The sequence below is a fragment of the Clupea harengus genome, chromosome 4, assembly GCF_900700415.2.
Source record: "Clupea harengus chromosome 4, Ch_v2.0.2, whole genome shotgun sequence".
NCBI lineage: Eukaryota > Metazoa > Chordata > Actinopteri > Clupeiformes > Clupeidae > Clupea > Clupea harengus.
Genome location: NC_045155.1, coordinates 16764881 through 16829949, shown reverse-complemented (window position 1 = coordinate 16829949; position 65069 = coordinate 16764881). Strand labels below are relative to the sequence as shown.

General features: G+C 43.5%; 4 protein-coding genes across 6 annotated transcripts; all 4 read right to left on the bottom strand.

The window, feature by feature from the left end:
* Positions 1 to 4592: 4592 nt before the first annotated feature.
* On the bottom strand, positions 4593 to 11775 carry dalrd3 (DALR anticodon binding domain containing 3). 2 transcript variants are annotated; one of them, XM_012834494.3, is made up of 13 exons: positions 11315 to 11775; positions 10381 to 10688; positions 9489 to 9799; positions 9290 to 9354; positions 8577 to 8675; positions 8195 to 8259; positions 7993 to 8051; positions 7822 to 7904; positions 7334 to 7460; positions 7087 to 7145; positions 6850 to 6966; positions 5989 to 6057; positions 4593 to 4716 (listed from the first exon to the last, which is right to left on the bottom strand). In XM_012834494.3, the coding sequence occupies exons 1-13, from the start codon at positions 11546 to 11548 to the stop codon at positions 4597 to 4599; spliced, it is 1716 nt and encodes a 571-aa protein (XP_012689948.2). In that variant the 5' UTR covers positions 11549 to 11775; the 3' UTR covers positions 4593 to 4596. The 2 variants fall into 2 exon arrangements, with proteins under 2 accessions (XP_012689948.2, XP_031422292.1); XM_031566432.2 differs by lacking the exon at positions 4593 to 4716 and having other exon boundaries at positions 4836 to 6057.
* Positions 11776 to 16986: 5211 nt separating this feature from the next.
* On the bottom strand, positions 16987 to 27762 carry impdh2 (IMP (inosine 5'-monophosphate) dehydrogenase 2). 2 transcript variants are annotated; one of them, XM_031566430.2, is made up of 15 exons: positions 27321 to 27762; positions 25918 to 25966; positions 25652 to 25753; positions 25489 to 25563; positions 24953 to 25159; positions 24699 to 24786; positions 23733 to 23932; positions 23504 to 23594; positions 21286 to 21381; positions 20298 to 20369; positions 18823 to 18966; positions 18482 to 18626; positions 18245 to 18388; positions 18069 to 18152; positions 16987 to 17353 (listed from the first exon to the last, which is right to left on the bottom strand). In XM_031566430.2, exons 1-15 carry the CDS (start codon positions 27416 to 27418, stop codon positions 17332 to 17334), a joined length of 1617 nt encoding a protein of 538 aa, XP_031422290.1. In that variant the 5' UTR covers positions 27419 to 27762; the 3' UTR covers positions 16987 to 17331. The 2 variants fall into 2 exon arrangements, with proteins under 2 accessions (XP_031422290.1, XP_031422291.1); XM_031566431.2 differs by lacking the exon at positions 20298 to 20369 and having other exon boundaries at positions 27321 to 27760.
* Positions 27763 to 28506: 744 nt separating this feature from the next.
* On the bottom strand, positions 28507 to 41322 carry arih2 (ariadne homolog 2 (Drosophila)). Its single transcript, XM_012834552.3, has 15 exons — positions 41162 to 41322; positions 39412 to 39850; positions 37024 to 37091; positions 36863 to 36932; positions 35688 to 35829; positions 35336 to 35457; positions 34559 to 34668; positions 33916 to 34033; positions 33482 to 33532; positions 32572 to 32593; positions 32312 to 32463; positions 31814 to 31957; positions 29905 to 29973; positions 29612 to 29722; positions 28507 to 29520 (listed from the first exon to the last, which is right to left on the bottom strand). Exons 2-15 carry the CDS (start codon positions 39658 to 39660, stop codon positions 29449 to 29451), a joined length of 1500 nt encoding a protein of 499 aa, XP_012690006.1. The 5' UTR covers positions 39661 to 39850; positions 41162 to 41322; the 3' UTR covers positions 28507 to 29448.
* Positions 41323 to 63237: 21915 nt separating this feature from the next.
* Positions 63238 to 64595, bottom strand: LOC105906407 (complement C1q-like protein 2). Its single transcript, XM_012834542.3, has 3 exons — positions 64408 to 64595; positions 63655 to 63786; positions 63238 to 63548 (listed from the first exon to the last, which is right to left on the bottom strand). The coding sequence occupies exons 1-3, from the start codon at positions 64556 to 64558 to the stop codon at positions 63262 to 63264; spliced, it is 570 nt and encodes a 189-aa protein (XP_012689996.1). The 5' UTR covers positions 64559 to 64595; the 3' UTR covers positions 63238 to 63261.
* Between the last annotated feature and the right edge of the window lie 474 nt (positions 64596 to 65069).

The following is a 65069-nucleotide window of genomic DNA, read 5'->3' as shown; positions in this document are numbered from 1 at the left end:
ATGAGATAATAAGTCATACTTATGATACTAAGTCATTATTATGAGATAACAAGTCATAATTATCAGATCGCAAGACATAATTATGAGATTGTAAGTCATAATTATGAGATGGTAAGTCATAATTATGAGATAATATGTGATGTCATTTTTTTCAAGTGGCAGAAACAGACTTTCATATAATTGTCTTCTGTCTACTTTGAGAAGTAGGCTACATTTATTTAGAAAGGTCTGGAGTTAACTTGCTCTGTTATATCGTTAAAAATGACTGAAGTTGGCTGTATCTGTATCTCGTTTGAAAAATAAATCAGTGTACCTTATATATCGATATATATATATCTGTTACATGTAACTAGTTACTCCCCAACCCTGGTCGTGAAATGGGTGGCCCCCCTCCCCCAGCCCCCACCCATGAGGGTGTCTTTTTAGCATTGTTCAAAATGATGCAGGAGGTGAAGTTAGACTCAGAGCTGGGGGTACAGTTACACTAATATGTATTCTTTTATTTTGTAATTGTATCAGTGTAAGTCTATATGTAATATGTATATGTAAGTCTGTATTCCTTCATGACTTGTGATTTAATAAAATGGTATGGATTTAATCTATATTTAATAAACAGCATCATCTCTTTGTTAAGTAGCCTTTCATTTGTCTGAATCCTTAGCTCTGCTGCTTCGTTCTCTTCTTCCGACATTGTTAGTCAGTATGCGTTCCACACATTTGCCTTTTGGATCTTTTCTCTCAGACTATAGCTCATCCTGTGAAGATCTACTTTGTCATACCTAAACTTAAGACTGTCAGTGGTAAATGGTCTCATCTTTTTTGTCACTTTGTAACTGGGGAAGATATTAACATTACAAACCCAATATGGTGCCATTCATTTAAAGATTAAACCTCTTACAGGCAGCAATAATAAACTTAAGTGTGAATGGTTATAACCTCTTAAGGAGCACATATGAACTGTACACATGATCTGTTATAAACCTTTAAACATGCACTATATGAACATGACCCTCTGATTAGACGAGGTCTGAATGGAATCCAGTGTTGGTTAAGTTGATCTGCTGGTTAAAGTGATGTAAAATACATTGACAGTTTTCTCTTATTTTCTTATTTGTATCAAATCTTTGAAATTCAAATTTTGATAGCCGTCTATGGCAGTAAAGTATACAAATGTCTTCTTCTAGTTAGCGCATTCCTCTTTGCTGACTTTGATGTGTATCAGAAGGGAACATTGATGTGTACCAGAAGGGAACATGGCATTAAAATCGTAAACTGCCACATCCTCAACATTCTGGGAGATTCAAATAAAAACCACTGAAGAGGAAAGTTTGGGTCCATTGAACCAACCTAACAGAGGTCACTTGTTCAAATGTCCCAAGACGCTTCATTTCTGCATCCTATTTACAGTAAATAGGGCAGGGCTCGCAATGCTACCACATAAATATTACACAGGGCACTAGATGAGTGCCAGTTGCAAATAGTACTCTTTGCTTTTACAGAAAAAAAACAGAGCCAGGTCATGTACTCACCAGGCAAATGGCAAAGGAGCGCGTGCGTGTGAGTTTGGGTGTGTTCATTTGTATGTGTGTGTGTGTGTGTGTGTGCTGCCCGAGACAGCTGTTTTCTCTGAGTTCTCTAAGGGTCAAAAGGACATTCAAACTCCCTTGACATTGTGCCTGTTGTTTGTCCGTTTGCACTCCTATGAAACACGCCAGTATCTGGCTGTGTGCAAGTGTAGTTCCCACCACCATGCCTATAGGAATAGTCCGAAGTCTTGGGGTGTGGGTGTGTGTGTGGTTATCTCTTTAGTGCAGAGAGCTCTACACCATCCCAACTTTATAATTGCACCATGAAATTAACATACACACACACATACACCCTCCCTCTGCCTCTCCCTCACACACACAGAGCATGAAATTAACACAAATTAGGCTGCTTGCTACATTCTTTTCTGCATAAGCAGGGGTCTCAGGGATGTTCTATTAGTTTCCATGGCTAAAATAGAGGTCACAGTGCTCAGGAAACTTGACTGGGACATTTTGTTTTGCTTCTCTGGGAAGCAATCGGAATACCAAGTTCCCGTAATCATAAATCTAATGATCTAATGTATGCATTCAATGGTTGCCACAATATAGTCCTGTTTTCTCCATAGGAGTTTGTCTATGGTCATGAGTTTGTTTTGGGGTTTCCGTGATCTATCTGCTTGAAGACCATGTCTAACTTTATTAGGTGTACTGGCGACAATGCAATGATGGATCCCGGGTACAGAATGTGGCGTGTGTTGCAGCTGTCGCCTTACTATGCTTGTATAACTAAAAATCCTCATGCATCAAGCCAGCCAACATAACTCATCACAGCTAAACACATATAAAATTCCCAATATCAATAAAACTGGGCTACAGACAGCGCATGATGTAATGTGAAGGAGGGCCTTTATGGATCCCAGGTAGCGTTGCGGCTGTCGCCAGTCAGTTGGGCACTGTTGTGCATCGTGCCACCCTTGCTATCCTCACTAAAATTCGCATGCACCATGTCAGCTGACCATAACGAAACATAACTCATAAAAACTAAACATAAAGACGGGCAGCCTCTCCTTCTATATCATATTATGCTAATTCTGATACTGATAAAGTGGCAATATTATATACTGTAAATTTCCCTCTTTATCGGTTTACTCACCAAATTTTCTCTCTCCTAGCGTGACCTTAGTTCCTCATCACCATATTTATTAAGTACATATACACGTAGTGGCAGCCTAACTGTACTCACTCACTTTGTCTCTTTCTTCCCCTCCTAGTCTAGACTACCCCCCCCCCCCCCCCCCCCCCACACACACACACACACACTTTTTCCATCTCTACCTGGCTCCAAGCAGATGGGCCCCCCCTTATGTACCCCGTTCTGCTTAAGGTTTATTCCTGATTAACAGGGAGTTTTCGCTGGACTTGTTGCCATTGTGCTTGCTCTGGGGTTCAGGCCCTGGGCTCTGTAAAGTGCATTGAGAACATTTTATTGTTTTGGAGCTATATAAATCAAATTGAATTGAATTGAATTGAATTACATGAACTTGGCAGAAAGACATTTTTGCAGATGCAGGACCAGACAGCCCTGACCTTGGTTCTATGAATTGGTCGTAGTTGTAGTCTAGTCAAGTGTCATTCTGTTGTTTAGGCTCTAACCTTACTTCAGCAGAGAAACAGATCCACTGTATGTCTATGCAACATCCACTCAGAACCATACTACTCACACGTACACAGAAATGCATGAAGATCTATTGTGTTACTGTGATTACTCATTTATTATTCAGATTTATGTGGGCAGTCAAACACATTAAAACTCAGTTAAACACATGTAATGACACCATGACAGAAGTGTTTTCATGTGTGTGCTCTCACATACACACTCTTACCTTACACACATAAACACACACACAAACACACACACACACACACACACACACACACACACACACAGAGAACAGTCTAGTTTATGGCACAGGTCTATTTGAGCTGTCAAAAACAGCATCCATGGCACCGGGTCACAGAGGATGCGTGCTTGACGCTATGGCACAGCAGAAATATCATGTGTGGAGGACCATCAAAAGACACATGGGCAGTGCTGGGGGTAACATCTATGGTGCTGCTTAAAGAGGGAGTCTACTTACAGCTAAGATATCTGTGGTGTTTAAGTGGTACTTGTGATGTCTACAGAGTGTTTGTGACAAACTAATAGAACTCAAAGATCAAGGGTGGGATCTGGGATGGAGGAATACTGCTAAGAGCAGATCACGTGTGGAGCTGCTACTCACTACAGAGGTGCTGATAACTCACACGACAGATGACCAGTAGAGAAAGAGACCGTGCAGAGGGTTGATAACTGACACTTCAGATTAACAGTACATAGAGGCCTTGCATAGGACTGTGCCCAGGGGTAATGGGACAGGCAATGGCTGGGAGAGCAAAGTGAGTGGTCATAGTGGATCACAAAGGATAGTACCTGTGAAGGAGTAAGCCCGATAGGTAACATATATTAAGGGGAACAACATTGACCATAGACAGAAGCCAGAAACATGCCAGTCTGGATAACAGAGGCAGTGAAGGTAATGCACCGACCCAAAACATGGCAGTATTTCAGATGCTGAGGCAGTGCTCATGTAACGTAGAGATAAACATGAATTTGAGACAGAGAAAACCAAAGCATGCTGGGATGTTATGTTGGGCTATTGAAAGCCTCATTATTACTGGACAAGTCAGGAAATGGCTGCTGTGGCCACTGATGAGGCTCCCAAGCACCAGCTGTGAGCTGGGTAGGGGGGATGGGGGAGTGCAGGGTGGAACTGGAACTTGGTGTGATGACAGTGAACTAAGCTTAAAGACGGGTTGGTTGCTGTGGAAACTCAACTACAGCTTGGCGTGGTCTCTGAGGTGTATATGAGGGTATCTATGAGGCACGGGGACAGCAGCTGTGGGATGGAGTTGGCTGCTGAGGGGAACCTTGGCATGGCGAATGGGCTCCAGGGGTGGCAGGGGTCACAGGGTTGGGGGTGTGTGTGTGTGTGTCTGGTGGGATTGGTTGGGGGGGGGGGGGGGGGGGGCGCTATAGCTGTGGGATGGGGGGCAGGTTAAGGGCATCCAGTGCACTGTGGTACAACTCTCTCAGAGCACTCAGCAACAGCAGACGACAAAACATCTGATTGAAGAGATGAGGCAACGGCTCCTGACAGAGAGAGAGACAGTGACATAGAGAGAGAGAGAGAGAGAGAGAGAGAGAGAGAGAGAGAGAGAGAGAGAGAGAGAGAGAGAGAGAGAGAGAGAGAGAGAGAGAGAGAGCGCGAGAGAGCGAGAGAAGGGTGGACAGCCCCAAGGAGGGCAAATGGAAAAGAGGGACAGTAAGAAAAAGAGAAGGGGGACACAAGTGGGGTTAGAGGTTAAGGACTGAACTCCAAGTGAACTGCTTTAATCACCGGAGGTCCCTCTGTCATTCCAGCCCTGACTCACACACTCAAAATGTATTAACATACTTATCTGACACACTGACACACACACGCACACACACACAGTGATTCAGTACCATAAGGCCACAGTGCTAATGGCCTTAGGTGGCTCACAGTATGACTCACTATCCAGCACACCAGTCATCTCAAGTGGCCCCTGTCTGTCTATTCGGGGTTTTTTTGCATTTTAAAGATCTACAGCACTGCAATGATGATATATTTGATATAGCCTTTAAAATATGATGAATTTTGCATGTTTTTGATCAAATGTTTTCATCTATATCCATGTCAGCACGTCATCTGGGCACCCCGGAACAGCGACACTTAGTGCCTGATAATAAAAGTGACATGAACTTGACCCTTGGTATGCAATGAGAAGGGGTGGAGGCTAGGTTAGGCATAGTCTAGCAGTGCAATAAAAACATCTGTTCAGACATTTCTAATGACACAGAATGCTGTTTCAGATATTACACAGAAGCTGATGAGATCTTTGTGGTTTAGGTCTGCATAATTTATCACTATTGTTACTATAAGCAGAAAAGCATTATTTCCGTTTGTTCAATACTCATTTTACATTGAATACTTTACATCTGGCAAAGCCCATTTTAAAGGTATTATTTTAATGTATAATTTATACCTCAACACAATATCTCGCATTTTCCGTCTGCTGCCCTATATCCCAGTTTGTTCTAAATACGCCAAATATATCAATGAGTACATGTCTAGCAAAGTACTTGACAGAGGCTAATTATTCATAATGAAATAAAACAATTCAATATTTTAATAATATGATGCACATTCTTGGGCTAACGAATGTATACATTTTTCAACATTCTGATGAATTTGTCAGACCGAAGATTGTATCTGAGAGATTCTCGTTCTGCCATGAAATGTCTTAAAGATATAATATCAGTTGTAAGGTGGGTGTCTGTAAAAAAATATATAATTATGTGTTCCATCCAACTGCAAATCCACACACATGCACAGTGTCTTACCCCAAGCACATGGACCCTGTTGTAGTAGGAGCTGAAATCTTTACTCAGAGACACCAGAAATTTGCACGCCTGTGAGACAGAAAGCATAAACCACATTAACATACACATACACTTACACTGGGGTGTGATGGTCACCAAGGGCCCTATTTTCAAGTACCATCTCTTTTTAGGCCTCACACAAGATCTTGAACAACAATGTGGGTGGGTCAGCACACTGATTGGAGGAGTATTTGCCAGCAATTGGGAGCTCCACTTAAATTACTTGCTTCAGACTTCTAACAGCCACTCGTAATCTCTGAAAAGTGCATTTGTGTTCCATGCATGCAATTAGACATACATAGCATCCCAAGTTTAACAATTAAAGATCAAGTCCCAGGGCCTTCAGACTGGGCAATACAAACCCCCCCATTCCTACCTCCCATGCTCCTGGGGCCATGCACACAGGACATCCCATAGTTATATAAAATGTGTACATCTGTTTGTTGTCAACTATTGTGGTTAACTACGTTTCGTTTCTTTTCGTTTCGTTTTCTCTGAACATAAAATCTATTCTGCTGATACCACATTTTATCTCTGGGTTTGTTTAGACAAGTTAATAGTACAGGTCTGTTTTTAAAACTATGATTAGCAAAGACTACATGATTTCAACGACACAGCGCTGAACTGATCTGCTGCTTAACCCATTCTATATAGACACACATTTCACAGCCACTCCCCTGGTCCCCTCCCTCTGATGGTGAGCTTCCCATGTTTTACCCACACATGTACCCAGCATCCTGCAGGATACAAATGGGTCAGCAACAACATTATATTTGACCTTCTACTTAAAACATTGAATGCCATACACACACAAAGACTTACTTGTTCAGTCTTAAGGTTAACTCTGACACCTCCTCCTTCAAGTTCCAGTGTTCTCCCTGATTGGTCAAGAAGTTCTGAATAGGGTATGAGATAATTGAAGAGAAGGAGCCACTCCCCCTGAGATATATAAAAGGTAGAGGCAGAGGCACATTTGGATTTAGATTTTGGGCCAAACAGCAAGTCATGTGTCCCACATCAATAAGTATGTATTTACAGATCATTCAGCTCAACACTAACCTCTTCTTTTAAGGAGGAGAAGTCCAGCTCTGAGCTCTCAGGAATTTCTGGGTAAATTCCTATGGAGAGTCATACACTTAGGAATGAAGACAACGCCATCTACTGCCAGTGTGTGTGTGTGTGTGTGTGTGTGTGTGTGCGCGCATGTGTGTGTGTGCGTGTTGATTTGCAAGCTCGTCTATTCAAAAGCTCAAAAAATGTTCACTCATCACAAATGCTCAAGTGTGGTGTGTGTGTGTGTTTTTACCTTCCTGGACGCCTCTCTCGTAACTGCTGAAGAGGGTGTGTAGGCGTGCACAGTTGTACATCACAAAGACCCCGCCCCTTGGGCCCTTGGTGGACACGCCCCCCTCTTTCTGCACCTCCAGAGTCACCTGAGAGACAGATGACATACAGATGATCAGACCAGACACAGACACAGACACAGACACAGACAGACACAGACACACAGACACACAGACACACAGACAAGCAACCAACACATTGACATAATGGACATTTGCAGTCTTACGCTAGCCTAAGAGTGTGGCAGTATGAAAAACATGCAGCTGAACACACACACACACACACACACACACACACACACACACACACACACACACACACACACACACACACACACACACACACACACACACACACACACACACACACACACACACACACACACACACACCAGATTAACCAAATACACAACGAACAACAGCCTTCTGCAGAGGGCAAAAACAGACTCACCGGACTAGTGTGAACAGTCGACAACAGCTCAAATCTGACTGTCGCAGATGTCATGACCCTGATGATGTCATCCCATGTCTGTCCTGAGAATGAAGATGAAAATGAAAAGATGAAATTCATCGTACTACTTTCTCAAACACACACTATGATACTAATGATCCGTATCCTCACCTTCAACCTGTTCTCCATATTTCATTTCAGACGCCTCTTTCATCTGGGATCTCCTCAACCTGAGGGGGTTAGATCATGAAGTCACTGCATGGATATGCACCAACATACACGGAACGCTCTTTCATTTTCATTGGCTTGCTTTGTTCCACACACACACACACACACACACACACACACACACACACACACAAGCTGCTCTTACTGTAAATATTGAGCAGCACTGAGTTGAGCTCCTGGGGTCTTCACTGGCCCACACACCACCAGTCTCTGTGGGGTAGGACAGCAAAAGGGTGAGAGACCAAACCATCAGACAAAACCAAGTAGGTTTCACACTTTATAAATCAAGTCAGCCACATGTCAGTCATCTTTCTCTCTCTGTTTCTCACAAACACATACAGAGAAACAGAACACACATTCATGCCTTCTGGACTGTGAGAGGACTGTGCCAGGGTCCTGGGGAGCTCATTCACAAATAGCAGCGTGGGGCTCCAAACTCCTCCATGCTGGGCTCCGTGCAGCATGTCATAATTCAATCTTCAGAAACTATGTGATCTGAATGTGATGCTCCGTGCAGCTCTGTGTACCTGCGTTGCCGTAGCTCCCGACGCCCTCCAGAGCATAGCTGTCTGCTGCTGACGGAACTCATCCTGACAGGACGCGACATGCAGGACAGTCATGGCAACCTAAAAAAAGAGGGTTACTGAGGACATGTTCATGGAACGGGTGCAGTGGTTATCTGGGGGCCGGAGAATATTACCGGTTAAAGCCTTTACCCTGATCCGAACATTTTTAACTAGTCCCACACGTCTTTAATGTCCTCTTTTTGGCCAACATCGTCTGCCAATAGACTTCCTTAAAACCCCACCCCATGAGGAGGTCAACATGCTTCTGACAGGCATTAGTCATCTGAAGGGCACACATCTGCAGAGCACACAAGCAGACCCTCATACCCAATGTGTGCTGGATCCAACAACCCAGGAGTCACTAGTGGGTGCGAGATATCACACAGGCTTTGTGCGCACAACAGCACACTTTTCCCTGCTCAGTTGAAGCAAGCATGATTCATTGTATTATTTTAAGTTATACACTGACATATAGTCTGGCTCTACATGTTGTCCACTTACCAACAAGTATCTACACTTGTTACCTATGGTCTATCTCACGGAACAGATGGTGGAAGTGGATCATTTTTGCACCATAGCCTGTTTCACTATGTCATCGTATGGCAGCCAAGCGGATCTTAAGCAGTGTGTGCGAGTTCATGTGAGTGAACAGAGAAGACAGAACTGCCACCCACCGAACTGTCAGCTGCAGCAGCTACTCTGTCCAACTGGGCCAGGTGAGCAATAGTCTCCCTTTGGACTAGAGAGAGAGAGAGAGAAGAAAGAGGAAGAAAAACAGCAGAGCGAGAGAGTGAAATGCCAAGATTACACAAGTACTTTGCTGCACTGCACAAATTCACACACATGCATGTTTCACTGCATATCCACCCTTACCTGTGCAGGTGCCAAGACTGGGGTCGTATCCCTGAAGGCCCTGCTCCTGGACCACCTCTTTCAGGTTAATCTTCACCTCTCTCTCCACCCGGTGCTCCTCTTCCTCTGTCTCCTCTCCATTTCTTCTTGTCTTCTCTTTCTCACATTCCATCTCTCTGTATGGAGAGCTCCGCAGGTCCTCCAATACCTTCTGCTCTCTCCCTTCATTGCTCCAGCTGACTGGTACAGTTGGCCAATCAACACCCAGCGCCTTGATGAAGTTGATGATGTCACCATCCTCTGGCAGAGCCGGACAGTACAAAACAGAGTACCTAAGAGAACACAGCAATGTTACCTCTCCCAATGACACCTATGACACAGTCATGACCAACCCAAGCTCAAGAGACACTGATATGTTCACAATTCACACAATGAAAAAAAGACATGCTGGATATCTTTCAGTCTAAAGGCCGAAATATACTTCTACGACTCCGTTACTCCGTGGTCACGCAGTTGCCTTGACGGACTCGTTTTCATTTATGGTTCTCCGACGGTTGTGGGTGTTGTAAAGCATTGATACTGATGTATTGACGGATTGACAGTGTCGGATAGTTAAAAAATTTGGGAGGTGCACGTTAGGCCACGGAGAGATGCTCGGAGAGGGTTTGCAACGTCGGAGAGGGCTCTCCGTGTCTCCGTGTGTCTGTAAACGGGCGACCATAAATTGCCCTTAAGCCTTGTAAGCGTTTCCTGGCATTTCCATGTTAATACCATGTTAAATCTATCATAAATGATGAATAAACAACAAGACTGTTACACTTTTGCTTAATCTACCTACCTGCTTAACCTCCTTTCTCTCTGAATATGATGTCAGTCAAAACCCACACACCCATTCACTAATAGGAACACTCACCCTTGTCTTCTCAGCAGAACGCCCAGATGGTCTGCAATGAGCACTGTGCGTAGCTGTCCCAGAGTAAGGGTGTGGGAGGTGATGTGTGTGTCTCTGGTGTGCAGTGCAGGACAGTTGAGCAGCACACACCCTTCCCTCTGTGCCCCTGACGGGCGAAGGTACTCAGCCGCTCGGCTTAGAACTCTCCGGAAAGCGGCAGGGTGGTCCACACAAACACGCAGACCCTCTGCCACTACCTCTGCCCCATGCAGTGGCAACACACCACTTCCATGTGCCGACAACACATTATTCAGCACTGCCGGGGGCACCTGTTAATACACAAACATGCACACAGAAGGGGTTATACTCATACATTTCAGATGTGTTTAATTTCCCTAAGACGAGTGAAGGATAATGTGAGAACAGGGTTTGCAGATAACGTACATATAAAACAAATACACATACAAAGACGCACACTCACACACATATTACGTTTATAAAGAGGTTAACTTAACGCATCACTTTTCGACTCTGTATTTCCCTCGTGTACAGTGGCTTCCGACTGACCCACTTAGTAACGGGCAATGAGGAGTTAATAATTTCTGCCGCAGGGTTCAAACGTTTGGTCGATGATGGCAATGTCAACTCACTAGACTAGATGACAAATCTAGTGAGAATAATAATTTCGTTTGCTTTACACATGTCAGTTGACAATTTTATCTAGAATAAGTAGATTCCTCTTGCCTTGACTATTGCTGTCTACTAAGCGAGCACACTTCATGAAAGCTGAGCAAGCTATCCTGTCACCCACCCCGTCCTGTCAACGAAAGCGTTTAAAGGCACGCGTCAATAAGCACATCTCATTCATGTGTAATGAATGACAGCCAAAAACATAAGCAACAACAAATAACGTTATCAGCTTTATAGGAGAAAACTCGTTATGGATGACGCTTACCTGTCCATCGTCGTATAGTGCAGTTAAAACCGTGTTTGGCGAAAGGAAGTCTCGGTTTCTGAGATTTTTCGCACTGCTTTCCTTGAACCAGAGTTTCGCTGGCTCATTTGGGACCCTGTCTCCTCCACAGGAACGCGTAGTCTCGGTATCATCCCGGAGCTTGTCCCGTAATGCCGAGTTCAGTGCTCGGACAGTGGAGATGATTCGAAAAGGCGACTCTTCCTCGTTCTCCATTATACTCTCGATGAAGACATCGTCAAAATAAGAGACCAATACAGGTGTGGTTCATTAGTTATGTGAATAAGGTTGTGTCTATTAATCTCTGCGATGCTACCCTACTATTGCGCGTTGTTCTAGCTCGAGTCAATCGATTAACAGTTTACTGTCCACACACATTCAAAGTGAGCGATGCGGAACACAATGGTAAGTAGTTGTTTGTAGGAGACCAACTATCGTGTTGCACAGGAAATAAAGATTGTTGATGGACCCTTCACCGCGCCATTTTAGATGTGGCATAAGTCTGGTGTGATAACCGCATTACCACGTGACTGACTATCGTGTGTAGAAGAAATCGTTGTTTTACTCTCCCCTAGTGGCCGAATGTCATCATCACTATACTATTGTTCAATGTCACAGTAAATAGCCTAACTTCATAATTCTTTCTCTCTCTGGAAGATAGGTGCAAGAATGATTAGGCCTACAAAGTTTTAAAGGAGACATATGTTTTCCTCAAGAAGTGACAAGCACTTTCCGTATCACAAGCACATTATAGCCAAGTCGGGTAAATTGTCTACTGTCTCTTTCATTACCTCAGTTCACCTTGTCAACATCATCAGCTACACTCTGGCTCCTCCTTTGAGGCTTCTCTTATTCCTTCTTGTTCCTGTTTCATTTCAACGATTTCAGTTAGCCAGCATTCAGTCTTTGCATGTTTAAGCCTTTCAGATTTTCACACATGTGCAATAGGCTCCCTGTCCGTATCCACAGGGAAATGCTCTCCTTCTCCATATTCCCCTGTTCCAATTTCTACCTACACCTCAGCTTTTTATCTTTTATCCACTTATGCTATCCTACTTCCTGGACCCCTAGAAAAATGATGTGCATTCCCAACAAGTGTATTGTTTTTTCACTTCTCTTTGTGGGAGGCTGAAGACAGAGGAAATGATTATCTGCCTTCCTGTAAGTTCGTTGACAACTTTAAAGCAATTTACATGGGAAGACACTGCTATCTATGTGGAGCCCTCAATTTCCTGCACAAGGAACCTTTTTTCAAGTATGTTCATGATCTGTCCACATTTTTCGTGTTGATGTCTACAATGCTGGATGTGAGTAGGCAGTCTGCCTTCAATGTGTTGGGGCCATCATGATGAAATCATCTTACCAAAACCACTTCTTATGGCAATGCACCACAAGCAGCCCAGCAGAACTGTATCTGCCTGACACCAAAGGGATCACATGAGGGAGAGAGATTGACAAAAAAAATGAAGTTACAGGAACTGATTCATTTCATATTTCCTATACCCTTTGCACGACTAATAATAAGCCATAATATATCAACCCCAAGTGGTCTTTGGTTTTGTGCTCTAGGTCAATGACTAGCCTCAATTTAGGTTCATCACAGACGGTACGATCATGTGAAGGAAATGATTAAATTTCAACTACAGTTGTTGTAGCACACTATATGGTTTTAATTTTAAAAGAGTGCAAATCTGCAAGTCCATCAGATTACAAGCATACAATGCCTTTAATATGTATTCTTAAAAAAAGAACAAACAATAAAACTACACACAGTGATGTTAAACATTACACATTAACAAGCTTTGTGATGGAATTGTGACGGTGGATATGGATGCCATTCTTGGCTGACACGAAGTTCCCGGTGGCGAATCATGAGTCTGGCGATCCGGGAGAAAACGTGTCATTCCAGAACAACATCCCTCATATCAGAGCTATGGTGGAGTCTCCAACACACACCCCATTCCACTCAACACCATCTTAAACAATACTCTCACAGAGGCTTATGCATACACACAAGTAAACCATCAAGTTTAAACAAGGTAGAGAACGGCAGCCCTTTAGTTTGCGAGGAGTGATGGCAACGGAATCTATATACAGCTGTCAGTCAAAGTCCAGCTGCATTATGGGTTCCGTTACTATCCCACTCGCTAAGGCCAGTGGTCCTGTCAGACTTTCTATGCTGTTCTGACCTTGGATAACACAGGTCAGACGTCATGTCTCAAGGAAAAGAAAAATGTTGTTTATGTATCTTGGTTGGTTCCTTTGCAGTTGGAGAAGTCTTGAAAAACCTGTTCCCTATCAGGAAAAGATGAGAGAGGGAGGGGTTAACCAGAGGCTGGGGGGAGACGAGATGCAAAGAGATATATTCTGAAAAGACAAGGTAAAAAGTAAAAGACAAGGCTTTTAGAGGGATGAAAGTCACGAGAGAGTTCAGAAAAAAGCAGACCTTCATTTACAGCAGAGTCAGGTACAGACACATGAATGTACATACACTCACACACACACACACACACACACACACACACAGTCTCTCTCACACACACACACACACACACACACACACACACACACACACACACACACACACACACACACACACACACACACACACACACACACACACACACACACACACACACACCGAGATCAAAAGAGCCACAGGAGAAGGGCAGGATGAAAGGGTCTCATTTGAAGGGATTTCTCTGGCAGAAGTGGCACTCTTTGATGAGAGAAAAGCAGAAGTAAAAGAGGATGAGAGGAAGAGAGGAGTGTGGCTGGAGAGGGGGAGCCAGAAAAACGAAAGAGAAAAATGTCAGTTTGAAGACTGACATAACAGGCAAGGGACTTAGGAGGAGTAGACAGATTTATTTCAGAGAGAGTGAGACAAAAAAATCAAAAAGAGTACCATTGAAGAGAGCTGCTAAGGTAAAAAGGCAGATGTCTTTCTTTACCTCTTTCTGTCTTCGTTTCCTTCAAATGCCCCCCCTTCCTTCTCTTCTGTTGTCTGCTGGGGATCTGCATGCGAGTATGTGAGAGTCTGTCTATTTATGCAAGCTCACTTCCTCTTTAGTCATCCTACACTGGTTTTCACTTTCACTTCTTCACTCGGTCAGACCAGCCCCTCCCCTCACTCCCTCCTTTCACAGATAGAGCTTGAAATCACAGAGTAACAGTCAGCTGCCAGAGTGAACCATATCGAGTCAACCATTACAATTATATGACTGTGCCATCGAGTTGTACATCGCTATGCTAAAAAGCTATCGTAACAACCAACAGTTCTATGTACAAAATACAAAGATGTTAAAGAAATGTATGTTGGCATTATACAACCACACATTCAGTTTATATGCATGGCTATAATGTAATTATAACGTACAGTATCTTAATTGTTTCGGCCAACAAATCAACAAAATAATTCTATGTAATCCTTTCACAACTTTTAGCACTTTGGACTTTTATAAAAGCTCAGGTCAAGGACCGACCTGGAGGAAATAAAGATTCATGGTGACTTTCATAAAAAGCACATTTCTCTGTCCCCTTTCTTTGGTTCTACATTCCCATTTGATTGTGCTGTAACACTTGGGAGTTGTATTTATTATGTCTTTCATTGTGAACCTCGGATTCCACATTAAAAGTACAACATGGGAATGGTTAAAAGCTTCTCCTGTTGTCCTGTTTCCACCATATCCATTAATGCAGGTGCATCAAAATGTTTATTGAACGAGGAAGCACTGAAATTGTAAATACAGATTATGTGCTGTATGTATCCTTTATTATGCTATGTAAATTAAATATTCACTATTGTAAGTATTGACCAAGCAGTGTCAGGTTTGGTATTTTGTATTTCTGGCCTGAGGTTGATATCAGATTTAGACCTGATCACATCAAGTCAATAGATTCAATTAAATTCAAGTCAAATGAATTTATACAGCGCCAATAACATTTAAAATTGTCTCTAGGCTCTTTACAGAACCCAGAGCAAGCACTAAACAAAACCCCATAAACAAACAACTTCTTTCTGGCCTTTTTTCATCAGCAACACGATGGCTATTGTTACTGTTCACAAGATCTGATCTTTCTATCCCAGGACATTCAGGTAATAGGTTAGTTGATAGTTGAGACTGCTTTAGTTAGATTCTGTTCTTATTTGTCTAAAAACACTCTGGCTGCTTTGATGTGTTTGTGTGCGCCCCCCCCCCCCCCCATTCTTTTTCTATCTCTACCTGGCCGGCCTCAAGCAGATGGTCCCCCCCTTATGTGCTGCGGTTCTGCTTAAGGTTTCTTCCTGATAAACAGGGAGTTTTTCTTTGCACCTGTCGCCATTGTGCTTGCTCTAAGGGGGCCTCGAGACAATGTTATTATTTTGGCACTATATAAATACAATTGAATTGAATGTGTTTTCATGTATTTCAGCAATTTTTCTGTTCAGAATTAGTCAAATGCACCCTTTCATTTAATTTACTCTGTTCCCCACGCTATGCATGGCTTACAATGAGCTCTTCTCTCTGATTCACATTTGCATTTAAGGGCATTACAAACTATTGTTTCAAAGATAATTGAAAATAGGGTGAGTTGTATACTTCAATGATCCTACGTGTGCGATTCATGCATGTATTCTTGTTTATATACTTTTACCTGTTTTCATGCTCGAACCAAGTCTATCACTCAATTCACAAAATTCACCAGCCAGGATTTCAACAAACACCTACCTCAATACCAGCCTCTCTGTTAATATTAGGATTCACTTTGAGACGAAAAAGCCTTGTCAGGCTTCAACAATTAAATCCTAATGAACCTCATTCACATTTAAACTAAAATGTATCTAATATATTCTGTGGTGTTGGCTCCTACTCTGAAATAACCTTCAGGACATTCATGGACAGCCAGTACAACTCAAGTGGTCATCTAGAGTTTTACCAAGTAACTTTCCAGTTTTTATAGTGTCTCATGTTCCATTTCAGGCTTTTCTATTCTTTCACTGAAAATGTAATGCTCTTCACTTCATAATTATTTTTGTTCGTACCCATGTTCATTCGTTTGTATCTGTTGGCCTTGCTGAAGAAAGGACCTATAGTTAAATTAAAATAGAAATAATCTCGTCACATACAGAGAGCGTGACTTGGAGTTGTGATCCATCTACAAATACATTGTGTGCATGTGTGTGTATTTTGTGCAGACAATCAGGTGTGTGATTTTACCGTTTGTGCTCATATTTCCTTTGGGGGTAGGATAAATGAGTCCCAACAGATTTCATACACCCACACCTGTCCTTCATTAAGTGGGTACAGGTGTGCATGCTATGGTGTGTGTGTGTGTGTATATGTGTAGGTCTGGAAAGTCCGGTGATTTTGTAGCCATATCCTTTGAGAGGGCAGGCTGTCAGTCACTTAGAGGGAAAAAAACAGAAGGGGGAATCCGTCACTGAGCTCGGACAGACACTATTACGAACACGGGTGAATAGTTATGACATTACATGCACAGTCTCATGGACTCGCCTTCACTAAAGTACATACACCTCTACACAGGCTTCCATTTAATAATTGTCTAGATGAGTCAAATGTACTCCATCCATGTGTAGGGGTATATATGCTTGAGTTTTTGGAAAATGCATGTGAACCAGAGCGTTTCAATGGGCAAATGATGACAGACAAGCATTTGTGGAAAAGTCTTGCTTATTTAATCTTTAAACTTAATGTCAAGGTCACATCTCTGGTAAAAGAAGGCATCTGAAACAAACACTTCAACGAACAAACGGAGAGAGAGAACACACAGGCGTACGCACACAAACTTACACACACTAAAACACTGTCTCTTCATGTGAAGAAAGGCTGGGAAGACCACAGCAGAGGGAAGTTGAGGTTCTTATTGGCACTGAGGCACTGAGTGCGCTACTGTTAGTGTAGGTCAGTAGAGGTGTGTGTTCGTGCTCGAGTGTGTGAAAACGTCTGCGTTTGTGTGTCTATGTTGGCAAGGTGGGGGGATGACATCAAAACGTCCCTTTAGTAAAGACGCTTTTCATAGCTGGAGGAACAAAGCAGAATAAAAGAATAAAACATTAAAGACATTTTTAATAATGAAGAGGTAGGTGTGTATTTTTTGTGTATATAATATTTCACCAGTGACCTTAAGATGTAGTTGCACACAACTAAAGTAGCCTGTTCAATTAAAGAATGAATACTATTAAAGAGGGCCCATTATGCCTTTCCAGTTTTTCCCTTTCCTTTACTATTATATAGCTTTTTGTGCATGTAAACGGTCTGCAAGGTTATAAAGCCCAAAGTACACGCCAGAGGGAGTAACACTCTCCCACAGAAACCACTTTTCTCAGCTGCCTGAAACGCCTCGTTGGAATTCCAGCCCGTCTCCTTTATTACAGGATGATGCAATCTCGTAATACAATCTTTATTTTCCACCCAGCTGACCAATCAGAGCACACTGGGCTCACCGGGAGGAGGGGGGTTAAAGACACCGGAGCTCTAACAGAGCCTTTCAGAGGGTGAATACAGATGTACAATATGCGAAAAATTTAGGCATGGAAATATATTCTAGTACACCCCAAAAATAAACTTCTGAACATAGAAAATTAGCATAATAGGTCCTCTTTAAGTTCCTGGTCTAGCATTCTAGGTATATGCCACCAGGTTCAAAGAGGGTGATATTGAGTGGGTGCACACACACACACACACACACACACACACACACACACACACACACACACACACACACGATCATCTACCTGTGCAAACTGTGGACACCTCCCTCCATCTGGGCGGATGAGGTTCTCTTCTCGAACTTTAGATCACCAGAATACATCATGGCTCTGCCAATGAAGCACATAGCCAATCAACTCAACCTCACACACACAGGTCATGCAACAAGAGGTGTTTTATGTGCATGTGAGTGTGTATATACCTCAGCTGAGTAAGGCTCTTGGCACCGATGTCTTGGCATGAGTGCTGAATGCCAGCGATCAGGTAGGGCACAAACTGGTGGATGGAGCCTTTATCCTGCACTGCTCCTGATACACCCTGGGCCACCTTGATCTTGTCACACTCACTGAGAGGCAGAGAGAGAGAAGGTAAGGGGGCCGGTTAGTGGATTTGATGCAGGTCACTAGTACGTCACAGAGACACGGGTCACGAGTGGCACCTGAAGTAGCGGGTCTGGGAGCCCAGGTTCTTGTCCATAGCGTCCAGGGAGCCCATGCCACGATACTTCTTCAGCCGGATGCCGTCAGAGAAGAAATACTCTCCTGGGGCTTCTGACGTGGCAGCCAGCAGTGAGCCCATCATTACTGAGAAGCAGAGAGAGAGAGAGAGTGACTATGATTCTCTTGAGCAGGACACCACACTGCTTTGGTTGAACCATGTTGTAATGTCTTCCATAGACAGTAGGGGGCACTGCAGCCCAAGACCACAAGACATTTTAATCCTCCTTTGCGTGCGTGCGTGCGTGCGTGCGTGCGTGCGAGAAAGTGAGAGTGCGCTCACCTGTGGAGGCTCCCAGAGCCAGGGCCTTGGCAATATGACCGACCGTTTGGATGCCACCATCAGCGATGACTGGCACACCAAAGCGCCTTGCATACTCTGCCACCTTGTACACTGCGGTGGCCTGCGGCCGTCCACATGCCAACACTGCAGGACACAGAGATAGAGGGAGAGCCAAAACCATACCAAGTTAACACCAGATCAGCACACACAAAAAAAGAACACTGATAGGGTTTGAAAAAGGTATAATACATAACCCATGACATATACGATACCTAACCCATGACGTCATGGGTTCAAGAATACTGGTGCAACCTTTAAACAGACACTCAGCTCTGCTTCTTCCAATCAGATCTTCATTCTTTTATTTTAGATTTATTGTCGACATAATTATTATAAAGGTTTACCATAATGTCAACGGTGAAGTTTTCTTTTATCGTGTTATACTCTCTTCTCACATGCATGAACATTCCCATTACACACACACAATCAGATTTACACATAAACTAATCCACATAAACAAACACAAAAATAATAATCCTACATTCACTCCCTCTGGCTCACCCACGCCTTAGAACAGCGGTGTCATTCTGAAGCCATCCAGCCCACAGGTAGGCCATGCTGTGCTGCTGAAGAGCCCTTTAGTTCATTTAGACGAGCAGGGGCTGAACCCTCACAGCTCAGCACCGGTCACACTATTAGTGCAGAAACCCTTAGTGTGTTTGCAGTGGGGAAAAAGGCCCATTATCTAGTTTAAGACGTACCCCCCAAAGCATTTAATCATACTAGATGTCAGGAGAATAGCATCACACAACGCATTATTATAGAGGGAATGGGATGTTGAATGGAATCAAAGGTCAGAAAAAGGAGAAAGGGATCATCCTTTCAGCATTTGAATGGTCTTCTTTTTCAAGGGTAATGTTTGTGAATATGATCAGAGATGCTGACACCTTTTATGACTCACAGCACACTTGTTACAAGACAAATGTCGGACATGTAGTCTTTTGGATTGATTCAGACCAGAGTTTAGAACCACCAACTCAATAGATGGAACTAAACATGCCAAAAACAAAAATACTCCAAGTGTCTCCCAGAATGCGTTATCTTATGAATGCTGAACAATGTCACTGGCTGATTGAATCAGTGACATTCAGGAAGAGTGCACTGGATTTCAGGGAGGTGTGGAGGTCACTTAAAAATTCTATTAAAATTCACCCTTAAGCAATTGACTTGGCATAGCAGAGAGGGTTTGTGGGTAGTGGAGTTTAGGAGTCAGAGGAAGTGCCAGGTGTGACTGTTAGTCAGACAATGACAAGCACCCAAAACCCCAAAAACCCAAACACCAGTCTACTTCTACTGATGCAGAGCCGTTAACCAACCAATCAATGCAGCAGGCTGTGGAAGGAGGCGGGCATAGTGAGGTAGTGAAACCAATGGGAGCCCTGCAGGGGTGGGGCTCGGAAGCATAAGGGACTTACTGGAGTATCCTGTTACAGTAGTTGGGGTTTTGGGGCTGTGGAGCTTTAAATCAGGAGGAACAGTAGGGTGCGCTAGACGGAGGAAGGAGAGGGAAGAAGGAGAGACACAGATGGAGAGTCGGGGAAAGGCTCAGAGAGTAGACGGCAGGCACAGGTGCAGAGTGGCAACAGGTAAGAGAAGAATGAGAGTGAGGGACAGTGAAAGAAGGAAACATTAAGAACAGTAGAGGAGAGTGGACTGACTGACAGTAGATTCACCTACACACACACACTCACACTCCAACAAAACTCTCCAGATCCAGACCTTCAACAAACCATTGTTTTCATCGCAACATCAAAATACTGGGAGCCAAGTACCCCGATTCAACATCTACATATAAGGTTTTGCTACCGGAACATAAAACAATTACTTGAAAATGAAAGTTACTTATGTCACCAACACAATTAAAAGCATGTTCGTTCATTTTTTATTATTTTTTAATGATCACTTTCCTCATAGGAGCATGATTGAAACAAACCATCAGCAGAACACTATTCTGAACAAAAGCAAGGCAAAATCAGTGTGTGCATACCTACCCTGTTTTAGTGATGAGTGCACACATGATGTGATGTGCAGCTTCTACTCAGTTGTGTTTCTTATTACCCAATCACACACTTGTGTGAAACAAGCCTTCAGAGCCAGAGGCACACATATATACACTTCACATCTGGGTTTATTTGCACCTCAACCCACACACACACAGTCAAAGAAGACCCATATCTTTTCCACTGTTTTAATGGAAGAGGGGCATAGGACAAACCCACCGGGGTAAAGAGCAGGTGTGACTGTTTACCCAGCCCAGTGGTAAGACCAGCCCACATGGTCACACAGGTCACTCACTCTGACTCTGAGAGGGGAAAAGTGCCTCACTGCCTCAACCGGCAGAGGGAAGGCGGCAGAAGGGCTGGGATTGGCTGATAGCAATTGAGTATGAGCGACAGGACTCACCTTCTTGAGTGATGCAGATGGAGCCGCTGCCCATGCCTACTCTCAGTGCATCGACTCCGGCATCAATCAGATTCTTGGCCTGCGCCGCCGTCACCACTTAATACGTACAACAACACAAACAAACAGAGAGAGGGTGAAAACATACACTTAGGTCAGATCTGACCAACTAGAGATACAGTGGCATGCAAACATTTGGGCATCCCTGGTCAAAAGTCCTGTTTATGTGAATAGTAAAGTGAGTAGAGGGTGAACTGATTTCCAAAAGGCATAAAGTTAAAGATTACACATTCTTTTCAACATTTTAAGCACACTTAGTGTATTATTTTTGTTTTGTACAATTTTAGAAAAAAATGTGTTATTTCCCTTGTAATAATTAGCATGTTAAGGCTATGGCTTAGTGGTCTCAATCATCGTTAGGAAAGGCCAGGTGATGCAGTCCATCAATCAGCAGTCATGGGCTCTTCTAAGCAGCTGCCCATCACTCTGAAAATGTAATGATTGATACCCACAAACCAGGAGAAGGCCATGAGAAGATGGTGTTTACAGGTAGCCGGTTTATCAGCTTGCAATGTCATTCAAAAACGGCACTTGACAGGAACGATGGAAGTCAAGTTGAGGTCTGGAAGACCAAGAACATTTTCAGAGAACTGCTCATAGGATTGCTAGAAAGGCAAATCAAACCCCCTGTTTGACTTGATGGAACCGCATATTGATGTTTTCCTGTTCTGATTGGTTGTTGCATGGTGGTTCTTGTGTGAGCATAGAAATGCTCATATGGGGGACTGATGGAACCAAATATAGCTGTTCTACTGTTATTTTGTATCATCTGATTCTGTAACATACCCCTGGATGTGTACTCTGTCTGTCTCACTGAGACCTGAACCAGAACAGATAGCCTGCTTCCTGCCATCACCCTTTGTCCTCTGTTCTCACCCCCCACCCCACTGTCTCCCCTTCCTATCATTACCTGTAAGGTGTGGTCTCACCCCCCTCCTGTATGACTGACTGAATGGTATAAATGCCAACACATGGTACATTCAGGTAGGCCATTCTCTGAGCAACACGCTTAGAGGGGGTCTCCACGCTGAAATAAACTCCAGAAATCCTGACTGCGTCTTCCGGTCCATTCTTCAAGTTTGGCATCAGGTGCTCATTAGATTCTATCAGACTGCAAAAGACCTTCAGGAACAGACTTTAGAGTGGTGGTGCACTGTTCTACTGTACAGCAATACCTGCATAAATATGACCTTGATGGAAGTCATCCAAAGAAAACCAGTGTCAGAACTTTGCAAATGCTTTTGGGGAAAGAGTCCTGTGGACTGATGAAGTTCAAATAAAGCTTTTTGGACACAATGAGCATGTTTGGAGGAAAAAGGGTGCAGAATTTCATGAAAAAAACACCTCTTGAAGGTAAGCATGGGGGTGGACTCATCATGCTTTGGGATGTTTGTGTTGCAGGGGGCACGGGGAACATTTCACTGGTAGAGGGAAGAATGAATTCAATTAAACACCAGCAAGTTCTGGAAAAAAACATCACACCATCTGAAAAAAAAGCTGAAGATGAAAAGAGGATGGCTTCTACAACAGGATAATGATCTAAACACACCTCAAAATCCTCAATGGACTACCTCAAGACGATAATGATCCTAAACACACCTTAAAATCCTCAATGGACTACCTCAAGGTTTTGCTATGGCCCGCACAAAACAAATGAGTCGCATAATTTGCTGTAATTAATCGTGATTCATGCCTCCCTCTTAAGACTACAAGAACTACAGATTTCCAAAAAAACCATGAAAGGTCATCAAAATGGACCATCAGCTTGATAGGCGTATTTGTTATATGTGTAGCAGGTAAAGAGTGAAATGTGTGAAAGTCTGCCTCAGGCCTTTCTCCTTTGTGTTATTTTGAAGCTGTAAAAGATGGAAATAAAAAAGTAATCTTTCTTAAAATATTGAAGAAAATCTTAAACTTTTGGAAATCACACCATCTTTTCCTCTTCCACAACATTTTACAGTCAAAAACATTTTGACCAGGGGTGCTCAAACTCTTGCATGCCACTGTGGCATATCTGTGTGTGACATGAATGTGTGTGATCTATAATGAAATGTAGAACTGGTTAAGCATGTTTAACCATCCAGACATTTTGATTCCTGATTATATTTGAACTTAATGTGGAATCAAATCAAGTACATAAACTTTAAAAGAACATATTTACCATTGCCTCCAATAACCTGCAGGGTAGGGTACTTCTCTTTGATGTATTTAATCAAGTTTATCTGAAAAATAGAGTTGCCCTGGGAGGAGTCCTGAGGTGAGAAGAGAAATAGTGAAAGTGAAAAAGGAGCCGTTAAAGTATGACACGTTTCAAAGCACACACCTACACACAAGCACACTAATCATACTCCTCTCTTCCTTTTTTCAAACACACACAAAAAAATACTGACCAACACAACTACGTCAACGCCACTCTGCACCAGCAGGTCGAGCCTGTAACGGTCATCGTTGTGTGTCCCGATGGCAGCGCCACACAGCAGCTGTTTGCGCGAGTCTTTAGAGGCCAGGGGGAAGTCTCTGTTCTTCTTCAGGTCTGTGCGAGCAATGATGGCCACCAGACAGCCCTCCGCGTTCACTATGGGCAGCTTGCCTAAAAGGCACAGACGTGCAGACGTACATCAACGGCACTGTCCTCTAAACCAAAGCAGCACAACCCAGAGCACAATCCTGGAGTAGCATTGTGGGATACTCAGGGAAAGGGTAAAAAAGCTGGCATCTTGGATAAACATTCCACTAGATGTAGACTATACAAGAATAGAGAATTTGAAGTGATATCACAAAATGCATTTTTGAACTAGACATAGGACTACTCTCAATGCTCATCGTAGAGACCAGCTTGTTGACATGTTAGTCACCAAGGCAACAGAAAACACATCAGTGAAGCAAAGTTGCAAAGCCGACAATGGCACCTCTGCCTTCATTAAAGGCTCCTGTGCACTTTGCAGTCTTCACACAGCACACACACTGCCTAAACACACACAACCTTACGCGCACACACACACACACAACCTGTCACCTGTAGAGACCCTGTAGAGACCTCTGAAGTCAAATATTTGGCATGCATCTGGAAATGTGATCACATATCGGTTCATTTGCAACTTCACAGTTTAGATACTTCTGTCTGACCTTATCTGATGCATCAGCTTGTGCTGCTGACCGTTACATTTTTTATAACCTAGACCACTCATTAATTTCAATTAACTCACAAATTGTACCAATAATAAATCTTCTGTTACTAATATGTTACTGCTACTATTACAGCACATAAACAAGTTACTTTCATTTTTCAGGACCAATGGGAACACACGTGAGGACACGTGGTGTGAAGCTTTAAATCAGCCAACACCCACACCCACCTTTCTTGCTCCTCTGCAGGATCTCATTGGCCTCTTTCAGTGTCACTCCAGCTGGAGCCACCACCAAATCCTCCAACTTAGTCATGACCTTAGAGAGAGAGAGAGAGAGATAGATAGAGAGAGAGAGAGAGAGAGAGAGAGAGAGAAAAATGGTCAAATTAGTGAGAAAAGATGGGACTTGGTTAATAAATAGTGAAAGTGTTGTATATCTAGCAGTGCACTAAAGTCCATCAGCCCTGTGCAGGCCCACTAACCTCGCTGAGGGGCAAGTCGTGCTCTTCCTCCTTGAGGAAGTCGATGTCTCGGGAAGAGATGATGCCCACCAGGCATCCACCCATCTGCCCGTTGTCAGTGATGGGAATGCCGCAGAAGCCGTGGCGTGCCTTGGCCTGGAAGACGTCCCGCACGCGCTCAGATGGGCTCATCACCACTGGGTCGGTGATGAAGCCCTGCTCGTACCTCTGAGGGGGGGGGATGGAGGGAGAACCACAAGGGAGGACCACAACAAGGGTAAGAGGAGGAAGGGCGCAGGGGAGGAAATCAGCGGGAGGAGGGAGGCATATTTTCACACAAGACCACCAGGGTTGGTACTCATTGGGCCTATGCTTTACTACAGGGAATACCATGCAAACACTGCAGTCAGAGAGTGTCAGAAGCCTACAAGAAAAGGAAGAGGGGTTGATTGAGTTTGAAAGACAAGTATGATTAAGCACATGCAAACAGACAACTGAGTCTGGGGACAAAGTATGATCAAGTGAGGTAATGAATAAGACTGGAGTGTGACTATTACCTTGACCTTGCGGACTTCATTGGCCTGAAATTCTGGAGTGCAGTTATGGTGCATGAACCCAATGCCCCCAGTAAGCTGTGGAGAACAAACACATGATACCCATGAAAGACGTTATGCTTCTTTGTGTTTAAATGAACGCAAGAGCCAATGTGCGCTTACTTACAGCCATGGCGATCGCCATTCCAGACTCAGTGACCGTGTCCATGGGCGAGGACACCAGTGGTGTTTTCAAAGTGATTGTTTTTGTCAGAGCAGACGTCAGATCCTGTAAAGAGAGACTCAAATCTAGCCTGTGCCAAGACTGCAACATGAACAGAACCTCACTACTTCCATCAAGAGGCTCCTGAACTACTTCTGTCTGGCGACACACTCACAGCTCAACCATTCAAATCTGACATTACAGTGAATACAACCAGTCACAGTACTCACCACCTGCTCTGAAGTGAAGTCAATGTACCCTGGGAGAACCAGGAAGTCACTGAAAGAAACAGAGACAGAGTGATTCTACCTACAGCTCAGCCATCAATATCAGTTTGAAGGGCTGAGATATATAGCTGTATCCATCCCTTCTTCTTGTATCGTGATCTTGCGAGTGTGCAATGTGAGTCAGCACGGGTTTCACCCATGATCATTGTGGACACTGAGAAGAAAAAATAACTTGAAAGAGAGAGAGAGAGAGAGAGAGAGAGAGAGAGCCAACACACCTTTAAACACAAAAACACCTTTGTAAAATGTTGTGGATCACGGTATGTTCATAAGCGTCTGCGGGGCTTGCTTATGGAGTTTCTTTCGTCATGACGAGTTTGACCAATATATCTGTAATGAAGTCGACCTTCACATGGTCCAATAACTACGTAGTATAATAGCTCTTTAAACTGAACAGGATTATCATCCATATAGCTGATCCATTTGTTGAAAGCAGAACTACAGAATAAAGAATAATTTAAAGAGCCATACTTGAGTCATTACAAAAGCCTTAAAGACTTATTTCTGGGCATTATCGAATGCGCTCTGTGGGTCATGAGGTTAAAAATAGATAAGCATGGTACATTCCACAACAGCCGTAAACACTGCCGTCCCTGATTCGGCATTACAACAGACCATTGCTTCCAATTGAGTTTCCATGCTTTAGTTGAGTTGTCAACTACCTAGATAACTCTGAGAGTTGGCTGTAATTAACCGTCTAAAAGAATACCGACATTGGACAAACTGTTATGTTGGTATTTTCTAGCTAGCTTCACAAACTGAGAGATGAAGGATTCACACAATATCATTAATTCAACTTCACGTTCCCTAACGTTAGTCTAACTTCTCACGAAGGTAATTAGGGTAAGGTAATTATGATTTTGCAAGAGAGCAACACTAAACATGAACATGCACGCATCAACTAATAATTTACCCATTTAGGAATGTGAGCCAATCACTGTAGTACGAAATTGACAGTTAGCAGGTCACATATCACTGGGGATCCAAAAGGAATTCATTAGTGCGTGTACAAGAATCGCTTATTAGTAATGACACCTGACCTGTCAGTATCTCCCAATTTAGCGAGCTAGCCAAGTAACGTTAACGTTACGCTAACTACTGCATAAAATAACTGTTGCGGCATTACGTTATGCAGTAAAATAGCGTAGACGTCATCCTGAAGAAACAGGTGGACTTTCACCTCTGCTAGTTTTACTGATACAAGTCTGCATAGAAATGCTGCAGTGACCTAGTTAGTAGCAGATAGCAAGGCAATATGTTACCAAAATAACATTTGTACTTTTGTGTGACAGCATTCCAGGACGGCATGTGCACTAGGCCCATGAGTTGCGGTTAACGTAACTTACTTGTAAGTAAGACCGTCTCCGCAATTGAAAAGTTGCTGTGCCGCCAAACCATCTTCAGGCACGTATCCTGTCTGTCCACTAATTAGGTAGTCAGCCATAGCGTTCACAAAGAGGAGGTTTAGTAAAACAAACGGTCCGACCCCAGTTTCTGGAGGCGTGTAGGCGTAATGTTAGCTTACAAAACGACAAACTTCTGTCGCTGCGTAGTAGCAGCGGGCTAACTTAGGTAGCTATGTCCTTGTACTCCGGTTCCTTAGCGGGTTCATGAAGGATCTCCTACCATCCGATGTATAATGAGTTAAAGGGTCCTCACGTTAGCTCTTTTGAACACAAATGATTTTGGGCTGATGAATGAAATTTGTGGTTCGGGCCTGGTGTGACCTTCCGTAGTGTTCACTGGAACAGCACGTGTGTGTACTGCCCGCAGTCCATGCGTTCCGCAGGCTTAAGTAAACTGTATCGCCTTCGTCATTTCCGGGAGTGAATGTGGAGCTGGCTGTTTTCCAATCTGCTGCTGGTGCCAATCATGTTGAGAAAAATATATATTTTTACAGTAATTAGGTGGTGCCTATATGTATATCTTGCTGTTTATGAAATGTCTTCTCTTATCTCATAGTCACACGTATATGGCTGAGGGGCACTGGATCGGGTTAATTTTATCTTCAGCGCACGACTCTAGTCTGCCTTTATTTGGATAGCAAAGGCTGAACCCATGTGTGAAGGCAGTACCACGCCAAGGCCTGCGCAGCAACGCAAACCATTCAGTGGTGCAGGTCGTTGAGGCGATAATAAGCCATGGAGGCGGTTTAGAAAGCAGTTGTAGAGACATCAGTTGTAGTATGTCAGCGTATCTGGTTCGTCTTCCCTTCCTGTTTATTAATGGTTAAGATTTAGGATGGGTCAGTGCAGTAAGATACAAGTAGTAGCCTACAGAAGTGCTGCCAGTCACCTGGGTTTGGGCTAGTATTGATTGCACTAGCCAGGTAGTGCCCCTGTCCACTTCAGACAATAGTACTACTAGTTCTGAAGTCATGTAAATCCTTGCGATGGGCATGTAAGCCCAGCACAATTCTGATTGGAAGTGAATTTAAAGAAGGCAATTTAAACTGACACAAACCCTGGAGCCCAAACAGGAAAACTTAGCGTGTGCAAGAAAGAACTTGCCCTCTAATTAACTGGATGGAACTTTAGAGCAGGGAAATAGTTTATTTGCAGGTTATGTTTAAAGGCATTTGACTTCATCATTGCCCTTGGTTTACGGGAGTGACTTCACTCTTCATATGATCAGAAAAGAAGATACATTCTATAAAGCATTTTGTCCATTTTTAAGCAAAAGAATGGCACCACTCCAACATAAAGAACATCCAGAGGACTCCAAGCCCATGCCAAAGGTCACATATTCCAAATAAACAGTAGAGCCCTATGGAGGTGAGTATGTGTGTGTGTATACACACGTGTATGGGAGACATGCAGACCCACTCAATGATCACACAGGAGGCAATGTCTGGTTTAAAAACTTTCTCTCAGTAACTATCTCTGTATTAATGTACAACCGTTCAAAATTACAGCATTTTTGTTTGGTATTTTTGTAATATCTTTTTTAAATGATCTAACTATCAACAGCCATTAATCCAGAAAAAAATAAGCTGACAAAATGTGAGAAGAAAGTCCAGAAAAAAAGAGAGAAAAAGGAAAAGGGGCAATTGTGGAGATGGATGGGGACATGGGAAGGGCTTGTTAGTCTGCACATCTCTGTGGAGTGTCTATGAGTGTCTGCATATGTGTGTGTGTGTATATGTGCGGGTACGGAGAAGTGTGTGTGACTGTATCTGCAAGTATACAGAGCGAGTGTGTCTGAAGCCAAAGATGCGTATGCTTTCTGATAAACACTGTAGTGTGAATGTGCGAATTCCACTGTCAGATGCGGTCACTATCTCTCTGCCGTGAGAGAGCGAGCTGGATATACGAAAGAGTAGATGTCTGGATGGGCACAGTGGGGACAGCGCTAGAGCGAGGGATGAGGGGAGAATAGAGGTGAGAAGGGAGTGATGGAAGGGATCTTTGGAGAGGAGGTGGGAGAGAGAGAGCGAGGGCAGGAGTTGCTGCTGGTGCATTGCGGGACATGGCCTCAGGTGTCATGGAAGTCCTTCAGCAGTGTGCGTCTCCTCTGCTCCGCTATGTGCATTTGATTCTCCAGGTCCTGGCCGAGAGATATAGAGGGAGAGAGAGAGAAAATGAGTGTCTAATCAGTAAAGCAGGCACCCAGTAAATGATTGGTTGTTCCCTCTCACCCCTCGGTCGTTGTTGCTCAGTTCTCCGTCTCGGTCATAGCTATCCGCCCGCTCCACCTTCCATGACAGGTTCTCTATCTCCGCCTCTAGCTGCGCCTGCTGGTACTCAAACTAAAACAACACCAAAAGGATTTGACAATATAATTATTACTACATGATGTTATTAGGCTTGTGCAAGTTTGCCTCTAGAAACCCTGCTAGTGAAATCCCATATTTCACCTCTCATATCAAAAACCTCACATTGAAAATCTTTTTTGTTGTATGTCTTTGTGTACATAAACACAAGTTCTTACCAATTTCTTGCGTGGCCCAGACTCCATGTAGTAGGCGTAAGGGTATGTGTACTGCAGCGTGTAGCGACACTGGATAGAGAAAGAAGCACTTACAAATACGGCAAATGCAAATGTAACCATTACCAAACGTATACTTATTTGGTAACCAAACTGAATATGCCCTCTTTTTTGCCTGTATATTTACTGTCTTTATGCCTGTGTGTGTGTGTATGTACAGTATATATACACACAGACGTGGACAGAATTGCTGGTACCCTTCCGTTAAAGACAGAAAAACCCACAATGGTCACTGAAATAACTTGAAACTGACAAAAGTAATAATGAATAAAAATTGCTGAAAAGTAACTAATAAAAATCAGAAATTGCTTTTGAATTGTGGTTCAACAGAATAATTTAATAAAGCAAACTAATGAAACTGGCCTGGACAAAACTTATGGCACCCTAGAAAAAATTGAAAATAATTTGACCATAGGGACATGTTAAACTAAGGTGTGTCCTCTAATTAGCATCAGAGGTGCCTTCAAACTTGTAATCAGTCAGTCTGCCTTTTTAAAGGCTGAAAAGTAGTCACTGTGCTGTTTGGAATCAAGGTGTGTACCACACTGAACATGGACCACAGAAAGCTGAGGAGAGAGTTGTCTCAGGAGATTAGAAAGAAAATGATAGATCAAGCATGTTTAAGGTAAAGGCTATAAGACCATCTCCAAGCAGCTTGATACTCCTGTTACTACAGTTGCACATATAATTCAGAAGTTTAAGGTCCACGGGACTGTAGCCAACCTCCCTGGACGTGGCAGCAAGAGGAAAATTGATGACAAAGAAGAGGCGGATAATAGAAATGGTAACCAAAGAGCCCAGAACAACTTCCAAAGAGATTAAAGGTGAACTCCAAGGTCAAGGTACACCAGTGTCAGATCGCACCATCCGTCGCTGTTTGAGCCAAAGTGGACCTTATGGAGCCTCCAACAGGATAATGACCCAAAACAGACAGCTACATTGGACTATTCTGAAGTGGCCTTCACTGAGCACTGATCTAAATCCTATTGAACATCTGTGGAAGGAGCTGAAACATGCAGTCTGGAGAAGGCACCCTTCAAACCTGAGACAGCTGGAGCAGTTTGATCACGAGGAGTGGGCCAAAAATACCCGTTGACAGGTGCAGAAGTCTCATTGAGATTGCAGTGATTGTCTCAAAAGGTTGTGCAACAAAATATTAAGTTAAGGGTACCATCATTTTGGTCCAGGCCAGTTTCATTTTTTTTTAATGATTCTGTTGAACCACAATTCAAAAGCAATGTCTGATTTTCATTAGTTAATTTTCAGTAAAATTGTATTTATTATTACTTTTGTCAGTTTCAAGTTATTTCAGTGACCATAGTGGGTTTTTCTTTCTTTAACGGAAGGGTACCAACAATTTCGTCCATGTCTGTATACACACACACACACACACATATACATATATATATATATATATATATATATATATATATATATATATATATATATATATATATATATATATATATATATATATATATACATATACATATATATATATATATATATATATATATATATATATATATATATACATATACACACACACACACACACACACACACACACACACACACACACACACACACACACACACACACACACACACACATATACATACAGTATATATATATATATATATATATACACACACACACACACACACATACTGTATGTATATATATATATAATATATATACATATACTGTATATATATATACTGTATATATATATATATACACACACACACACATACTGTATGTATATGTATATATATAATATATATACATATACTGTATGTATGTATGTATGTATATATATATATATGAAGGTGCAGTCAGTCAGGTGGTACCTTGGCCAGTAGTTTGGCAGCATTCTGCATGTACTGCCAGTCGATCCAAGTGCCGAGGTTATTCATCACACGTTCCTGGATCTTCTCCTGGATACGCTGGTACGTCTGAGCTTCCAGCTGCAGACTCTTGTTATGGTTCTCCCACTGCAGACATGGAGGTGGACACACACACAGATATTTGAACAGACCTAGATAAATGAGCTTATTGTATGATGGTGTTCAGTTCAGTGAGCCCCAGATAAACAGGACGGATGGCTTTAGAAGAGTGTGTATGTTCTTGTCATGTCATATTGAGTCCACCAGGAATCTCACACATCTCCTTGGAATTAACAAGGGAGAGAGACATTTTGAGTGTAGTAGAGAGTGCCAAACTGACTGTCATGTGTCACTGTGTCTGAGTGAGTGTGTGTGTGGCTTGAGTTGGGGCCTCACTAGACGCTAGGTGTCAAAGAGTGAAACTGCATGCAAGTGGACAGTGTGTGTGGATGTGAGTCTCACCCTCTCAAAGTAGAAGAGGTATTTCTTGAGGGCCTCTCTGGCCTGAGCCTGCTGGCTCTGGTTGACGATGTCAGGGTTCTCTTTGTAACGGCTGCACTCATAGTACTCACTGCCGTGGGTCTTCCAGTCTCCCAGACACATCCAGCAGAAGTCTGCAATAGCACACGCACACATGGAAAGTGAGAACAAGATGGAATTGCATAACAACTGGCATAGAGATTAGGTACGGAGGTGATGACCATGTGATATTAATGTCTTACCATATTTACACTTGGAGCATTGCTGTCGAGAGAAGAGGGGGTGAGGGTGGGGAAGATAAATGTCAGGTCAAGAAATACATTATTATTAGTAATTGTCAAGGCAGGCACACTGGTCTTCAGTGAAATTCACTTTTTCTGACACACACCTCTTTTGCAACACCATTAACAACCTCAAGGTGTCCCCATTGATCCCTCTAAGCACTGGCATGACTAGCACTCATGATTACACAATCAACTTGTGTCGAACCACAAGGATTCTGTTAAATGAACATAGAGGGTCTTTACAGAAAAGTGTAACGTGAACATTATTTGAAGCAATATCCTTTCTGTGAGGAAAGGGAACTACAGCTGTAACCCAAGTTTTGGGAAGCACTGGGATCAAAGCATACACTGTGGGCATGGGGAGTAGTGTGTTAGCACAGAGACTAAAACACACGCGTGCTTAAAGCAGTCACAGGCATGTCTCTTAAGGCATTGGGGAGTGATGTTTACACACTGCACAGCTCTGTGTTGGCCTGTGTTCCACACTACTGCATCCATGCCTCCACATGTGTTGACTGACTGACTGACTGCGAGAAACTGAGTCTGCTGCCCTCCTGCTCATGGAGGAGTAATATCTAGTGATGCAACTCAGCCTCACTGACAAAATGGATCAGGACGCACAAGTATCAACTGGCCCACATTAAATAGATTTATACAACTGGCAGAGTTGGCTCAAATTAAATATAAGTTCTTGTTTCAGTTGCTGCTGCTACAGCTGGTCTATTTTTGGGAAAATATGCCAGATAAAGTACTGATAAAAGTAAGTATAAAATATTGATATGGATTCATTTTTATAGTTTGCAGCCCTTGAATATGGAGGGGACCTTTGATCAGACTTCACATATCCCAAATTGAGGGGGGTACTCACCATGTGATTGCAGCCACCGTTCTTCTCAATGCAGATATTGCACTTTGGACACTAAAAGCAGAAATAAGGAGAAGTCAGTGTCATTGTCAAGGGTCCCCAGTGTACTTTTGATGCAAATACAAAGAGCTTTGTTTATATGTCTTCGCACCAATTCAAACTATGGGTCTCTGAGGGCAACTGAAAATGTCTGGAAAAAAAAACACCACTTCAGTTTTTACAGGGTATGGAGAGCTGGGTTGATTAAATTTGACTAGCAGGAAAACAAGGAGTCCTACAGAAATCCCTGCTGCCATGGCTAATAGAGCAGGTACTCACAGTCTGGGTGTTCATACAAAGACAAACACTGGAGCACACTGGTGACATGCAGGGACCTATTTCACATTCCACTGAGCATGTGTTGATGCAAGTGTGTGTCGAGAGTGTGCGTGTCTCACATCTTTAGTGTGTGCGCTGATGTAGTTGGCCGTCTCAGAGTCGTCGGCACATTTTGTCAGCCACCTCCGTATAGTTGGGCAGTCTGTGGGGGCATGGTACATTTGCCTACACTTAAAACTAAGAGAGTGAAGCAGCAGAGCCGGCAGAGAGAAAAAGAAAGACAAAGAGACACATACAGTAGAGGGATTACAGAGAAAAGGTGAAAGAGATTAAAGATAATGAAAGAAGAGAGAGAGAGAGATTAGCATTAATAGTGGTATAAAAAAAATAGAGAGACATAAACTTGATGATATTTACTCCTTAGACCAATGAAGCAGAAAGTAAACTGCTGAGTCAGGGGAAACCCCAATCTGCCTAGCAAGCAACACAGCATGCACCCGACACCAAATGGGCCATTTTGCCTCTTGGCTCCAATGCCTAGCTAAATTAAACCTGTGAAGTTGTGACATGACACTCTACGGCATTCAGCCAATCCTGACTAAATGATTATGTGAGAGTTGGGAGTAAATAGTAATGAAGCTGTGTGTCCAAAAAGATCTCACTGGAGCCGTAGTGTCAGAGCAGACATGTTGGAACACAGAGTGTCTATCTATGCTTATCAGAGGACTGCCACACTGTAGTCAACACATAGATCAAATGTACCAGAAGACTTCGCCACAGCGGCTGCACTGTACTCTGCGAGCACGTGGCTCCTGCACCTGGATGACGATGGGGCAGTCTGCACCTGGACACAGCTGCAGCTGGAAATGACTCTAAAACACACACAGAAGCTCAGGTCAGCCGCTTACACACACACATACACCAGCTAAGGTCAGCTGCTTACACACACACACCAGCTGGAATGATCCTGGCACACAGGGAGGGAAGCTAAGGTCAGTCACTTACACACCCATACAAACAGCTGGAAATGACTGAGACATAGAGACAGAGACAGAGAGAGAGAGCGAGAGCGCAACACATACACACACCCCACACTGGCAGACGGCTGCAGACACACATAAAGACCCCAAGGCCACACACACACCCCCACAGTGAGAGGTGGCCTCCAAACGAACATATCTGTACAGCATCATTTAGACCATCTCTGACACTACCAAATGAGCAACCCTGAGCAATTGTTAAAAAAAACACATGTTCATTTCAGCTCTTCTAGAGTCTCACATGGACATATTTATTGATGATATGAAAACAACCAGCAACTGCACTATATGTATATGGATGCTGCTAATGCAACAGAGGATAGTGTTTGCTGTAGAGAACCAGCTGGACATCAATGATCCAGGTGAGTCTGGAGGTGTTTGAACAAGAGGAGACATTGTATGGGGCTGAGAACATGGCTCACCAACCTCATGGGCCACCTTGTGGGCTTCTGACAGGGGGACATACACATCCACACAGCCCATGGGCCTTGAGTCTCACCTCCACATAGTCTCTGAAGAGGTAGCGTCTGTATTTGTCCCTCAGTTCGTCTCCAGCCAGAAGAGGAAGCACGGAGTCCTCTGGCATCATCAGCGAGCATTCTTGAGCCATGCACAAGATCCCTGTGCGCAAACACACACAGATACACATAAGAGTTTTAGAAGCTCAGTTTCTTATTCAGACAGTCAGACAGTATTAAGGATAACTTAGCAACGTGAGTGAGCTTGCTGTCACAGGAGTGGTTTAGTACATCTCAAGATGAGTTCATATCAGCGCCACTTCAAAAAGAGCTACTTGCAACTAGGGGCTTCATTTATTTCCTAACTTTCTCCCACACAAGGACAAAACTCACCCACTCCCAAGCCATCCTTCACCAGGACTGTGCAGTGCTGCTCCCAGCATGCTTTGCAGAAGGAGTGATGACAAGGTAGTGCGAGCAGGGCATCTCTTCTCACCAGCTGCAGACACACCCCACACTGCAGGGAGGGGGAGGTCTGGAGGAACACACACACAGCATACAAATTATATAAACACAACATACAGACACACACACCAATAAATACACACAGTTCTCAACACACTACATGACCAAGAATGTGCTGACTGCCCCATTCCTGCAAAAAAAAAATATATATATTTAAACTGAGACTTTGCATCAGCAGCTACACTATAAGTCCTAACCAGAACCTGCCACAAGCATGTCCTACAATCTGTTAACAAGAAATAGGCCTACCTCCACCACTATTAAAAAGGCATTATGGCATTTCTGTCTGAAACTAGGAAGCTCGCTAGCTAACAGCCTACAGACTTCTCGTACAAACACCAACAGTTTACACTGATACACTTTACATGTAGCTACCTTACTCAGTGATGTATTTGGAGATATATTCAGCACCATTGTGCTTGAAAAGTTATTACTGCATTTTTACAGGGTTATGGACCAGGAGCACACAAGCAAGTCCATAGTGAACATGCCCTCATACTCCAGCAACAACAATATAAAGATGCCCTCAACACCGCTCGCTCCTCTCACGACTCCTCTATCATCCAATCTGGCTCCAACAACCTCAAAACACTTTTCTCCACCATCATCAACTCCTCACTGTCCTCTGGTCTCGTGTTTTTTGTTTGTTTGTCTTTGCCTTATGTAAAGCGTGTTTGAGTACCTACCTTGCTATATAAGTTGAAAGTATTATTATTATTATTATGAACAGCCTGGGCAGCCCGTAGGAATGCCTCCTTCATATGACCATGCATAATCAAAATGACTGAAGATATTATAGACCTGCATAAACATGCCTAGACGACATGAGATCTGCATATCTCTTTATCTGCATTATGGCTCTTTAAACCACACACACACACACACACCTTTATGTGATGGTGCGAGCACTGTCAGCACTACTGTACCATGTGATTTCGTGAACCAGACGCATCCACAACCCACACTCAAGTGGCACCTCCACACACCGACAGACACGCGCGCTTGCGCACGCAAACGTACACACACTAAGGGTTTATACTCACAGTCACAGATCTGCAGATGGCGGGCTGGACCTGGGCGTCAGACAGCAACTGAGACGTATTGGACTTACACCTGCCAACATGAACAGACGCTAAACCTTCCACCAGTGTGCACATCAGATGGCACAATACAGTGTGATGGTTGTGTGGAGCTCAACACTTACCTATCCAGTAACTGTGACACCTGCCAGTGAAAATGTACAAGGACCAGTTTTGCTACAGCCGGCACAACCTTCAGAGAGACAGAGAAACAACAAAATGCATTAAAGATATACCCTGTTGTGTGCATTTCTGTGCCTTCAGATATCAAATATCCAGTGCTTTCCTCCCCACTGCTTTCAATGAAAGGTCAACAGTACCGTAATGACTCGTCTACAGTAAAGGCCAACTGCCAAGCATCACATGGGTTGAATAAAGACGAATAAAGAAGATACTTTTTCACAGCCTCCAAAAATGAATAACTTACAGCACTAAGAATTGAGTGTTTCATGGCAATCTCATCAACAGTTGCATTCCACATGACAGCAACACACTTGTTGGTCTACAAAGCAATCGCTCCATGACTGTGGTAGATGTGACTATCCATTTCACTCACATTTCTTTTCTAATTGAAGATATGCCAGTGATTGAACATGTACATCTACACACGGGTTATTGCCTCAGTAACCCAGACTTGCAATACTGGATAAAATGTTGAGAAACCACAACCAAACTTTATTTATGCATTGGTCTGGACAATCACTTACAGTGGCTACTGCTACACTCTTTCCTCAACAAAGCATGTTTATTATGGCTTGCAGGCTGGACAGGAAACCATCTTTGTTGTCATTGTGTGAGCCCATCCAGATAACCTAAGTGTCAGGGTTTCACTGGGTCTTTAATATTGCAGTGATTTTAGAGACATATGTGTGTGTATGTTCTCAGTTAACAGCTAAGCTATGAGCTTTCATAGCATCTTCATAATACTAGTGGGCATGACAAATGTGAGAGGGACATTTTGTGCATTTGCCCTCAAAATAAATACAAAAAATAACAAAAATGTAACAATAACAATGCTAAATCATGTGTCTAAACCAAAGAATGGTTTGGCTTGTCAATGCTCTCCCCATTAACAGAATATTCTGTCTTTTGTAGATTCAGCTTGATAGTGAATGCTACCCATATGATGAGCACAGCATGGCCTGACCAATACACAGTGTTGCCAGTGTGAAAAACACTAGGCCTACATTTGCATAACACAGCTATGCTGACAATAGATTGCAAACTGGTAGATGCCATTACTAGAAAAAATTACCTTAAAAAGCATCAAAGCTGATATGATTTGTTGGGCACTAGCATGCCTTGACTTAGCCTATCCAGAAATTGCTTTGGTCTTATTTTAGCATTTTTCTGCTGTTCAAAATATAACCTTTTATTACTAGCCTACTTTTGTCTCCACTGTACATCTGGCAGAAGGGCTAAATGCTCTAGCCTGGCACTGCCCAAGTCTCTGCAGCTCAGTTTGACTGTCATGAACATGAGCTTATCAGCCAGTTATGCAGAGTGGTTTAGGTCAGTGGTTCCCAGCCTTTTTTGTCTTATGTACCCCTTGAGTTGTTTTGCCATGCCAGTACCCCCTCACTCACGCGTGTTAATAATTCTCCCAAATTTGTTCGATTTAAGTCATATTTACCTTTTAGGTACGCAACTCGTTATTAACTGAAAATCATTTGAATGACTCCTTTATTTTCAAAGGCATTTTGCAGACGTTCAAATAAATCCATACAAAATATATGTTTCACTTAACTGTTTAGGCTTGGCCTCTGTTCTCCTTTTGTCACCGGGCAAAAAAAAAAAAAGAAGAAGCTGTCGCAACAGCAACTGTAGCAATTTAACCATTTTGCTAGCAAGTTGGTTTGAGCACAGTTTTGAAATTGGTGACATTCGCCTACTTTTAATCCAAGCGGAAGCCATCGCTTTTAAGGTATATCAGGCCTACCCCGATATACAGTTGATGGTCAGTAAATTATAAAAAGCTGTTTACCAAAAGTAATTAACAACACAGTAAAAATAATTTAGCTCAACAGGAAGGCTGTTAATTTACCACAGTTGTTATACGAGATTTCATCTCTCCTCACAGAAGTAATGCAATGGGTAATGTGCCACTTCACTGCTATGTCACAATCCATCTATGACCGGAATAGAGAAAGCACTAGTCTCCTCTCAGACAAATATAAGTTGAAATAGCCATAATGTGCTTTGCATTCTGCATACAGAAATGGACAACTAATCCAAATAGCAGCTGACGCTGGAAAGGACCCATCCCAGATCAGGACCAGAGGCTTGCCACACAGCTGCTGCCTGGCCAAAGAACAACGCTAGCACTGCTCTTCTGAAGAGGTCCACAACCACAGGGTGGTACTGGACTAGTCGCAGACTGTGGAATGGATCTGGCCCTGATGTAGCATGGAGCCAACTGGATCGCTCCCAGGGTTAGCTGCTATGTGGGCGTATTCTGGGCACTCATGTCCTCTCTATGGCTCCCTTCTCATGCTAGCCTAGCCTTGACTGACCTTAAGGGCGGTGGCCACAACGTTGACCTCGTCACTGAGCACCCTCTGGCTCTCTCTGTAGGTCAGACAGTTGAACTGGTACGCCTCAGGGTCAAACGAGTCTGGCTCTTGCTGCTCCACATCTCCCGCGACACCCTCGTAGTAGTCGGCGATGTCACCTTCCTCACCCCCATCATCGTCTTCCTCGGAGTTCTCCCCAAAGTCTTCCTCATTGCTGTCAGAAGCCTGGCTGCTCATGTCTACAGACATCCCTCTCTGGATTTGCCTGCTTTCTGAGGGACAGCCGCCCCTCACCACACAGCTGCTTCACTGCAAAGACTATGATTCCCAGCAGGCTTAGGGGCACAGAGGTGCTCAGCAGCAGCGGAAGAAACAGAAGAAGTCACACTCGCCGTCTGGCATGAGGAACCCCTGGAGTGGATAAACTGAGGAGAGTAAACTGAGGGAGAGAGAAAAAAAAGAGAGAGGGAGAGAAGGGGGAGGGGGGATGACAGAATATAAGCCTGACAGAAAAATTCATTACACTGTACAACAGTTCATGAATGCAGTCAGTCAGCTAGGCCAAATAACGGGGGTTCTCCACAGCACTGGAATCATCCAGTGTGAGCTCAATGACACAGGCCCACAATCAAGGTCTTTACACAAGGCCACTGAAGCTTATCTTCATGCCAAATCTAAGCCATTCTACAGCAGGTAAGTTCATGAATGTTAGTACATTTATTTGAGTGCTTCAAGAGAAGAGGGTAGGTTACTAGACAACAGAAATAGCCTTGGCACATGGATCCTATAACGCTCTACTGGACAAACACAAAACACGTGTAAAGCAATGAGCACGCGTATAGGCTTATACTGCAGAGGTTTAAAGGATTACCGCGACGCTTCACTGTAAAGACAGGCTAAATGGACATCAGCAACAGGACGAACAACGTGACCCAAAGAAAAATACAGAACATCAAAACATTTAATCCTGTACCATTAATATGCATCTTCGTGAAAGTACAACTTAACCAACAGCAATTCTTTCCTCAACTGTCTTTGCGTTTTTGAATACCAGAGCACCCGTATAAATCACACTAGATTAAGCACATTCATGTACTAGTGGTGTTATCGAGCGTCATAACCTAGCTAACGATACATCGACCTGGCTCTGGCGTTGGTTGCCGGTGCCAGTCGCCTCTTTGAATTCCAGTCGCTTCTAAAAATAGCTGATGGTGCGGGGTCACACACATAATATCACAAACAGACGGGTTAGAAATGACCGGTCAACATAACAGATATGGCAAGGGAGTGGGGGGAGGGGACAGGTCGGGGAGGGCATATGTGGCTCGGCGGTACGATTTGTTTGTTTACTAGCAATTACAAGCTAGCTAACTTGCTAGCAATGTCGGGGTTCCAAGTTGAGGAACGTTAGCCGCCGCTAGCTAACAATGCTCAATGCGCAAGCGTCTAAAACCAAGCAATCCAACGTACAATCACCTAGGATTAGCTACTATCAGTAAAGCCAACAACACGAGAGACTCAAAGTGAAGCACGTTTACACAAAGAGAATATATAATGTTTGACTTAAAATGGCATACTTCCACCCGTAGAACTTAAAAACGCTAATATAACAATGCTCTATGCCCCCTGAGACAGCCGCCGCCTCACACTCAAGCCCGAGGATTCACATGTAAACAAGGCCGTCTGGGCGTTCTTTCGAATTCGTTTAAATTTCCTTCTTCCCACAAATATAGCTCATATTTTTACATACCTTGTTGATTGAGCTTGGCCGTCACAAAACGTTATCTTGCGGTGGATACCCGAACTGAGATCTGAGTCAATTCTGCTAGCCAAATCGCACTACAGCGGAAGACAGGAAGAATAGGAGAATTCGATAGCTTCGTCACTTCCCTGTGCCAAATCAACTTGTCTATGAGTGGGCAAAGAATGTGCCGGGCTTATTTGAAAAGAAAAAAAGGGGGAAAAAACCCACTTAATGTAATAAATCTCTACTTTGTATTAACTTTGTGTTTTCCGCTACTCCTGAAAGTAACTTTGAACAACCTTATGCTCGGATATCCCACAGGAAATGTAAGGTTCGCGAATGTAAGTGTGAAGAGTATGCTATTCAGAATCAGAATCAGAATTATTTTTATTGGCCAAGTATATTTACACATAAAGGAAATTAACTTGGTGTGGTTGGTGCATATGACATAAAACATATAAACAAAATAGCAAGATAAAATAAATAGCAAGACAAATAAAAGATAAATGTTTTACAAAATAGAATAATAAATAATTTGGGCTCAGTGTATTGGAATTAACATAGTGCAGTATATAAATAATTTACGCTGTAGTGCATTTGTGTGAATGTGTATATGTGTATGTGTGTGTGTTTGTGTGGGGTGTGGGGGTGTGGGGGGGGGGGGGGGGGGGCAGTGTGATGCAGGGGGCTTGTTTGTGAGGGAACTGTTCAGGTGGCGCGAGGTTTTGATCTTGATAGCCCGGAACCTTCTGCTGGATGGGAGTCTCTGGAATAGGTGGTGACCGGGATGAGAAGGATCAGCGATGATCTTGCCTGCCCTCTTGCTGGTCCTGGAGTGGAAAAGGTCTAGGAGAGACGGCAGGTCGCAGCCAGTGACCTGACCGAATGATCCGCTGCAGTCTGCCTTTGTCCTTGGCAGTGGAGGCAGCGAACCAGATGGTGATTGATGAGGTGAGGATGGACTCAATGATGACTGTAGAACTCGACCATCACTTTTTGCGGCATGTTGAATTTCTTCAGCTGCTGCAGGAAGAACATCCTCTGCTGGGCCTTCTTGATCATAGACATATATTACATATGTATATATGTCTATGTTCTTGATGGTGGAGGTGATGTTCTCCGCCCACCTTAGGTCCTTTGCCATTATTGTCCCCAGGAATCTGAATGACTCCACATTGTTAACTGGGGGTTGGATAACTTTTTGTTTCCCATATATCCATTTTGTTTCATGTGTGAAAATAAAACATCATCAGAAACTTTCATTTGCTTTAATTTTCATAAGACATGCCAAATTCAACAAAACATGAGTGGCTGTGTGGAGAATTATCCATCACTTTCTAACAGTTTACACTGGTATCTTAGTTCAATGCCATCTTCCATTTCCACAGAAATGGACATACAGTAGGCTTAATTCCATGCATCCCGTTTGTCTAAAATAATTGGACTTTCTCTGTTTTTGACATACTTTAAAAAATGTATTTAATGTACTTATTTTTGGAGTTCATATACTTGAAGTAATGACAATAAAATGTATAGTGGAACTAATGAGTTGACAGTTTCAGCAAGATGTGATGCTGTTGTTGGCACCAGTAACTGAGTAGTGGACTACATGTAATTAAACTAGTTAACTGCATTCATATTTGCATAATGAGTAAATTACCTTTTGCCAATATAACTACTGAAACTACAATTTGGGGACATAAAAGGAAAGGAATGCTTTTTTATTTTTAAAATGTCCATGTCCATTATGCATAAACTTCCCGAATTTCAGCCTGAGGAAGAATCACCATGACTAGCTCCATCAACAAAACATACATTTTACTCTGCTAGCTGAGTAATCCTGCAAGGTCCAATATACCTCACCTGGAAGGCAGGTGTCTGACTGATGGACATTGAATATAAAACCAAAGCTGACATTTCTCTGCACTTTCCCATGAGTACTGGGATATGTTATTTTTTTTTGTTTATGCACGACCAGTGGACAAGTGGACAAACTCAATTGAGTGGCATTTTACTGGCATGTGTCTTTTTAAATTCTCTTATGTTCTAAATTTGTAACGTAAGTACATTGTCAGTTTGATTTAATTTTTTTTAGCTGAGTAGCTTTAGGTAACCAAACTAGATTTCTTCCTAGGTTAGCTTTATTGTAGTTCTTTAAGTGTGAAGTAATTGGTAGCTTGCAAAGATATTCTTTCTTCCCCTTCACTTGTAATTGAGTTTTCTTAAAAGTGATGTGTGAGTAAGTTAGGATATTTTATGTCTCATGTACATTTGTCCTTGATTCCTTCAGCCTTCCCTTCCCCTCTTCGATTCTCCATGGTTACCTCAAGCCCAATGCAGACGGACTCTAGTTTGTCTGAACCCGGTGAACCCCGTCTCCGGATAGCCCTATCGTGCAGACGAACGCACTGTATCCGCACTCCCTCGAATCGGGGGTCCAAAGTGAGTAACCTCGAAATCCGATTGCTGTTGGTGTTCGTCTGCACGCTATCCACATACCTAATCGGATTGCCCCACGTGATCGCATCATTAGACCAGCCAGAACAACGGACACAACAGGCATTATTTAATAACTGAATGGGTTGCCATAGCGCAGTGAGTTTGGCAGCCAGTTATAACAGCTCTCCAGTTTAAAAAAAAAAATTCTTCCCATTACCTTGCTCCTTTTCCACGTGAATTTCCCTAACGGGATTAATACAAATGTATCTATTTTAGGAAAGGGATGACATTAACAAGCCACACTTTAATCTATCACTGTTCAATCTATTTGCATCAGACCATTTTTCAAAAAACAGTTTTTAAAAGTGTCAGCAATAGCCTATATGAGCAGATCTGACGTGAAAAGATTTTTTATTGGTTTCAAAACAGATGAATGTTACGTTAGCTTTAGTCCTGTCAGACAATGATAGCTACTAGCTAGCGTTAACGTTACTTCAGAGGTAGCCTACAGTACGTGAAGGACAAAGCCCTCAACAATAGCCTACATTTGTTGTTAGTAATAAAACCATGAAATTGGAAGCAATTGTAAACCATGAAACATCCAGGATCCACAGCACTTGCATTGTGGTCTCTCGTGCTCAAGCTCAGCATCTCCATAAAGCACAGGCATTTAAACAACTCAGACATGTCATGTTGCACATTGCTTTGTTGCACGCGATTTAAAAAGTTGATATGTGTGAAAAATGAACCCGGGTTCAGGCAAACTAGAGTCCGTCTGCATGGGAGAGGAGCTAAGACGCCAGTAAAGGAAACAAGAAAGGAAGGTAGAATTGACGAATAGGGTAATGAGATGTACCCCTCCTTGGTCAATGGGATCCCTCCTTTTTCCGGGGGTGTGGCAAGCTTATCCAGCTACACTTAAGTTAGCCTGCGCTGGAGCAGGTTAGTGCTAATTGATATGTAACTATGGTGATTTATCGAAAGTTGCTTCCACGAACCAAAAAGAGGGGCGTTTTTTATCTTAGCCTGAAAATTAGCTCGCTAAACCGCTTAGGGATCTACGACGAATAGGGCCCAGGAGTATTTTATTTTGCTTGTGTGTTTGGTTTGCCGTGTCTTTAATTAGGACTGTAAGTAGACGAAGGGTTGACTCAAAAACGATCCGCATACGGATGTAATTCTAGAATGTTGATTGGTTAAGATTAGTTACCAGGCAGGAACGGAAAACACAATTTATTTGATTGGCTAATACCAGGACCTCTACTTTTCCCGCTGAGCTGCAACATCGTTTGCCTGACATTTAATGTGCTGTCCCGTTTAACGTTGCTGTTCAACATTAATAGCAACTGAATTACACATGTGTTAGGTGTAATCTGTAGCGTTAAATAACATAAACTGAGAGTGATTGATAAAGGATATATGTTACACATCACAAACACATAATCGATGGGTTTTTTGTGTGAAAGTTATTTAATTGGTTAGCTTAAATTACAGTATCTTACATAGGCTGACATGGCTACGATAGCTAACTAGCTACTGTACTGTGTTTGGTTAGCTCAAGCTAGCACTCTTACAAACACACATACATACACAATCGATAGGTTTTTGTAAAAAATAGTTAATTGGTTAGCTTAAATGACAGTCATTTATGCAAGCTGACTAAGTTTGGAAGACTTGAAAACTTCAAGACCTGAAGACAAAAGATCCTTTTTTGAAGACAAAAGCCTCTGTTGAAGTTACCTAAACTAGGGTGACCAGACGTCCTCTTTTCCCCGGACATGTCCTCTTTTCGAGACCTAAAAAATGCGTCCGGCAGGGATTCCAAAAACGTCCGGGATTTTGCTTCGTCGGATATTTGTGTTTCTCTGGGTCTTTCACAAACTAGTTATTACGCCCTTACAAGCTTTGGAAATGGTATCTCCCTTACGTTCCACCTTCTTGCGCGAGCTCTGACTGTAGAGAGAACAGTCATTGGTCGACCGATCTCAGTGTTGCCAGATACAGGATAATTATCCTCCAAATACGACCATTTTGAGCCTTTGGTACGATACTTCACCATTTCCAATCTGGCAACACTGAGCACCTTGCCGCCTCCACTAGTTGCATTGTTTACAGCACATGACATCTGCAGCCATGCCTAAACGTAAATGTAAGTTCACGGACGAACTCAAAAAATAAATACCCATGTTTTCGCCTCGGCCGTGATGCTTCGGAAGCTGAGTGCATGACATGCAGAGCAGGCACTTACGTGTCGGTGGCAAATAAAGGTGGCAGCGATTTGGAAGCTCTCGTGCACTCTGCAAAACACAAAACTGCAGCAAGAGGAGAGAGCTCATCGAGTAAAGTGACAGACTTTTTTGTGACTAAAACAGACACTTCTGTTACGGCTGCAGAGGGTACCCTTGCGTTTCATACAATAAAGCATCACAACAGCTACAGATCAATGGACTGCACATCTGGTTTGCTAAGAAAGATTTTCCCAGATTCGGTGACAGCTCAAAAAAGTGCTGAAGGGGATTCTGTGCACCCAGTACAAGTTTCAAACACATGACCTGCAAGGACTTTCATACCTATTTGATAGGTAATTGCCGACTTAATTTTCTTATTTTAATAGATGGCCTTATAAAGAATGTATTATTTATTATTTAGAATTTTGTATTTGTTATTATTATTGCTTTAATATATGAGGAGGACTGAAAAGTGTCTTCATTTTCTTATTTTAATATGTGGCTATATAAAGTATTTATTATTTAGACATTTTTATTTGTTATCATTATTGCTTCAATATATGGACAAGACACATTAAAGAAGTGCTGGACTAAATGCCACAAAAAAGATTTGTTTTACATTTGCACTTTGCAGTTTTGTTAAAGTTAAATGAATAGATGTTCATATAGTCATTTGTGTCATTTAATTTGTGACATTTGTATGCATTCACATGGCCATGGTGCGGCATGCTATACACTACCCCCCTGCCACGCCCCCTGTCACGCCCCCCCCCCCCCCCCCGCGACAAAGTGTCCTCTTTTTCACAAACTCAAATCTGGTCACCCTACCTAAACTTCATCAGCAGATTATGTCAGCCTATTGGGACTAGGTGAATGGTTTAGTGTGTATCTAGCTTGCTGTGATTATTGTGTGCTGTGCCTTTTTGAGTGCTTATCACCCCTTTTGTATTCACTGTGTGTATTGTGATCCTCCATTAATGTGCACCGTGTGAAATTGCATAGAACACTGTTCACCACACAGACTTCCCCTTGGGGCTCACTGATTGCTTCATTGCTTGAACCTGGACACATACCTGGACCATTAGTAACCTACCTATCGACGGGAGCGAGGGCAAGGAGGTGGGGTATATAAACAGGGAGCTGCTGGATTACTGGAGACCCGGCGGAGACAGCCACACGGAGACTAACGAACGAACGGACGGAAGGAAGGAAGGAAGGCATTGGGCAGCAACGGATGGAAGCAGCCCAAAACACGCTATCATCACGGAGAGCTGTATTGGAATAATCAATGCTCACAATTCCTGAGCAAAGGAACGTAAGCTTTGCCTCCTACTTTTATATGTCATTATTACTGTGTACGTGGCCTGCGGTACGTTGATCCTTTGCCTGACTATCCGAGGTCTGCTGGTGGCCATTTCCGGGTTGGGACGAAAGGATTCCAACGACAGAAGTCGGAACCAAGAGGAGCCAACGTGGCGAATATTCCAACGCTCACGATACCCAGCGTGAAGGGAAGTATTTGTTCCATCTAAACCCCATTTCGCTGTTTATTGCATTGGCTGAGTTTTAACTATTTATTTTACTGTGGTGCATGGACTGCTTGCGTCGAGAGGCCGTGACTGACGTCATTGGGAATCCCCGGAGAAGCCCATCGTCTTGAGGGGGGCGTCGCCCATGACGACACACCAAGCCATCCACACTGGACAGATCCCAGCCTGTATTTTACTACAATTGGACCCCAGCTGTCTGTCAGCTCACTAGTGGATTTTCCTTGTGGACATTTAAATTATTGGAAGACTGCTTTTAAAGATATAAATTTTAAAGTTGCTTCTCAACTCCATTCCCATCTATCTCAAAACAGTTTATATGAACAGTTCCAATCTGGTTTCCGTCCCCGCCATAGCACTGAAACGGCCCTTCTGAAAATCACCAACGACCTCCTTATTGCAGCTGATTCCGGTTTACTATCCATCCTCATCCTCCTTGACCTGAGTGCGGCCTTCGACACAATCTCCCACACCATCCTCCTCAACAGATTATCCTCCATCGGCATCACTGGCATCCCCCTTGACTGGTTCCACTCCTATCTCTCAGACCGCACTCAGTTCATCCAACTCAAATCCTTCCGTTCCCAACCGTCCCCTGTCTCCTCTGGTGTCCCCCAGGGCTCTGTCCTGGGTCCCCTCCTTTTCATTACTTACCTCCTTCCCCTTGGCCTTATTTTCCGTAAATTCAATATTCTTTTTCATTGTTACGCGGATGACACCCAGCTCTACCTCTCCACCAAGCCCAACTCCATTCTTCCTCCCTCATCCTTGACAGATTGCCTTTCTGCACTTCATACCTGGTTCACCTCAAACTTCCTCAAACTTAACAGTGATAAAACCGAAATCCTTTTAGTCGGTACTAAATCCACTCTACTCAAAGTTGACAGTTTTTCCCTCTCAATTGACAGCTCCATAGTTTCCCCCTCCCCCAGGTAAAGAGTCTGGGTGTCATCGTCGACGGCTCACTCTCCTTCAAATCTCATATCAACATCTCCACCCGCACTGCCTACTTCCATCTCCGTAACATAAATCGCCTCCGTCCCTCCCTCACCACACCACACATTCTTGTACATAGCCTTGTCACCTCCCGTATCGACTACTGTAATTCTCTCCTCTTTGGTCTCCCCCAGAAATCCCTCCATAAGCTCCAACTGGTCCAGAACTCAGCTGCCCGTATCATCTCCCTCACCCCCTCTTTCGACCACATCACCCCCATCCTACAGCAACTCCACTGGCTTCCAATTCACTTCCGTATCAACTTTAAAATTCTTCTTCATACTTTTAAAGCCATCCACAACCTTGCCCCTCCTTACCTGTCTGACCTCCTTTACACTGCCACCTCCACCCGCTCCCTCAGATCCTCCTCTTCCATCCACCTAACTGTCCCCTCTGCCCGGCTTACCACCATGGGGAGCAGAGCTTTCAGCCGCTCTGCTCCCAAACTCTGGAACTCACTCCCACCTGACATCCGAAACATTGACTCCTTCCCTCAGTTCAAATCCTCTCTCAAAACCCACCTTTTCAGGATTGCAGTCTCACTGTAGTTGCCATGCTGTTTTTACTTGCACTTTTAATTTTAATTGTTTTGTTATTTGTTTGCTCCTGTTTTAAATTGTAAAGCGTCCTTGAGTGACATGAAAGGCGCTGTGAAATAAAATGTATTATTATTATTAAATTGTCTTCAAACTTTTATTCAAATAAAACTATTTTTATAATTAAATACTGTTGGTACTTCTGTGTCCTGGGCATTCGTAAATTTAAGGAGGCAGCCATACGGCTGACATCTCCTTTTCTGGCGTAGTTCGGCAGGATGCCCAGTGACACAGAAGACCACTCGGGCTCGCCCGATAGATTAAATATTCCACAGAGTAATGCACCTCTAACTCCGGCGTCACCCTTAACTATGCCACGGTTTTTCAGTGCTCCCTGGCTTCCAAAATTCAATGGTGAGCGGCGGCAATTCGGGGAATGGCGTGCCCAGGTGCAGGCTATGCTGCGTGCACAACCACTCTCTGATGAACAGCAAGCCGACTTCATCTTCAGCGCCTTAGAAGGAGAAGCCCGGCGCGAAGTGGCATTATTGGATGCAGCACAACGCAACACTGGCAAGCACATTCTTTCTGCCCTAAAGGAACTTTATGGGGAGACCCTCAATGCAGCGCAAGCAAGAGCAGCCTTTTTCAAGTGCCGACAAAGCCCTGATGAGAAGGTAGGGGATTTCATTCTCCGGCTGAGGGAATGCCATGCGAAGTGGCGACAGCTTGACCGACAGGCTGCAGGGGCGGAAGACGAGGCACCGCTGGACCAGTTTGTGCTGGGCATGAAGGCGGGTCCTGTGAGAACAGAACTACAGCGTTACCTGCGTCGACAGCCTCTTCAAGGTTTTAAGGCAGTGACTGCAGAAGCCCGGGCCCTAGAAGAGGAGCTGGGAAGTGGCACTGAGGAGGCCCAGGCGAGTGCAGTAAGAGCCACTCCTGCCCGTGCAGCAACCATGATGGAAAGGAGGGAAGAACCAACTGGACCGACCCACAAGCAGATGGATGACTGGAAGGAAGAACTGCGCCGTGAGCTGCAACAAGAACTGTCAGAGCAAGTGAAGGCCCTTGGCACGCAGTTAGTAGAGCAGCTGCGGGGACATGCTGCCTCCAACAGCCGACCAGGGGACAGCTCCCGGGAGCAACCACGAGATCATACAACACCCCCTCCAACCCAGGCAGGCCTTAGCCATGCGACGAGTTACCAGTGGGACCCACAAGGCCGACCCATCTGCTTGGATTGCAGGGAGGCTGACCATGTGCGGAGGAATTGCCCCAAGCGGCAGCGGCCCTCAAGGGGTTTTCAGAACCCCCCACCGCAGCGGGCCGGCCGGTGGGGGTGGTGAAGGACATCTCAACTCCTTCCCTACGGCCTTCTCTAATAGGTGAGTGTCCAGGGGTGGAGGTGGAGGTTAATGGCCAAATAATACCTTGTCTGCTTGATACCGGTTCACAGGTGACCTTGATGAGCCAGACCCTTTTTAGACAGCGCTTGGGAAATGTGGAGTTGGAAGTGGGAGAAGAGTCATGCTGGTTGTCGTTGAAAGCTGCAAATGGCCTGCAGATCCCCTATATTGGCTATGCCTTACTGGACTTCAAGGTGGGTGGTGTTCAGCTTCATAATAAAGGAGTGTTTATTGTAAATGATGACTGTTTAGGTGCAGAACGGGCTATCCTAGGAATGAACATTATAGCAGACTGCTGGCAGGAACTTATGCATGGCCTTCACCCTGGAGAGGCAGCTTTTCGGTCCCAGCTTCCACCTCGGGCAGAGCGAGAGTGGGGGAAAGCATTTGCTGTCTGCCAGCAAGCCAGCATGGGGCCCACTCCACCTTTCCAAGGGCATGTAAGACTCCCAAAGTCAGAGACTATTGTGGTTCCTGCAGAATCCGAACTCTTAGTGTGGGGACGGACGAGCGAAGATTCATCTTCCTCAGGACGTACCCTATTGGTTGAACCATTACCCCAGCATGATGCAGAATGGCGAGTGGGGAGGGCCTTAGTCACCACAAGGGGGGGTTATGTGCCAATCCGCCTGTGTAATCCCCATCCTTATGTTGTCGAGATTTCCCCCAGGACAGTCCTTGCAGAACTCCACGGGGTGTCAGCAGAAGACGTCCAAGCACAACGGGTGCTCCGCCTGCATGGTGAAGAGACCGGGACTGTCGAGGTTACCATCCATAGCATTGATGCCCTCCAGGCCGGTGACTCTGCAGCGCCCCCCGTGCTGGGTGAAGGGTTGACTACAGAACAGCAACAGAGGGTGAAAGGCCGGATGGACCAGTGGAGGGCTGTGTTCGCGCAGCACGAGGAAGACTTTGGGCGGACAGGGGCCGTTCAACATCAGATTGCGACCGGCTCCTCTATCCCGAGCTCCGCAGTCTACTGAAAGGCATGCTGGAGACTGGGGTAGTACGGGAGAGTTCCAGCCCTTGGGCAGCCCCAATTGTCCTCGTTAAAAAGAAAGATGGCTCCTGGCGCTTCTGCGTGGATTATCGAAAACTCAATGCGGTAACACACAAAGATGCTTACCCATTACCACGCATTGAAGAGTCACTGACCTGCTTAAAGAAGGCTGCCTGGTATTCCACTCTAGACTTAGCCGCTGGCTACTGGCAAGTCGAAGTTGATCCTAAAGACAGGGAAAAGACCGCCTTCACGACCCCTATGGGGCTATATGAATTCGACCGGATGCCTTTCGGATTGTGTAACGCGCCAGCGACGTTCCAGCAGCTAATGCAGCGGTGCCTGGGGGGAATGATTTACGAATCCTTGTTAATTTACTTGGATGATGTGATCGTCTACTCCCCAGATTTTGACAGCCATTTGCGAGACCTGGAGACGGTGTTTCGACGCCTTCAGGAGATGGGGCTCAAGCTACAACCCAACAAATGCCGGTTCTTCCAACAAAAGGTAACTTATCTTGGCCATGTAGTTAGCCAGGAGGGGGTAGCTACAGATCCGACGAAGACCGCAGTAGTGGAGCAGTGGGAGGCACCAAGCACTGTCCAACAGCTGCGGTCCTTCCTCGGCTTCGTTGGCTACTATCGTCGGTTTGTCCAAGACTTTGCCAAAATCGCAGCCCCATTGAACCGCTTCCTGCAAGGGGGTAGGACAACAAGCAAGAATACCCCAGTGGTGTGGAGCACAACATGTGAGCAAGCCTTTCGACAATTGAAGAGCGCCCTGGTGAGTTCCCCGATTCTGGCATATGCCGATTTCACCCTTCCGTTCCGCCTGTACACTGATGCGAGCCTGGATGGGCTAGGGGCAGTTCTGTCTCAGGTACAGGACGGTAAGGAGAGGGTAATAGCATATGCTAGTCGTAGCTTACACCCTACTGAAAGGAACGACCAGAATTATAGCTCTTTTAAGTTAGAATTTTTAGCATTAAAGTGGGCTATGACTGAAAAATTTAAGGATTACCTCTGGGGTGCTACAGTTGAAGTATTCACTGACAATAACCCTCTTGTCCATCTACAGTCAGCTCGGCTTGGCGCGGTAGAACAACGATGGGCATCGCAGTTGGCCAACTATAATTACACCCTGAAGTATAGACCAGGGAAGCTTAACCAGAATGCGGATATCCTGTCTAGGCTGCCCGGAGAGCAGGTGGCTACAGTGTGTCTGCTGCAAGGAGAGAGCGAAGCCCAACAGGAAGTGGAAGAGGACTGGGCCCACCAGCAACAACAAGACCCTGACCTGCGCCGGCTCTCGAGTTGGCTGGAGAGGGGGTCTCAACCGACTGCCCTGGAGAGGGAGAACATCAGCATGGCCCTACAAAGGTGGTTGCGGGAATGGTCCCGGCTGGAGAACAAGGAAGGAGTGTTGTGGAGGAAGAGGGTGCAGCAGGGGACCGGGGAGCCTTGTCAACAAGTCTTGGTGCCACAACAGAGAGGACGGACCTTATGGGAAGAATACCATCGACAAGCTGGGCATGCCAACCCAGACAAGACCGCCGCCCTCCTACGTCAACGGTACTTCTGGCCTGGAATGGCTAATGACGGTGCCACCTGGGGCCAAGAATGTCGTCAGTGCATCACCAACAAGCCTGGACCTGCGGTAAGAGCACCCTTGGTGTCCATCCAGTCCAGTTACCCGTTCCAGATTGTGGGTATAGATTATTTGTGTCTTGGGCGATCTGACGATAGCCATCCCTACATTCTGGTAATGACTGATTTATTTTCGAAGTATGCAGTAGCTGTCCCTACCAAGGACCAGTCAGCCACGACTACCGCCCGTGCTGTCTGGACTCACTTGTTCCAAGTCTTCGGCTGCCCAGAACAGATTCATTCGGACCGTGGGGGTGCCTTTGAGTCAGCCCTCTTCACAGAGTTGTGCCAACTATACGGATGCCGAAAGAGTCGAACGACACCGTACCACCCGCAAGGGAACGGAGCCTGTGAACGCTTTAATCAGACCCTTTTGGGCCTGTTAGGGACTCTACTAGAAGAGGAAAAGTCACAGTGGCAGGCTAAGCTGCCAGCCTTGCTTCAGGTATATAATAACACCACACATAGAACTACCAACCTGACACCCCATTTCATGGTCTTTGGACGCCACACACGCTTGCCAGTAGACTGGATCCATGGAGTAACAGTGCAGGGGGATACCCATGTTACAAATGGCTGGGTCCAACACCAACACCAGCTCCTAGGGAAGGTCTACCGCTTGGCCCAGAAGCACTCCCGGCAACAACAAGGACGGGACAAGGCACGTTACGATCGGCGGGCCCGCGCACCAGACCTTCTTCCAGGGGAGCGGGTTCTGTTAAGACATTTCCGACGACGAGCACAGGGTAAGCTGACACCCCGTTGGCTCCCCACACCCTTTGTGATTGTGGAAAGGGTGTACCCAGACGGACCCGTGTACCTCATTAGGCCGGAGGGAAGAGAGGGGCCCACCAAAACTGCTCACCGCAACAATCTTCGGCCTTGCCCTGTAACTTTCCCCCAGGAACCTACAATGGCAGTGGAACCAGAACCACCACTAGGGCGAACCACAAGCCAGAGTGGCACTGGTGTAAACCAGAGGAGGACCTACTGGCCCCTGACCTTTTATGGTCGAAGACCGGTACCTCCAAGAGAGCCCGAACCCCCAGCAATCCCTGACGACCCTCTCTATGGGCCAGACAGCCCCGTCCAAGATGCGCCAGCCAGCGCCGATCCTGGGCTGTCCGGACCCCGGGTTGCTGCCGCTCTCCAAGGTACCAACGACCTACCCCTGCGCCGCTCCACCCGTTCCACTCAAGGTAACAAACCGGACCGGTATAGTCCGTGCTAGTCGGGACGACTAGGTTCAAAGTGGGGGGGTAATTGTCAGCCTATTGGGACTAGGTGAATGGTTTAGTGTGTATCTAGCTTGCTGTGATTATTGTGTGCTGTGCCTTTTTGAGTGCTTATGAAATGTATCACCCTTTTTGTATTCACTGTGTGTATTGTGATCCTCCATTAATGTGCACCGTGTGAAATTGCATAGAACACTGTTCACCACACAGATTTCCCCTTGGGGCTCACTGATTGCTTCATTGCTTGAACCTGGACACATACCTGGACCATTAGTAACCTACCTATCGACAGGAGCGAGGGCAAGGAGGTGGGGTATATAAACAGGGAGCTGCTGGATTACTGGAGACCCGGCGGGGACAGCGACACGGAGACTAACGAACGAACGGACGGAAGGAAGGAAGGCATTGGGCAGCAACGGATGGAAGCAGCCCAAAACACGCTATCATCACGGAGAGCTGTATTGGAATAATCAATGCTCACAATTCCTGAGCAAAGGAACGTAAGCTTTGCCTCCTACTTTTATATGTCATTATTACTGTGTACGTGGCCTGCGGTACGTTGATCCTTTGCCTGACTATCCGAGGTCTGCTGGTGGCCATTTCCGGGTTGGGACGAAAGGATTCCAACGACAGAAGTCGGAACCAAGAGGAGCCAACGTGGCGAATATTCCAACGCTCACGATACCCAGCGTGAAGGGAAGTATTTGTTCCATCTAAACCCCATTTCGCTGTTTTTTTGCATTGGCTGAGTTTTAACTATTTATTTTACTGTGGTGCATGGACTGCTTGCGTCGAGAGGCCGTGACTGACGTCATTGGGAATCCCCGGAGAAGCCCATCGTCTTGAGGGGGGCGTCGCCCATGACGACACACCAAGCCATCCACACTGGACAGATCCCAGCCTGTATTTTACTACAATTGGACCCCAGCTGTCTGTCAGCTCACTAGTGGATTTTCCTTGTGGACATTTAAATTATTGGAAGACTGCTTTTAAAGATATAAATTGTCTTCAAACTTTTATTCAAATAAAACTATTTTTATAATTAAATACTGTTGGTACTTCTGTGTCCTGGGCATTCGTAAATTTAAGGAGGCAGCCATACGGCTGACAATTACACATCCCCATCCAGCTAAGGTAAGTTGATTTACTTGCATTACAAATAACCTCAGGTAATGTTACAAGTCGCCAACAGCGAGCCTTCCCTTTAGTAGTGCTATATGCTTAGTTACCATGCTATTAAATAGAGGACCTTCACTTTTAATTTCGTGACATTTTTCTTACAAGTAATGTTAGCCCACAGTAGCATAGCCTGCTGTCAAACGCTTCTGGTCAGTGCGCATGGATGACATTTGGCACGAATCAGTCACGTTAAATGCAGCGATCAGGGATTTAAATCTCCCGGTGCTATTGCAATAGTTTCGATGTTTTTGCTCTTTTTTCACAATGTGTTAATGACATTGTACATTGTAGCATAGCCTGCTGTCAAACGGCTGTGGGCAGTGCCTTACCTTACCTGAGGGAAAATAAAGCGCTAAGTTGCGCTGCGCGCCAAAACTTTATGGATGACATTTAGCACGTTAAATGCAGCGATCAGGGATTTAAATCTCATGTTTTTATATACATGTACATTTACATACATATAGATGAACATTTACAGACTTTCTATGTGTTCACAAAACTAATGCTGTCATGTTCTCTCTCCCTCTTCTCGTTTGTGACAGTGTGCTACGTTGTGTTTTGTGTGTTTGTGAAGTGTAAGTGACATATTGTGTTTTATTTAGACATCCTTGAGAGATGGAGAGTTTTGCACGTCTGGACGCTATATTTTATTACCTTGCAAATGGTTCCCACCAACTAGGGAGTAGTAGGATACAGATGTCTTCTGTCGGTAGAGCAGCAAAGCAGTATGTGTTAGATATGGGTAAGTTGTACTATGTTAATTCTGGTTGTACGTACTCCTGAGGAGAGGGACAGGGTACTGTATGAGTGCCATGACAGTGCAGCCACTGGAGAGCACCCTGGTGTACAGAAGACTGCACAGAAGGCAGTGCAGAATTTTTATTGGCTGACTTTGAAAAAGGATGTAGAGGATTGGGTTGGTTCCTGTGAGCCATGTCAGAGGCATGACATAATTAAGACTGTAGCACCTACGCTACACCTTATTAAGGTCCAGGGTCCCTGGCAGGTCATGGGAGTTGATTTAATTGGGCCGCTCAAAATGACATCCAAGGGTTACACCCATATCATAAGTTTTACTGATTTGTTCTCCAAGTGGGTCATGGCTAGGCCTCTGAGAGGCAAGAACGGTCCAGGGGTAGGACTTATGGTGACACAAACTGTTTTGGCACAGGGTGGTGTCAAAAAGATTATCACTGATATGGGAAGAGAGTTTGTTAATGACTGTAACAAAGCTCTTTCTGAAACCTTTGGGATAGAGCATGCTGTAACTTCAGCCTACCACCCACAGAGCAATGGGCAAGATGAGCGCTCAAACCAGAACATTAAGCGCCATCTTGCAAAGTACTGTAATGAGGAGCAGAATGACTGGGACATCTATCTGCAACACGCTGTTTATTCGATAAACACCTCGAAGCAGCGTTCCACAAAGGTAAGCCCATATTTTGCAATTTATCGGGTTCATCCCGGCAGCAGCGCCGATCCAAATGTAGATGACTGAGATCGCGAACAGTGAAGAGACGCTGCAGAGGAGGGCAGACTCACTTGCCAAAGTTCATGCCAAGGTTCAGAAGAACATTGCAATTGCCCAGGGTAGACAGAAATTGCAGTTTGAAACCCAGCAGAGGCGTAATGTTAAATGCTTTGATGTCAAGGAGGGCGATGAGGTCCTCGTGGCAGAACAAGAAAGCGGTGAAGTTAGGAAATGCGATGAATGAACGTTGGGCTGGACCATTTAAGGTGGAGTCCATGACAGCCAAAGGAGTGTCCAGATTGGTTGACAGTGAGGGTCTTTCAAAGCGAAGTCAGATGGTGAATGTTCGTTTTGCCAAATGTTTTGCCATTTCAAGCCATATGTTCGTTGAACAGACACGCCCAAAGATGTCGGCATCGCTTCTGATGTCCAGGAATTGAGTGTATTGTGCGACATCTCGATGGAAGCTGTAGGTGCTGAATGTAGGTATTTCTTCATTTATATATCTCCACATATGTACTGTCATGTCAAGTTCAATATACAGTGTTGAATGTGTTTCAGGTTCCTTTTTCCTAAAAGGTGCAGATGTTGATCACACACACAGCAAGACAGCAGACACAGGTGAGGGCACAACCTTGTACAGAGAACAAACATATTTGTACATACATAGATGTATATGTATAGTAGATGCTGAATGGTTTGTGTTTGTGTGTGTGTTTTTCCCAATTTCAGATATTCCTACTGTCTCCATAAGTTCAGAGGACGAGGTACATTTTCTAAAATGTATTAGTGTTCGTTTCAATGTATTAGTTTCTTCTGCTTTCTTCTTTTGATCTGTTGGTTATTTAACTCATTCACTGTTTTTCTGCAAAGGTAAAATGGTCTATAGTCTACCATGGTGAACCATCTTTTCCATTTAGTAGTAGTTTGGGGTGGACATTATGTGTAACTTCTGTACACATGCTTCCAATCCATCAGGTACTGACGCAACAGATCCGCAATGATGTGGACACACGCATACACGTTGTGGTGTCGTGACTGGACAGCACATAGTTGTGTTACGGAAAGAACTTTAAGCTGTATCAATGGCTACTGCCCCGTCTCGTAGGTCTGCGTTAAAATAAAGCTTTACAGGTTTGGTCAGCGGACACCTGGGGTTAAATGCGTAAGTTTGGTTGTCTCTCCATTTTCCCCTTTAAATGTATGTTATATGTATACCATGTTCCCTGTGAAGTTTGTATGTCTGTCACACATGTCTGTTATACACATTTGTTATTTAAAAGTATCTAAGCATCCTTTTCTTTTTCATTAACCTTGTGTGGAGGCTATCCTAAACAGGTCTGGCTTTGAATGGTGTTAGTAATCATGTTTTTAAAACAAGTATATGCTTTGCAGTATATTTCCACAGGTCTACTGAATGGAACACATCAAGACTCAATGCATTTAGACTGACCACAGCATACAAGACACTGCACCTGAAGACAGGCACCTATCTCCCTGCAATCACCCGACACTGAATGTCTTGCATCAAAAAAAAAAAAAAAACATACACTGTCATAGTTTTTTCAATGTTTGCTATTGAATTGTATTTAAATTTGTTCAGATGTTGTTTATCATGTGTGTGCATATACATCTGCACCCTAGTGTAATTACTGCACTTGGTTTGGAAAATGTATTTATTGCTAGCTCTACTGATGGCTGTAATGTGTAAGTACTCAGCTGTCAGTCAAAGTTCAGAGCAGTTATGTGTCACTGTCAACATTATGTCACTGAATAAATAGATTGGTTTCAAAGACGTTAATTGGGAACCTTTTTTAGAAGCTAGTTTATATCACCAATGTTTTCTATACCTCTGTAAAACTGTTGACTGTTTGTAACTAACATTACAAACAAATTGCAAGGAAGGTTGCTCTTTTCTTCGCAAACATATTTTTTGTTTGCCATTCTCGGAAACTGATTTCAATAACCTGTAGTATGCATAGGAGTTCAGGGGGCTTAGCATTTCTAGGTTGCTGCATTGATGTGCTATATTGTTTTGGATATATTTTGCATTTGTGCATAGTGTTACAGACAGTTAGTGTAGCAACTTCGTGACATGAGGAGTAGACGTTCAAGGTAAGAGACGTGTTTATTAATTAATTAAACCCGATGCGACCAAGATACGATGTCAACAGGTTGACTACCAGGCTAAGCTAACGCATCGTTTAGCTACGTTAGCTTGCTGCTATGTATTTTCCACGGTTGAAAAGTTCGGTGAACAAGTCGGTTGTTTGTTTAGCCGTATGACTTCGTAAAAATTCGGTTAACAAAACAGCTGTGTATTAAAACGTATAACTTCACAGAATTAAAATAAAACGATCGTTTAAAAGTCAGGCAAACGACGTTGAAGCTCAGCGAAAAAATAGAGGTCCTGCTATTAGCCAGTTCCTGCCTGGTAACTAATCTTAACCAATCAACATTCTAGAATTACATCCGTATGCGGATCGTTTTTGAGTCAACCCATCGTCTACTTACAACAGACCTGGGCAAAGTGCGGCCCAAGGGCAATTTGCGGCCCGTTGGCTGTCCATGTGCGGCCCGCGGAGGTCAATTGTAAATTAGGAATCAAATGTAAATACCTGTACTTATTATACGGCTCTTCAGAATGTTCCAAAAAGTTCAGTTGATTTGAATGGGCCATTCCAACGTTAGCAGGTCTGTAATTTCTTTATATTCACTGCTGCGAAAAATGTATGACTGCTGTCATTGGCAACGGGTTTTGTGCTTCTGATTCACATCTTTTATATCATTCCGCCACGCAAGTAGTCCGGTCATTTAACGTAACTGAAAGTCATTGAAACTTGAAGTTAAAAGGTGGGTTGCTTCGCATTTGCGTGAAGAACTAAACGGCAACAAAATCATTAAAAAGAGGTATTTTGGAGAAATGTCTTCTATTGTTTTGGCAAGTAACCGTATAATAAGCGGGATATTTTTTTATTTCCGTCCGTAGGCCTACATTCGTGCGTGTGGGCGTACCTGCGACCATTTGCGCTGATAAAAATTGATATTACTATTAATTTGTATACTTATACTATTGCATTGCAAGCTTGCTCTCGTGTGTGTGTGTGTGCCATGTGTATTGATCGTATGGGAACACCTTTAATACTGCAAAAACATGCTCATTTTTAAAATCGTTTTGGTGAATGTTGATTAAATGTTGGCGTTTTTACTATGCCTGCACCAATTTTTTTTGATAGCCTAAATGTAACATCTACTCAGTAGCAGTAACAGTAGCAGTTAATCAAAACCATACAATTTAATGTTTTTTTATAAAGAGATACAACTTATATTGAGCAGAATTGAGTTCAGCCTATTGGTCCGGCCCTCCACAACAGTCCCACTATCTCATGTGGCCCCTTGGGGAAATGAATTGCCCACCCCTGACTTACAAGGACCACTCATTGTTGGAACTCTGCCGGGCACCGCCCCCTTGACTGTGCACCTAACCAGCGGCTGACTGCACGGTAACAGGTGCTGGTAACTACAGTGCATGAAATGCCCTGTATTGTTATTCCTAGGCTTCTTACTTCTTTTTACAGTGCATGGAATGCCCTGTATTGTTATTCCTAGGCTTCTTATTCTTCATCTTATTACAGTGCATGAAATGCCCTGTATTGTTATTCCTAGGCTTCTTATTCTTTATCTTATTGCAGTGCATGAAATGCCCTATATTGTTATTCCTAGGCTTCTTCTTCTTCTTCTTCTTCTTCTTCTTCTACTTCTTCTTACCGACTTCTGCGATTAATTCAGCTCGAACGTATTTATCATTTTTCTGAACTTTATACTTTTTAAGATATTAAAGAAAAACTAATACAAATTTTCCAATTGACTTACATTGGGCCATTATGAGATCATAATAGGGTCATTAAACTGGCTTGCACCTGTGCTTCACTGACACCGGCGCCAAGGTTCCAAGGCTCCTCTTCTCTCTGTCCATCTCCATTCAACTGCATAACTAGGAATATCAAGAGACACCTTCCATACTCCATACTTTTTTTCTCTCCAACTTTCTCTATCCCTCTCACTTTACTTTCTATCACACTCCATCTCTCTGCTTCACTCCATTTTCTCTCCTTTCAATATTTTCCCTCTTCACTCTCTATTTATTGTCTTTATCCAGAGCCACTCTTGTTCACTCTTCTTTCCTTTCTTCTTTCTTTCTTCCACTCTTCTTTCCTTCTTCCACTCTTCTTTCCTTCACTATTCTTTCACTCTTCTTTCCTTTCTTCTTTCCTTCTTTCACTCTTCTTTACTTTCTTCTTTTCTTCTTCTTTCCTTCTTCCACTCTTCTTTCCTTCTTTCACTCTTCTTTCATTTATTCTTCCTTTCTTAACTTTTGGATTTCATGCACTGGTATTTCCTTCAGGAAATGCATTTTCTAGTTACCGTTAAAATTGCCACCTTTTTAAAAAGAACAGTGAACAGTTTGTGTGTGTGCTGGACATCCCTTAGGATTCGCTAGGTTGCAACGCTGGAGTCCAAGTCTGCTGCACGAGATTCCCGTTCTAAGTTTGTCGGCAACCTTCTCAATCCCCTTTTCTCTCTGAAAATTTTGACACTGATCCAGAAAAAGAGGAGAGACTGAATGAGACACCTTTTTGTGTTTGCCTGAGTAACCCGTGACTCACACATCTCGCATTTCCTCTGATTACTGTTGTTAGCACTAGTCCAACTCTAGATAGCCTGTCCTCTACATTGTTTAACATGAAAACTAATTAATAATAAGAGATAGCTATATTTATAATTAATTCATATAGAAAAATGTTACACATACAACTATTCTATTTGGAAGCATTACATTCCTCCACATTACTTAATCAAATAATACAAAATAATAGACAAGTTTCAATTTGTATTGTACGGTGGCCGAGAGGTGCAAATCAACATTACAAAATCTGAAACACTTTTACAAAGCTTGAGACAAATTTACATTTTGGAAAACATTTTTACATATCATAAAACAAAATGACATTACCACAACACATTTACAAGTGCCGAAACAAATTAACATTTCAGAAAACAAATTAACATTACGCGAAACACTTTTACAAGTCCCGATACAAATTTACAAGTGGCGAAACAAATTTACAAATGACATTAACCGGAAAGGGAATGTACCAACTCCGTGATTGACGTGGAAGTGATAACGGAAGTGCTCAATTTGAGTTGATGGATGGAGTTCATGGTGAAAAAGCATGCCCGGTTATATCGCAGAAAGGATTTATCCTTTACAAACGTCATAATTAGGGCAATACGACTGGAACTTCGTGGACCTAGACAGCTGTTTGGTTACCGCATGATGTGGCAGGTGCTCAAAGAAAAGTAGCCTACAATCTGCGTGTGAAAAGGGATCATGTAACGAATTTGCTCCGGGAGCTCAATCCTCGAAGGTGCCAATGCTCAAAAAAAATAAAGTATTTTCAGAGACTTCAAGCTGATGTGTACACCGTGTAAACATGACACCATGTCCACGATTACAGCGTACGAGTGTCCCTCATTAAAATATTGTATGCACTGCTGCGGGATATCTGGTCCTTCAGTCTGGTCTGCTTCATTTAAAAACTCTAAAGACCACACGAAAAACAAAATCGCGTTAATCGGCTCATATGGTTGCCACAAAACGGGCAAAACACCACTCTCGCTGTCAATCTTGGGTCACCATGAACTCCATCAACTAAAGTTGAGCGCTTTCGCTATCACTTCCATAGACATACCGTAGGCCTATATATGTCTATGATCACTTCCACGTCAATCACGGAGTTGGTACATTCCCTTTCCGGTTAATGTCGTTTGTAAATTTGTTTCGGGACTTGTAAAAGTGTTTTGCGTCTTGTTAATTTGTTTTCTGAAATGTACATTTGTTTTCTGAAATGTAAATTTGTTTCGGGACTTGTAAATGTGTTATGGTAATGTAATTTTGTTTTATGATATGTAAAAATGTTTTCCAAAATGTAAATTTGTCTCAAGCTTTGTAAAAGTGTTTCAGATTTTGTAATGTTGGTTTGCACCTCTCGGCCACCGTAGTACGTATTGACCCCATTAATAAAAATGTGATTATAATCATTTTTCTTTTTACATCTCTGTAGATTCACAAAACAGCCAGCAGAGACAGCCCTACATCACAAGTGTGTCTGATCAGTCGACACATGATCCCTGCAATGAATTCTTTCAATTGCATGCAATTTGGTAAATGTGTACTGTATTTCCTGTTCTTTTAATGTGTTTGGTTAACAAAGCTGTTAGTCCAATCAGAGCTTATGATACAAATGTTTTTTTTTAAATTGTATTTATTTTTCTCTCTCCATGAAAAGTCTCTACTGCACCACATTGCCAGCAGAGGAACATGAACAAAAAAAGTAAAATTTGTATTTTATTCACCTGTCACATTGGGAAAAGCAGGTGGCCACTAAAGGTGTTATAATGATTTATATTATCAAATATCCATGAATCAGGGTACAGTTGCAAATTGACCACATCTCCCACCTCTAGCAGCTGAGACACTCCGTTAGAGCTGTGGATAAACCCAGCTCCTTGGCGACCATAAGCAATCAGAATATTCGTTCCATTTCTCAGTAGTCTCACTCCTGAGTTGCCTGGGGTGGCGCTACCTTGACCATACACCCTGAAGTCGAACTGATAGACTCCTCTTACTGGTGCTGTGAAGATGCCTGAATACCAGGAGAAAATACCAGATGTGATTGAAACCTATACATGTATAAGATCACGATAATGTGCTCAAATGTAGAGCTATATGAACAACTTGAGTGTCTATACCTGTGATTGGGTTGTAAGCATTGCCAATGTTTGTAAAGACAAGATCATAGAGCAAATTGAATTCGTGGTCAAAGGGTCCAATGTATTTGGTGGCCGACGCCGAAATGCCAGCTGAAAAAGCTATCTTCCTCCCTGTGATTCATGAATGGAGGGAACATAAATCATGTCAAAATAATAATAACTATGGCATAACTCATTAGGCTCTGCATCCTCTCTCGTCATATGTAAAACATGCAATAGGATGGCAGAGGTATATTTAATTTTCCAAGGGGGAAACTGGTAAAGTTTGTATGGGCTTTATATAATTCACAGCAAATTATATTTACATCCAAATATTTCTGAAAATGTCATGAAGACAGTGAACCTACAGTGAATTTAATAAGGCAAATATAAATAAGGTAAATAACAACAAAACACTCAAGCACATCAACATTCATTGCAGAATATAACTGTGGTCTATGTTCTGGTGCAGTTCTTTGTGCCCTTAATGCCTGATGATAATACCAGGCTTTCATGGCTCTCAGTTGAGCAGCTTGTTCTAAAATTGCAATCGGGTCATAAATCACAGATGGATGGATTGAGCTGAAAGGAAATCAGGTTGAAGTTTAAAAAATATATATTTTAAAAATCAATTCAGCAATTTTTGCAATGAAGAGCAAACCACGTGAAGAAACCTTGCAGATTCATTTAAAATGTGCTGTGAATCACAGAACAACTGTATTGCTGTTGACCATGTCCGCTGTTTTTCTTTACCCTCATATGTTGTCTTCAGCTTCTCCAGGTCTCTCACTGTGTTATCTAGATCAATCCTCATCTTCCTCAACTCGTCATATATGTCAGATTGTTCTCCATGGATTCCAGACAAACCACAGCACAGCAAAAACAAAACAGCAACAACCTTCATTCTGAGACTTCACATGACACGTAACAACTCAGATAAGTTGGCATCTTTAAATAAGGTGTCTAGGTTAATGATTGCAAGATATTGCTACATGGAGATGATACAGTGATGTGCTGTTAACCCTTTGTTGCCAGCTCCCAAAATGACCGATTTAGGGTGCGTTCAATTAAAACAGTGATGTAAGTAACACTTTGTAACATATGTTAATGTGTGATATCTCATTTTAAAGCTAATAGTAAGGAATACAACACAGCACACAGTTTTTTTCATTTTCCAATGATTTTGTTTAATAAAAAAGTATATATTTATGCAAATTTGTATTAATTATGTGCATAAATTATGTACAATTTCTCATCTAAAGAGCTAAGTTTACATATTTATTAAAGATTTTCAACTACAAATCAAAACATACTCAATCAGCCATATCTTCCTAAAATTTCAGCTTGATCTGAGCAAAATCTCAAATATTACAGCCCAATATTTGGCGTCCTCCACATTATGTACATTTCAAAAT

Bases quoted from the DNA above. Each gene is read 5' to 3' on its own strand.
- dalrd3 (XM_031566432.2), bottom strand. From the start codon at position 11,548: ATGGAGAACGAGGAAGAGTCGCCTTTTCGAATCATCTCCACTGTCCGA. The intron at 8,260-8,576 runs GTACACAGAGCT...CCTACCCCACAG, and splicing joins CGGGAGCTACGGCAACGCAG to AGACTGGTGGTGTGTGGGCC. The intron at 7,905-7,992 runs GTGAGGATACGG...CTTCATTCTCAG, and splicing joins ATATGGAGAACAGGTTGAAG to GACAGACATGGGATGACATC.
- impdh2 (XM_031566430.2), bottom strand. From the start codon at position 27,418: ATGGCTGACTACCTAATTAGTGGACAGACAGGATACGTGCCTGAAGAT. The intron at 24,787-24,952 runs GTTAGTGGGCCT...TCTCTCTCTAAG, and splicing joins ACGACTTGCCCCTCAGCGAG to GTCATGACTAAGTTGGAGGA. The intron at 21,382-23,503 runs GTAAATATGTTC...GTACGTATTAAG, and splicing joins GCAGGTTATTGGAGGCAATG to TGGTGACGGCGGCGCAGGCC.
- arih2 (XM_012834552.3), bottom strand. From the start codon at position 39,660: ATGTCTGTAGACATGAGCAGCCAGGCTTCTGACAGCAATGAGGAAGAC. The intron at 35,458-35,687 runs GTGAGTTTTGTC...GTTTGCGCACAG, and splicing joins GAAGGATGGCTTGGGAGTGG to GGATCTTGTGCATGGCTCAA. The intron at 29,521-29,611 runs GTGAGAGGGAAC...TCTCTCGGCCAG, and splicing joins TGAGCAACAACGACCGAGGG to GACCTGGAGAATCAAATGCA.
- LOC105906407 (XM_012834542.3), bottom strand. From the start codon at position 64,558: ATGAAGGTTGTTGCTGTTTTGTTTTTGCTGTGCTGTGGTTTGTCTGGA. The intron at 63,787-64,407 runs GTAAAGAAAAAC...CATGAATCACAG, and splicing joins GCTGAAGACAACATATGAGG to GGAGGAAGATAGCTTTTTCA. The intron at 63,549-63,654 runs GTATAGACACTC...CCTGGTATTCAG, and splicing joins TGCTTACAACCCAATCACAG to GCATCTTCACAGCACCAGTA.